The 72,089-nt window shown below is 38.4% G+C and overlaps 1 protein-coding gene across 1 annotated transcript; it reads left to right on the forward strand.

Annotated features, from left to right (window-relative positions):
* Positions 1–20,676: 20,676 nt before the first annotated feature.
* On the forward strand, positions 20,677–23,403 carry LOC140015897 (uncharacterized). The gene is made up of 3 exons (XM_072068730.1): positions 20,677–20,954; positions 21,516–22,493; positions 22,752–23,403. The coding sequence occupies exons 1-3, from the start codon at positions 20,677–20,679 to the stop codon at positions 23,401–23,403; spliced, it is 1,908 nt and encodes a 635-aa protein (XP_071924831.1).
* The last annotated feature ends 48,686 nt before the right edge of the window (positions 23,404–72,089 follow it).

The raw sequence follows: 72,089 nt of genomic DNA on the forward strand, positions 1-72,089 counted from the left end.
ACGTGAATAAGCACAACAAGTCCTGCCTTCGCCTTGAGCCCTGTGGAGGGGAATAAAATATTTTTGGGGTGAGCTAGAAGCTCAGCGAGTAACCAGAAAATCAGTAATCAAATCGGTTTAACAATATTTCTTTTCAATGATGTCATAAATCAATAATGTCATAAATCAAATGATAAGTCCAGAAACGATTACAGCATTTACAAAACATTAAATATGGAGTATCAATAATTCAAGAAACATGTACAATGGAAAGCGATAGTAACATTCATGAAAAGGATACGTTCATTTTTTTTGTAAATAATCCCTCGTTCATCTTTTTATTCGTTCATCTTTTTTTTTTCCGGACGTTGGCCGGTCTCCACCCATCCGGACGTAGCCGGACTCCACCCATCCGGACGTAGCCGGACTACAAGGTAATACTCGAGTATACCAAATTCACCCAGAGTCACCATATCGCCCGACCGAGTCCGCTTCTGGCTCGAGTCGATCGGTAACGAAGGGCAGTGGCCAGTTCAGCCAAAAGGCTTACATCATGCGCAACTAGCATTTAATCATTAATCATTGAAAATTTCATATTTATTTAGGTCGAGTGCGATAAAGTACACACTCGCCTAGAAAACTCGTTTTAACAATCATTGAAAGCACTTAACACATTATCAATCAATAATAACAAGCCAATAAGTCAAGAAATACAGTAAACAAGGAACACTCATATGCAAGCACGCATGATATGCAAGAAAACAGTTCAACAGCAACTTTGGAAACAGTTTAAAGGTAAATAATGCAAGAAAACGGTACAAAAGTAACTTTGGAAACAGTTCAAAAGTAAATAATGCAGGAAACGGTTCATAAATAACTTCAGAAATAGTTTGAGGTCACTCACCTCCATGGCTCAGAAATCATCCATCATGTATCATTGCCTTGCTCAAACCCAAGTCTTAGATCACAAACTCAATGCAAACAAATCCTTTAAAAGTTCGGACAGCACTTCCCCTAAATTTGCTTACTTTTCCAGCCGTCATGGCTTCATGATTTCCTCATTCCAACCCAAAGGTACACACACAACAACAAGTTCATCCAATAGCCATTCAGCAAACTCCAAGTAGTACTAGTACAAGTCAAACTAGGGAAAAGTTTGGAAATGAAAGTTAAGCTCAAAACCAGAAAAACAGTTTTGACGTCATTTTGCGGTAATGGTACCAAAGGCACTACAATTGTCGGATGAAGGTGCAAGACCCACCGTTTCGAAGATAAGAGATAGGGCTACAACAATGTAGAAGGCCACTCAGTCCAAATCCTAGTACAACTAGGTCAAAAATGCAGAATACCACAACCTGAACCGTAATTGCAGGTTCCCAAATCGCACTATGCTGTAATGAACACAACTCCGTCTATACAGGTCCAAATGCATTGATTCCAAAGGAATATGGTAGCTAAGACATTCAGCTACATTTCATCAGAAGACATCAACAACAAAATCCAAACCAATTCCAGTCAAAATAGCCAATTACTAGTGCAGTTTTCGCATTCTGATCAACCCAGAACAGCAACAGTAAAATCGACATATCTCACTCTACACTAATCCAAATGACCTGAAATTTTGCAGGCACTTCAAAATCATCAATACCTACAACTTTCATGTTTTAAGGAAAGGCCAATTCGGCCTCTAACATGGTGCAATAAATTCGGGCAGAATGAAGAACTACAAAACCTAATTTTCTGAAATTTCTTCCAAAACAGAAATTGATTGCACTTAATCACTTTTTCCACCTCCTAGAGTCATTAAACATCATTTCCAATCATCATACATGACCACCTAATCATATCCATATGAAAACAGAAAAATCCCCAAAAATAATAAAACTTCACCAATTCAACCAAACTCAAGAAATAATCCATGAAATTGCATCTCATACTATCACCAAGCATGAATTTAACATCATTAGAGGGAGGAGAGGTGTTCATCCACTACTCACCTTAGCCATACAAGAGATAGAGCAACAAATCACCTTAGCTTTCCAAACAACTTCACAACCAAGCTCAAGATCACTTAGCAAAGAGATTTTATGGAATGATTTGGAGTTTTGTTGGTTGCATTTGAAGATTGAGCAAGAAATAGAAGGAAGAAATTGAGAGCTTTTCTTTCTTTTGCTCTTCAAGAATTTCAGCCAAGAGAGGAGAAAATGAAGATAGTTTTAGTCAATTTTTGCTTAAATTGGTAAAGGCATGAATAGTAGTCAAAAGTAAGAATTAATCATATGGTGACACTTGTCACCTTTTGGTTTAAACCTTATCTTTTTGTCTCTCCAATACAAATATCTTAACACCTTGGAAAATAATATCACTTAATACAAAATTCTAACAAGTTGTCAAAAATTATAATGCATTTACCGCACTTGCGGGTCCCACGTCCAAAATACGCTTTTAATTTCTCAAAAACTAACCGATACTAGAAAAACCATTTTAAAACTATTTTTACTCATAAACTTTATCTGGGGAATTTTTCTAATCAAGAAAATATGGAAAAGGCGGGCGTTAAAAAAATAAACCCTAGAAAATTAGAAAATTTCCGGGTTCTCAAATTCATTTTTTTTTTCGGGGCGTCACAATCTCCCCTCCTTAAAAGAATGTCGTCCTCGACATTCCATCTTGTACTAATCAAGTCAAGACATCCCACACAAATCTCTCAAGAGTCAAATCAAACCCACAGTCCGGCATCCTAAACTTTAAGCCTAGGATACACTACAGAGATCTGAAGCCTAAGCTCTGATACCAACTGTGACGACCCCACCTTCCCCTAGGGCGAACCAGAGGGTTCGGCGGGCCGCCTGCCCGGCTCTCGCCGGGACTCAGTCGTTCACTACATTCCTCAAACAGATTACAATATAAATCTCAAAATTACATCACATGGTCCACAAATATACATCCAAGTCTCCAATAATTACATGTCACAAATGCAGCGGAAACTAATTCCCAACTATACATCAAATGATTTCCAAATCCAAAACTGTACAAGATATAGGCCATCCATTCACGTGAATAAGCACAACAAGTCCTGCCTTCGCCTTGAGCCCTGTGGAGGGGAATAAAATATTTTTGGGGTGAGCTAGAAGCTCAGCGAGTAACCAGAAAATCAGTAATCAAATCGGTTTAACAATATTTCTTTTCAATGATGTCATAAATCAATAATGTCATAAATCAAATGATAAGTCCAGAAACGATTACAGCATTTACAAAACATTAAATATGGAGTATCAATAATTCAAGAAACATGTACAATGGAAAGCGATAGTAACATTCATGAAAAGGATACGTTCATTTTTTTTGTAAATAATCCCTCGTTCATCTTTTTATTCGTTCATCTTTTTTTTTTCCGGACGTTGGCCGGTCTCCACCCATCCGGACGTAGCCGGACTCCACCCATCCGGACGTAGCCGGACTACAAGGTAATACTCGAGTATACCAAATTCACCCAGAGTCACCATATCGCCCGACCGAGTCCGCTTCTGGCTCGAGTCGATCGGTAACGAAGGGCAGTGGCCAGTTCAGCCAAAAGGCTTACATCATGCGCAACTAGCATTTAATCATTAATCATTGAAAATTTCATATTTATTTAGGTCGAGTGCGATAAAGTACACACTCGCCTAGAAAACTCGTTTTAACAATCATTGAAAGCACTTAACACATTATCAATCAATAATAACAAGCCAATAAGTCAAGAAATACAGTAAACAAGGAACACTCATATGCAAGCACGCATGATATGCAAGAAAACAGTTCAACAGCAACTTTGGAAACAGTTTAAAGGTAAATAATGCAAGAAAACGGTACAAAAGTAACTTTGGAAACAGTTCAAAAGTAAATAATGCAGGAAACGGTTCATAAATAACTTCAGAAATAGTTTGAGGTCACTCACCTCCATGGCTCAGAAATCATCCATCATGTATCATTGCCTTGCTCAAACCCAAGTCTTAGATCACAAACTCAATGCAAACAAATCCTTTAAAAGTTCGGACAGCACTTCCCCTAAATTTGCTTACTTTTCCAGCCGTCATGGCTTCATGATTTCCTCATTCCAACCCAAAGGTACACACACAACAACAAGTTCATCCAATAGCCATTCAGCAAACTCCAAGTAGTACTAGTACAAGTCAAACTAGGGAAAAGTTTGGAAATGAAAGTTAAGCTCAAAACCAGAAAAACAGTTTTGACGTCATTTTGCGGTAATGGTACCAAAGGCACTACAATTGTCGGATGAAGGTGCAAGACCCACCGTTTCGAAGATAAGAGATAGGGCTACAACAATGTAGAAGGCCACTCAGTCCAAATCCTAGTACAACTAGGTCAAAAATGCAGAATACCACAACCTGAACCGTAATTGCAGGTTCCCAAATCGCACTATGCTGTAATGAACACAACTCCGTCTATACAGGTCCAAATGCATTGATTCCAAAGGCATATGGTAGCTAAGACATTCAGCTACATTTCATCAGAAGACATCAACAACAAAATCCAAACCAATTCCAGTCAAAATAGCCAATTACTAGTGCAGTTTTCGCATTCTGATCAACCCAGAACAGCAACAGTAAAATCGACATATCTCACTCTACACTAATCCAAATGACCTGAAATTTTGCAGGCACTTCAAAATCATCAATACCTACAACTTTCATGTTTTAAGGAAAGGCCAATTCGGCCTCTAACATGGTGCAATAAATTCGGGCAGAATGAAGAACTACAAAACCTAATTTTCTGAAATTTCTTCCAAAACAGAAATTGATTGCACTTAATCACTTTTTCCACCTCCTAGAGTCATTAAACATCATTTCCAATCATCATACATGACCACCTAATCATATCCATATGAAAACAGAAAAATCCCCAAAAATAATAAAACTTCACCAATTCAACCAAACTCAAGAAATAATCCATGAAATTGCATCTCATACTATCACCAAGCATGAATTTAACATCATTAGAGGGAGGAGAGGTGTTCATCCACTACTCACCTTAGCCATACAAGAGATAGAGCAACAAATCACCTTAGCTTTCCAAACAACTTCACAACCAAGCTCAAGATCACTTAGCAAAGAGATTTTATGGAATGATTTGGAGTTTTGTTGGTTGCATTTGAAGATTGAGCAAGAAATAGAAGGAAGAAATTGAGAGCTTTTCTTTCTTTTGCTCTTCAAGAATTTCAGCCAAGAGAGGAGAAAATGAAGATAGTTTTAGTCAATTTTTGCTTAAATTGGTAAAGGCATGAATAGTAGTCAAAAGTAAGAATTAATCATATGGTGACACTTGTCACCTTTTGGTTTAAACCTTATCTTTTTGTCTCTCCAATACAAATATCTTAACACCTTGGAAAATAATATCACTTAATACAAAATTCTAACAAGTTGTCAAAAATTATAATGCATTTACCGCACTTGCGGGTCCCACGTCCAAAATACGCTTTTAATTTCTCAAAAACTAACCGATACTAGAAAAACCATTTTAAAACTATTTTTACTCATAAACTTTATCTGGGGAATTTTTCTAATCAAGAAAATATGGAAAAGGCGGGCGTTAAAAAAATAAACCCTAGAAAATTAGAAAATTTCCGGGTTCTCAAATTCATTTTTTTTTTCGGGGCGTCACAATCTCCCCTCCTTAAAAGAATGTCGTCCTCGACATTCCATCTTGTACTAATCAAGTCAAGACATCCCACACAAATCTCTCAAGAGTCAAATCAAACCCACAGTCCGGCATCCTAAACTTTAAGCCTAGGATACACTACAGAGATCTGAAGCCTAAGCTCTGATACCAACTGTGACGACCCCACCTTCCCCTAGGGCGAACCAGAGGGTTCGGCGGGCCGCCTGCCCGGCTCTCGCCGGGACTCAGTCGTTCACTACATTCCTCAAACAGATTACAATATAAATCTCAAAATTACATCACATGGTCCACAAATATACATCCAAGTCTCCAATAATTACATGTCACAAATGCAGCGGAAACTAATTCCCAACTATACATCAAATGATTTCCAAATCCAAAACTGTACAAGATATAGGCCATCCATTCACGTGAATAAGCACAACAAGTCCTGCCTTCGCCTTGAGCCCTGTGGAGGGGAATAAAATATTTTTGGGGTGAGCTAGAAGCTCAGCGAGTAACCAGAAAATCAGTAATCAAATCGGTTTAACAATATTTCTTTTCAATGATGTCATAAATCAATAATGTCATAAATCAAATGATAAGTCCAGAAACGATTACAGCATTTACAAAACATTAAATATGGAGTATCAATAATTCAAGAAACATGTACAATGGAAAGCGATAGTAACATTCATGAAAAGGATACGTTCATTTTTTTTGTAAATAATCCCTCGTTCATCTTTTTATTCGTTCATCTTTTTTTTTTCCGGACGTTGGCCGGTCTCCACCCATCCGGACGTAGCCGGACTCCACCCATCCGGACGTAGCCGGACTACAAGGTAATACTCGAGTATACCAAATTCACCCAGAGTCACCATATCGCCCGACCGAGTCCGCTTCTGGCTCGAGTCGATCGGTAACGAAGGGCCGTGGCCAGTTCAGCCAAAAGGCTTACATCATGCGCAACTAGCATTTAATCATTAATCATTGAAAATTTCATATTTATTTAGGTCGAGTGCGATAAAGTACACACTCGCCTAGAAAACTCGTTTTAACAATCATTGAAAGCACTTAACACATTATCAATCAATAATAACAAGCCAATAAGTCAAGAAATACAGTAAACAAGGAACACTCATATGCAAGCACGCATGATATGCAAGAAAACAGTTCAACAGCAACTTTGGAAACAGTTTAAAGGTAAATAATGCAAGAAAACGGTACAAAAGTAACTTTGGAAACAGTTCAAAAGTAAATAATGCAGGAAACGGTTCATAAATAACTTCAGAAATAGTTTGAGGTCACTCACCTCCATGGCTCAGAAATCATCCATCATGTATCATTGCCTTGCTCAAACCCAAGTCTTAGATCACAAACTCAATGCAAACAAATCCTTTAAAAGTTCGGACAGCACTTCCCCTAAATTTGCTTACTTTTCCAGCCGTCATGGCTTCATGATTTCCTCATTCCAACCCAAAGGTACACACACAACAACAAGTTCATCCAATAGCCATTCAGCAAACTCCAAGTAGTACTAGTACAAGTCAAACTAGGGAAAAGTTTGGAAATGAAAGTTAAGCTCAAAACCAGAAAAACAGTTTTGACGTCATTTTGCGGTAATGGTACCAAAGGCACTACAATTGTCGGATGAAGGTGCAAGACCCACCGTTTCGAAGATAAGAGATAGGGCTACAACAATGTAGAAGGCCACTCAGTCCAAATCCTAGTACAACTAGGTCAAAAATGCAGAATACCACAACCTGAACCGTAATTGCAGGTTCCCAAATCGCACTATGCTGTAATGAACACAACTCCGTCTATACAGGTCCAAATGCATTGATTCCAAAGGCATATGGTAGCTAAGACATTCAGCTACATTTCATCAGAAGACATCAACAACAAAATCCAAACCAATTCCAGTCAAAATAGCCAATTACTAGTGCAGTTTTCGCATTCTGATCAACCCAGAACAGCAACAGTAAAATCGACATATCTCACTCTACACTAATCCAAATGACCTGAAATTTTGCAGGCACTTCAAACTCATCAATACCTACAACTTTCATGTTTTAAGGAAAGGCCAATTCGGCCTCTAACATGGTGCAATAAATTCGGGCAGAATGAAGAACTACAAAACCTAATTTTCTGAAATTTCTTCCAAAACAGAAATTGATTGCACTTAATCACTTTTTCCACCTCCTAGAGTCATTAAACATCATTTCCAATCATCATACATGACCACCTAATCATATCCATATGAAAACAGAAAAATCCCCAAAAATAATAAAACTTCACCAATTCAACCAAACTCAAGAAATAATCCATGAAATTGCATCTCATACTATCACCAAGCATGAATTTAACATCATTAGAGGGAGGAGAGGTGTTCATCCACTACTCACCTTAGCCATACAAGAGATAGAGCAACAAATCACCTTAGCTTTCCAAACAACTTCACAACCAAGCTCAAGATCACTTAGCAAAGAGATTTTATGGAATGATTTGGAGTTTTGTTGGTTGCATTTGAAGATTGAGCAAGAAATAGAAGGAAGAAATTGAGAGCTTTTTTTTCTTTTGCTCTTCAAGAATTTCAGCCAAGAGAGGAGAAAATGAAGATAGTTTTAGTCAATTTTTGCTTAAATTGGTAAAGGCATGAATAGTAGTCAAAAGTAAGAATTAATCATATGGTGACACTTGTCACCTTTTGGTTTAAACCTTATCTTTTTGTCTCTCCAATACAAATATCTTAACACCTTGGAAAATAATATCACTTAATACAAAATTCTAACAAGTTGTCAAAAATTATAATGCATTTACCGCACTTGCGGGTCCCACGTCCAAAATACGCTTTTAATTTCTCAAAAACTAACCGATACTAGAAAAACCATTTTAAAACTATTTTTGCTCATAAACTTTATCTGGGGAATTTTTCTAATCAAGAAAATATGGAAAAGGCGGGCGTTAAAAAAATAAACCCTAGAAAATTAGAAAATTTCCGGGTTCTCAAATTCATTTTTTTTTTCGGGGCGTCACAGAAGAAAAAAAAGAAAAAAAAGAAAATGGAATGAAAAATGGAAGTTGTAATTTGCTGTTCAATATCAATTTCTGTTATTATAAAATTTTGTTATTATCATTTATTTCATTTTTATTGTTATTAATTTCTGTTTTAATTAGCAAAAAAAAAAAAAGGAAAAATTGTTGCCGCAGCATGAAAGCTGCGGACTTGCGCCGTTTGCAAAGAAACCTGGGGGCGGCTCCTGAAGCTGCAAATACAGAAGGATTGCTGGGGTTTTAGGGTTGATGGGCTCTCACATATAAAAAAAAAAGAAAGACAGCCGCAGAGAGGAGGACTACGAAAGGGAGACGGGAGAGAAAGGGAGTGAACGGCAAAAGAAAAAGACAAGAGAGAAAGGGGGGAGAGTGAACGGCTAAGGAAAACTGAGAAGGGAGAAAGAGAGAGCAAACGAGAGGGGCTGAGAAAAGGAAAGGGGATAGAGAGAAACACAGAAAAGAGGAAGTTTTGGAGAGGAGAGTAGCGGCGCACAAAAAATCAGACGGCTGAAACGAGAGAACAAGATAGAGAGAGCTAAGGAGTGACGGCTGAAAAGGGGAGAGGGCCGAGAGAGGAGGAAACAGAAAGCTACGTTCAGGGAAAAAGGAGCGGCTGAGAAACAAAGGGTCAGCCAAGGAGAGTTCTTACTTCATCTTCCAACAGTCTCAGACAACGTTTCACGCCTTCTCACGCTGGGTCAATCTTCCAGAGGTAATGACAACTCTCTGTCTTAGCCAGTTTGATATTCTCCATGAAATTGCTTTGGATTAATACATGATCTTCGGATGGAACTTTTATTTCTCTTTCTAGGCTTCCGAATAGTTTACAGAGGGTTGTTATGTCTGTTCTTTGTTGCTCATCAGCCGACTCCCTCTGTTGCATTCTCAGCAGTCAAAAAAAAAATATGTGATTTGTGAGGCCCCAGTTCGTTCTACGTTGATATATTCATTATTTGGGCGGTAACGTTTGGTTTTGGGAGTATTTAAAAAACCCTAAGTAGGGATTAAGATTTAAACCCTAAGTTCCGGTTAAGATTGAAAACCCGTTTTTCTACATTTTCTTTATTAGAAAATTCTCCAGGATAATTTTCATGAGTAAATATGGGTTTTAGATGATTTTTCTAGTATTGGTTAGATTTTGAGAAATTAAGAACGTATATCGGACGTGGGACCCACTAGTGCGAAAAGTTCGGAAAAATTCGGCCAATTAGGTTAAATTCCGGATACTGTGTAAAATTTATCGGGTGTTAAGAGATAAGTAGAGAGTGAGATATGATTGATGTGAGAGAGAAAAGAAAGGATAGGAATGCATTAATGGTGGTGACAAGTGTCACCATTTCATTGGAGAAGACTTAAGAATTACTATTCACTTTCTTGACTTTTTTGACCAAAAGATTAAATATCCAAAAATTGCTCAAAAATCACCATTTTTCTTGCACCTTGTGGCCGGCTCTCTCCTCTCTCTCTTTCTCTCTCTCTTGCTCCAAGTACAAAGAAGAAACACTTCAATCTTGTTCCAAATCATCAAACCAACCATCCAACCTTGATTTTGCTCCATAAAACATCTTCAAGTGGTGGTTGTGAGTTGTTTTGTGGATTTGTTTGGAAGAGCTAAGGTGGTCTACAACTCCTCTTCTCTTTTATACTAGGTAAGTGATGATTTAACATACTCTTGCACTTAATGAAGCTTAAGTTATGCTTATTAGTGATTAAAGTGCTGAAATTTCTGGTTTTTATCTTGGTTTGGAGTGATTTGGTGAAGTTTTCCATTTTATGATGAATTTTCTGGTTTAATATGAATGGGATGTTGTGGCCTTGTATGATGAATGGTAATGGACTATAATGACTCTAATAGGTGTGTTTGATAAGAATTTGCAATCAATTTTGGGTTTGGAATGAATTGAGAAAAGTTAGGGTTTGATAATCCCCAATTCTGTCCGGTTTTGGATCATAGGGTTAGAGGCCGAATTTGACTTTGCTCAAAACATGAAAGTTGTAGGTATTGATGTGTTTGAGGTGCCTGTAAAATTTCAGGTCATTTGGATTAGTGTAGAGTGAGATATGACGAAATTACTGTAGCTGTTCTGCTTTGATCAGAATGCGAAAACTGCGATAGTAATTGGCCATTTTGACTGGAATTGATTTGGATTTTGGAGTTGGTTTCTTCTGATAAAATGTAGCTGGATGTCTTAGGTAACTTATACCTTTGGAATTTCGGCATTTGGACTTGTATAGACTAAGTTATAGTCATTACAGTTTTATGTGATTTGCAAACCTGTTTTGGTAATTCTGGATTTGTATTTTGCATATTTGACCTAGTTGTGCTAGGATTTGGACTGACTGGTCTTCTACATTGTTGTAGCCCTGTTTCTTAGCTTCGAAATGGTGGGTCTTACACCCCCATCCGATAACCGTAGTGAATGTGGTGCCATTACCGCATATTGAGGTCAAATACGGTTTGTGATTCTAGTACGTTTTTGGAAAGTTTATGGCTGGAACTTTGGCTTCACATTTGACTGAGTTACAAGCTGTTTGGGCTTCCGACCAAAACATCAAACTTATAGCCCTATATCAGAGCTTTCTAACGCCCTTGAAATTTCATGAATCGGATTTATAAAACCTGAGATATAGCCGAGCAAACAAGGCCTGCCCGTGAAAATGACCAGAAATCTGTTTTGGTCCTGATGACCAATTTCCGTTCCGAATTTGGATTGCCGACCTTCATGAAAGTTGTTCCGTTTGGAATGAACTATCTAACTGCCAATTTTCAGCTCTTTTGACCATGTGTAGCATAGAAAACAGTTTGCACTCAAAACTGACCATTTGTGCATTGGCTAGATTTCGTAAGTGATTGTGTTTGGTTCATTTGGGACTAAAGCCTCCAGTTTCAGTTCTGGATGTCTTCATAACAGTTGTTGTTCATCCTTTAAGCTTCGATATGGCATCTCATACGCCTTAATCCGATATTCGTAGCTCAACTTATGAGTAAACTAGAAACGAGTGTCAAATCTGCCGTTTCCGCTAACGGCCGTCTCCGTTTCCGTTCGTCATATTTACGTGCGCGCGTGCCGTTTTTGCCGTTTTGCTTGTTTTAGGCACGATAGTAGTCGTTTACGATATTATGTGACACAATCCTCTATTTCAGACGGTGGTGAGCTGGGCGGAACTGGTGGGGCCCACTACTAGCTGTTCATTTCGATCCGACTTCGTACTTTTGCTATTTCAGTTTCTGGGTAAGTATTCAGGCCAGTTTGGTGTGTTTTCTTTGCTATGTGTTTGAGATATGTGAAAAGGGCACTTAGGCGAGGGTGTACTTTATCGCACTCGACCTAAACCCTAATTTGAATGTATAATTGTACTTGGCATATGTATATGAACCTTTTGGAACCAAAACCCTTGAGCTTGTGGCTCGGGGCGACTTTCGAATAAAGTTTGTGAAGTTTGCAAAGTTTGTGATTTTGAATAATTTTGTGAAGTTTGTGAGTTTGGGGCGAACTCTTGACCTGGTTGGACTATTCGAGCCGGTAAGGGCTTGGTCGAAGGCAGTCCAACTTAGTCTGAGGTCACCAAGTTTGTAGGTTCATGTTATGAACCAATTTTGTGAATCCGGTTCACCGAGAAGTGACCAAGTTTGTGACCCGAGCTTGTGACTCAAGCTCAAGTTTGTGATTTCGTTCGCCCGGGCAAGTTTGTGAGGTGACTGGCCAGTGAGGGTGATAAGGTGTCGGTGGGTGTACAAGTGAAGTTCTACGGACTATTATTTGCGGTCGACGGAGTGTCGGCAGGAGATCACGCATGGCACATGAGTTGGCTTTGGAGCCACCTGTATCCTTATTATGTGATGTTACTTTTCTGCTTTTGCTTTACTCTTATTGTGTAACTGTTACGTGAAATTTATGCTTTCGCCCCTGTTTACTTACTAAGCATATAGCTTACCCCATTCCTTTTGTTTTCCTTAGCAGGGGCCGACGCGGGGACTTTTGGCTCGTATACTAGTATAGTTGGTTTGGCTTGTAATAGTTGAACAGTTAGGACGTTTGTTTTGTTTTGTTGGTTTGACTCGATACTTTTGGAGAAGGTAATTATAACTCTTTTGGGGTTGTATATAGTACTCTTTTGAATTTTCTGGCTTTGATTGTTTTAAGTTTTGAGTCCTGGCGCGAGCTAGGCAGGCGGCCCGCCGATACCCTTGGGTTCGCCCTTGGGAGAAGTGGGGTCGTCACATGATTAAGTTTGGTTTTTCTAATGTTTCGTTGGTCGCTGCTATTCCTGCTTTTGTTGTTTGTTTGGATGTCCGGTTTTAGTGTTAAATGAAGCAAGTTACGAGTTTTGACTGGGATTTGGTTTGCACGGTTATACGTTTGACAAAGAACCCAGAAAATTTGTCGAAAGTTTTGGATGCTTAGGATGATTGGATTTCTGTGTTCCCTTGTTTGTCATTTTCTTGTGATGGCCTAGTCCTGTACCTCATGCTTTAAGGTCTTTTCTTGTTGCATAAAAATGGTCAAGTCCATATTTGCTGGAGCCATTTCTTGTCCAAATCATGTTCGGTTTGCAGTTCATGGGGTCTGCAGCCCTTATAATTGTTACACAGCAGCTCACAAGCTTCATTTTTTTTATGGTTGCATTGAAGTATATCATTTTGGGTTATGACTGTTTCATCATGTTGGCTTCCCGTTCTCTCAAATATATGAAGAAAATAGCTGTTTGTCTTTTCATTTTTGTTCACTTGTCATTTCATCCAGTAGTGCTGTGCATGCCCTTTAGTTAAAATTTTCCAGCTTTTTCCAGTTTCCCAGCCTTGCATTTACACCCCATTTGTAAATTTAGAACTGGGGTTATGTTCAAGCTTTGGTTTGTTTGATCTTCTATTTTGCCGGCTGTATAACCTGCGGCATATGTGATATGACAGCAGACAGCAACATAGCATTTGGTCAAAGTAAAAGGATTAGATGCTGCCGTTCACCACAAACTCTCATGCTCTAGTTCTAGCTCTCCCTTTTGAGTGTTTTGAACCTTTTTTATTGGGAATTCCTGAACATAAGCTTTTAGTTACCTTCATTTGTAAAGCCGAAAGGGGTTGAATGAAATTGTTGCAAATATTTTTGTTGTTTTGCTGCATTTCATGTTGCACTGGTGTCATTTTTTTTTCCCCTCTCCCCTGTGTTCCAAAGTCCAGCATACGGATAAGGTTCTGGTTTGGGGTCTTGGTATTTGTTGCATAAGTTTGCTAAAAGCTAGAGGCACCAGAAATTGCAGACGCTTCATCAGTTGCATGTCTACATTTCTGCCTAGCTCCTTTAGCTAATATTTGTTTGCATTAAACTTCAGCTTTTGATTGAAGTTTGATTAATCATGTCAATTTCCAGCTTTTGTCTTGTGCGAATTACATTCAGTTTGGGCTGTCAAATGTGTAGAGTTTGTTTGAGTTCTCACACACGAATATATCTATGCTGAATTTTTTTTTTAAAAAAAAAAAAGCTGCTGCACTTTGTTTTTCTAGCAGTCACCAAACTAGATTTTGCTTGTTTGAGCATGTTAAATGGTTTATGTCTTGGGGTATACTAGTGGATAACATGCGATATTTGCCTCATTATGTTTTGATTTGAGCTCATGGATGGTCTGTACAAAGAGTAAGCCACAAATTTGCAGCAGATTATAAGAAAGTCTTTTTTTCATTTTTCTTCGCATGAGAGGCTGCCAGAATTTGTATTTGGAGTTGTTGGCCTGTTGAGTTATGCTTGTCTTTGGTTTAATGTTGAAGCTTGGATCGATTGGCTGAATTTTTGATTGTGCTAGGAGTGCATTTGAGCAATTCGGTAATGCAGCAATTCACCAAAACTGGTTTAGTTGTCTACCTTGCTAGTTTTCGGTTTTTGCAGCATGAAATAGGAAGAACAAGCCAAAGTTGCTGGATTTTGTTTTAGCATTTGAATATTCTTGTTTTCTGGATTTTTGCGTTCCGAAGAGGGGGAAGAATGTTTGATCTCCTTACAAGTTTTTTTTGTTTGTTGGATTGTGTTTGCATGGTAGAATGGAAAGAAGCCACGGCTGGAAATGAAATTTGTTGCAGAGAAAGTTTCTTCTACGTGATTGCATGGCTTTTGCATGAAAATGACTTTCAAAAATCGCACTCCAACCCCTTGGCTTCCATCTAATGCTCCCATGGCCCAATTAATTGGAAAACTTAATTAATTTTGTCCTCCTAACATGCCATTTCCTCTTTAATACATCTTGATTTGTTTTGGGTAGATACTTAAGGGGTTGTAGAATGAATTTGAAGGGTCTAATAATTTCTTTGGCATTTGGTTGTTTAGCTACTAGTAAATTGCTCCTCGTTTACCATTTTGTGAATTTTCTAGTTTGATTTGGTAAGTTTCACCTTAGATTCTTAATTTTATTTTATGTTTTTTAGTCCTTTAGTGTTTATAATAGTAATAAATTGGCCCTTTAGACCTCTTTAATTTTTTCAATTGGGTCCTTGTTTGCCTTAATTGGTTAAGTACGAGTAGTTTACTTTCCTTGGAATGCTTAGAGTGATTCAATTTGACGTTTGTTTCCATTTTCTCTGATTTATTCAATAATTTAAGTGGTACCTTGACCTTTTTATTATTTTGGAGGGTAAATTAGTAACTTCACTACGTTAGGGCGTCGATTCAAGGGAGGTACATTCTACCCCTTATATTTGCACTTCATTTGACCCTACGTGCTCCTACGTGTTATGTGAATATGCCTGTCTACTTCGCTTTTCTTGCCTTCCCTTAATTCCTTGCATTTATTTCATCTACTTTTACTTTTATTTAAATTATTCATAATGGGGTATGTGTACACCTCTTGGCTTGTAATAGATAGGGCTGTGGCGAGCAATTTGGTCCATTTTTTCCCTTCCCCTTTTGTTTTATTTAGTGAATGTAATAGGTTCATTGGATTGGTTGCATGCCTACGTGTTAAATGTTTAACCGCTTTATTAGGGTCTTGCATCTAGTCGAGCATGCTAAATGTTACGTGCTACATGTTTATGAGTATTTGGTATGTCTACTTGCTTTCCATAGTGTCGATGAATGGAATGGATGAATGTACGTCACCACACTAGTCCAACGCTAGTTGTGGCTTCTTTTATCGTTTCCGCTAGTCCAACGCTAGTCGGAATTCATAGAATGGGCTAGTCCAACGCTAGACCCTTAGGGATTTTCCCTCGTTAGTACATCATTTGTTTGTTCACCACATATCACGCATTTTCCTAGTTTTATCATTTGGCATGATCCTCAAACCCCTTCCCCTTCACTTTAGGACTTGCATCTCATGCTAGTTAGGGTTCATTTGCGTGAAAATCCCCTTCCGATAAGGAAAACGAGCGAGTGTGGCTACTCGATAGCCTTAGCACGCTAGTTTTGCCTTCTAATCAAAGGGAAAATAGAAGTCGAAAAGTTAGGAGTCAACCCCCGTACCCGACTTGTTGCATTCCCCTAGGGTCATACTTTCATTTTTATCACATCCATACACTTTTAACCACAATTTTACACATTTCTCAAACCATACCTTTTTACTACATTTTACCTATCACTTGCTTATTTTCACTTCATAAATGAAATTTCACTTTACCTTATATATCTATTATTCTATTTTCACACACTTGCACACAAAAAACCCTTGAATTTTATACAATTACACACATGCACCTTTTTATACATTCGCACACTTGCACTTATATTTCTTGCATCTTTCATGCACTTTCACACTTGCACACTTGAATTTGAACTCTCATTTGCATTAATCGACCTCTATGAGGTTTTCCTTTATTGGCCGCCACAATTCATGTGGTTTGGGACCAAAAGCCTCACGAGAGACATCGTAGAATTTAGGATTGCATTTTCCTTTCCGTTTTGCATTCATATAGTCATATCCAACGTGCAATACATACATTGGGTAGAAAATTAGGAAAGGTAAGGTTAAGTAGCGCAACTAGCCTTGGCTAGGTCAAAGGGGTGCCTTGGATTCTATCCTTGCCTTCCCCTTTGTCAAACGTGACTCCCGAACCTTTTTCTTTGGCTTACGTGGACTAGGAGTCGTTTTTAAAAGGGTTTTACTACTTTGTCTTTAAAAAATTATTTTTTAGGTGACTTGGTACACCTTAATCATTACCAAGTGGCGACTCCAATTTCTCATTCAAAAACCCTTTTAAAAACTATTTTTTTTGGGTCAAATCGTCGCTTTTTCCCAAGTCCCATTGAGACCCATGTCTTTTCAACTCACAAAAATCATTCTCCAATCACAATTGAATCAAAAACATTTTTCTCAAGCCATTTATTTTTATTTATCAAAAAATGGGGGCGCGACAGTTGGCGACTCCACTGGGGACTTCCTAAGTGGGTCCAAGCATTTTGACTTAACCATTCGTTTCCTTTTTCTACCCTTTCTATGCATAGCATGTGGATATTAGGATTGCATTTTTCATTTTTAGGACCTTTTGTCTTATGTACGTAATCAAACCAATCCCTCGACTCATGAATGTATGTTTGAATGAATGTTTACTTGTTATCTCGCGCTTGCATTGCATTTTGGGAGGTATGGGTCACCCTAGAGCCTCGCGTTGGTTCTTGACCCGTCCCATCCAAACGAGCACTAGCATACGAGCATACGCTTTACTTCTTTTATCCCTTTTATTTTTCTTTAGTGGCTTGTCACGCCACTCCACCCTATTAGAATTAGGTGACTCACTTGGACATGTGATCACGACACGATGTGTGTGTAGCATGATCCAATGGGTCACTCAATCTTCCGCTTAAAGCTATTGGTTGATAGCCTTTAGCTTTTTGTCGAAGATTGAGGTTTTGATAGATTCACTCAAACACGTAGCCGTGACACGATGTGTGCGTAGCGGTGTTTGGCTCGGGGGCCTATGACCTATCGAGTCTAGATGCATTAGTAAGCCAAGCCTCATGCATCCATATTAGAATTGCCTAGGGAAGAGTCGACCTTACCCTAAATTAGGAAACACTGTTCACGAGGGGAGGGGTCCTACCCCTCTTTCATTATCTGTCTTTGTTGCTTTTTGTCCAAATGTGTTATGTGATTATGTGTTGAACTCACGTTTCCTTGTCTCTTGTCTTTTGTATTCACAAACATTAGGAAATAAGAGGTCTGGCATGACTTTCTTTTAGAACCTACCCTTGTAGATAGGTTATTGCACGTTTAAAGATTTTGGTATATTGCATTCGTAGATTAATGATTGCATATCATTCTAGGCCTACCCTGGCAAATAAAGGGTTCCTTAGGTCACGTTTCATTTCAAATTGCATATTTTATTGTTTTAATAAAATGGCATCATGCATAAACCCTAGAAAGGGAACGCCACGTAGGGAATCCCGTTTTAGGAATAAAACCAACCCTTTTGTGTCCCATGGGTATTTAACCCTTCAAGGGACTGCACGTTTAAATTATCGCATAACTGGAGGAATGAGACTCGTAGGTAAGGTAATTGACAAACTACCTTCTTCATTATCAGATGGCTTGCCCTCGCCGCATCTACCAGTTGTTAATACCATCAACTGAGGTTCAACAATGGCCCACCTTCATGTTATCTAGTGAACTGAATCAAGTAGCCCAATTTTTAGGACCAATTGGAGACTTTAAGCAGATCAAATCCAACAATTATTTGGTAGAGGCTTTAGTTCATCTTTGGGACCCCGAGTGTACTGCTTTTAGAATAGGCAATAGGCAAATGACTATAACACTCGAAGAAGTAGCTGGCCTCCTTGGTTTACCCACACGTGGAACTGCCTTGGTGTTTCCATTTGCTTCCGACAAGGCCGACTTTTGTCAGATTATAGGATTGAAAGAGTCCGTGCTACGAGGGTCAGATCAAGGCGTCGCCGTGAATATTCTGTTTGAACGATTTGTGCCACGTGATGGATTCGAGAGGCATGTGACGGATTTTGTGTTCACTTCCAAAGCCGTATGGGAGCGCAAAAGGCTACTAGTATATGGGGTAGTTATGGCTGGGACCTATCTCTTTCCGCGAAAAGATCAAAAGATAGCCTTCAAATCAGCAAAAATTGTGAATGACCTTTTCTTAGGAATTCAGGGTAAGCAATGTTCTATAGTCCCGACCATTCTCGCAGATATTTTCTTAGCTTGTACTGGTTGTCGAAAGGGAGAAAAGTTTTTCCATGGGGCGAACTTGGTTTTATACATATGGGCTACGGAACATTTTAAGAGACAAGCATCAGTTGCTGATAGTTTGCCGATGGTTGGATATAATTGGGTAATCACACATCCCAAAAGAGTCAACGAGGGAGATCTACCTAAGAACGCATCCGAATGCGTGGATTACTTGGAAACATTGCAAGATTTCAACATTAGGTGGGTATTAGATTGGACAGACTGCTTTGAGCCGATACTTCGCACTAAGGAATCTGAACGTGTTCTTTTGCTGGGTACTCAAGGAATCATCTCATATACCCCGAAAAGATTTCTCAGACAACTAGGTCGCATTCAGGGGCCGCCACCGATTTCCGAGTTTAGTGAAGTCACCATTTTCTTTGATCAGGGGGTATGCCCAAAAGAGATCCCTATGAAGAGCCAAATCACTGAATCTTGGAGAACAATATCCGACGATAGAAGCATTCGTTATCTTCCGGAGCTCAAACAGAAGGGGATAATGACCGCACCATACAAGGATTGGTTGAAAGATTCCACCACGCAAGGGTTGCAACATGAGCCGTATGAGGAAATTAAGAAGCTGAGAGCCATCATTAAAGCCAAGGACATGGAGGTGGTACAGTTAAAGAAATCCATCGAAGTGCACAAAGGAAAGGCAGAAGAAAACAAGAGGTTATATGAGAAGGAGCGAGAAAGGCGCCAAGAGATGAAGCGGAAATGTGGGGAATTATATGATCAAGCCGACCGTGTCCAGATGCCATATGCTAGAGAAAGTAAAGATTCTGTATTGGATAGACTTAGGAACTTTGGTGATCTTGTACGAAATCGCCTTCGCGATATGATGTAAACAGATGTATTTGGTTTCTGCAATGAAATGAATCTCTTTTCACAAAGTGTTTGTCAAATAACAGGTTTGATTAATGGGTCTCATTCCGAAAGTGTTGCATCATGCTAGGCCTACCCTTGGCACAAAAAGGGTTCCCCAACTAGGACATGCATCCGAATTGTTCGAATAGCTACTAACTCATGTCTTTTTCTTTTTCTTTTTCTCTTTTGAATAAATTGCAGAAATTCAGTAATCATTGGTTTATCTAAAGAAGTCTTTTGCATTCTCAGGTAAATTTCAAAATAGCTTTTCGGAAAAGCCCCATTATTACGCGATCCCGAAGTAAGGCCCAAAGGAATCGTGTAGACATGAGCACTCAGCCAGAATCGTCCGATAAGGCCGTTGCAACTACCCAGCCGGAGGCCGCAAGTCCTGCGGTTCAGTTGACTGAATTACTCGCAAAATTTGGGGAAATGGCATCCGAAATGGCCGCTCAAAAGAGGTTAATCGACGAACTCGTTAGTAGCGGAGTGCAACCTGAGCCTGTGCCCGCTACACAACCACAATCTGAACCATTTGTTATTCCTCCCAGCCAGACCACGTTACCATTTGTTATTCCTTCAATGCAAACCACGTTTGAGGGAATTGTCAACCCGCAATATGCTTATACTCAAAATCCTCCATTCTATCCTCCTTATGGGCAAGGGTTTCAGCCTCAAATCGACCCAAACATGCATCAGAACCCACCAGCTTTTTATCAAACCACCGCATAACCCGTGATACCGGAGCACACTTTCCAAAATAAGCCTGAAATGGGTGAATCTTCTGCTCCAATTGATATGAAGTTGCTCAAACGTCTAGATCGTTTCGATGAATTTATAAGGAAGAGCCAGGGGTTGCATAAGCAGGGAGTCCTGGATTATGATGAATTGTGCCTTTTTCCGAACGTGCAGTTGCCTGAGGGGTTCAAAACCCCTAAATTTAACAAATATGATGGGATGGGTAATCCCAAGACACATCTCCGACTATTTGCCAACAAATTGGGAAAGCCCGTGGACGATGAGAATTCGCCTTTAAGGTTGTTCCCCGAGAGTCTGGAAGGGGATGCGCTTGACTGGTATTCTAACCTGAAACTTGAAGACGTGAAAACCTGGATTGATTTGTCTAATGCATTTGTGAGACAGTACGAGTACAACTGCGAGTTGGCTCCGACCCGAACTACGTTAGAAGGAACGAAAAGGAAGCCTTCCGAGGACCACAAGACCTATGCCAAGAGGTGGAGAAAAATAGCTGCCAAGGTCGAGCCACCAATGACCGAGGATGAAATCATACGTACTTTCATAAAAGCCCATGATCCGCCGTACTTCGAAGAGATTTTCCGTATGACCGGATGTTCGTTTGCTGCAATTGTAAATAAACTTGAGGAGTTTGATGACTTTGTGAGAGCTGGAAAGATTGTCAATGTTTCCGCCCTTAAATCTCAGTTGGATGCTTTACAAGGTCAAGGAAGCAATGTGAAAAAGCCGCCGTTCAAAAAGAAAGAGGGGGATGCAACATTTATTTGGAACCACAACCCTTCACCCCGACCCCGATACCAACACAACCCAACCTACCAACAACCTTGCCCTTACTACTATTCAAGCCCAAACCATGTATATACTACCAATATCCACCACCCTCGACCTCGCCCAAACTATACTAACCCACCTTCCGCCCCTTTCCAAATTTCTCAACTAAATCCACCCCAAAACCGACCTCGACCTCCATTTAACCCAAGATTTCCTCCTCCAAATAGACCTGCTTACAACTATCCTCAACCCACTGAACCCTACAACAGGCCCCCTAGTCGTACTTTTACCAATTTAGGTAGGCCTTTAGACCAACTGTATGACCAGTTAAGGGCCTCTGGAAAAATTGGTACAGTACCACCTCCTACCTATCCGTATGGCATGCCCGCCTGGTATAACCCGCAAGCTGTTTGCGCCTATCATTCAGGGGCACCTGGGCATGCAACTTTGGATTGCAAGGCGCTTAAGCATAAAGTTCAGGATATGGTTGAGTCTGGAGAAATCGTGATCAGGAAAAGGGAGCCACAAGGGCCAAACGTAAATCAAAACCCCTTACCAGAGCATGTTGGGGTTATTATGGACGATGCGGAGTACGAGGAACAAATCAAGAAATTGGCAATAGAAGCTGAAGTGTTTGGAGTCACGGACCAACCGTTTGTCATAGAGTTGCCATTCGAAGAAGATAACAAGCCTTTTGTCTTAGATCTCACGCCAGCGGAGAATGAAGCTTTGAAACCAGTAGTCATCGAATTCCCGAAGCAGGAGCCCGTATTAAGTCTGCAACAAGTGCCGTGGAATTACGATGAGCCTAGCATACAGATTGGGGAAAATTCAACCGCAAAGAAGGAAGTGTCAGTAGTTACCAGATCGGGGAAGACTGTAAATCCATTTGAGACTACTACTCCAATTCAAGTCAATAGTTCTGAGCCACCCATCAAACCAACAATCACCGAGAAAGAAGCCGTGGATTTCCTTAAACGACTCCAGAGAAGTGAATACAACATAGTGGAAAAGCTAAGCAAATCACCTGCCCAGATAACCATGTTGGACCTACTTTTCTCTTCGGACGTGCATAGGGATGCATTGATCGATGTATTAACTAAGGCTCAAATTCCGAGGGACATTTCTGTTGATAATTTTTCAAACGTGGTTGGGAGCGTATTATTCAACAAGCAAATTACTTTTTCTGATGATGAATTGCCGACGGAGGGCATTGGACATAATAAGGCGTTGTACATAACAGTGAGGTGCAACGGGAAAATGCTGCCGAAGGTGCTAATTGACAATGCGTCCGCACTTAATATCTGTCCTTGGAGTACCTTGGAGAAGCTAGGATTGCAAGACATCAAGCTGAGGCCTTCAGGGACTATCGTTAGAGGGTTTGATGGAGCGCAGAGGGAGCCAATAGGAGAGGCAGATTTAGTAATCGAGATGGGGCCGGCCCAATTTCAAATAACTTGCCAAGTCATGAACTTCCCGAGCATTTACAATATCTTACTTGGAAGGCCATGGATTCACAAGTCGGGAGCTGTGCCGTCTTCGTTGCATCAATTGCTCAAGTTCGTGGTAAATGACAAACTAATCACTATCTTTGCTGAAGAGGACTGCCTGGTGATCACCGATTCTGGAGTTAAAGAGGAGGGTAGTCGAAGTGTTACTATGTCCCCTCACAGCACATCCGATATAGTCTCCGTAAGTTGGATAACCACGGAGGAACAAACTCTCTCAAAGGCCAGTGTAATGATGGCCAGAGAAATGATTCGTGGAGGATACAAATTCGACAAGGGGTTGGGGCGTGAACTGCAAGGGATCCTGAAGCCAGTGGAGATTATGGAAAAAAGGGATACGTTTGGTTTGGGTTTCCGGCCAACCACCAAGGACATCAAAGAGATGAAGGAGCGTAAAAGAGCAGAAAAAGAGGGCCGACAAAGGGTTTTTGACATTCCACCGTTGCGGTATACCTTTCCACGGCCAACTGAGATAATCACAGCAGAGGGTAATTCAACTGAAGAAATCGAGGATAGTTTGTCCCAATTGTTCATTGGGGCAACATTTGAAGACGATTTCCCAAACGAGGCTGAATTTCCTGACGTCCCTGAGGGATCCATTTCTAATTGGACAGCCGAGTTCCTGCCTGTTCAGAAGGAGTTTCGGTAAACCTAAAGGGGTTTGTCATGCATGCGAATTCATGGAAAAGTACTTTTGCCTCTGTAAATAGTTAATGAAAGCATCTTTACTTTTGGCTAAAATCTGCATATGTAAATATTGTTTCCGTTTGCTTTCTTTTGCTTTGCTTTCAATCAAAGGTTTTATGAAAATGCACAAGTTGTTCTTGTCATGTTGTTGTTTATTCGTTTGTTTATATTCATATTGCTTGTTTCATTTGTTTGTTGTATGTTTATTTGCTTATTGTCCCACATTCGTTAATTCTTTCAGATGGCCAAAAATAAAACTGTTTGACCCGTTGGATATTACTATTCTGGAATTTGATAATGGCAATCTCTATATCACTCACGACTTGGAGGTCTGTGAATCCGAACTCCAAAGCGAGAGTGATAATGAGGAGGTGTTCGATTCTTTTGCAAAGGACTTTGAACAATATGAGGAAAAACCGAAACCGAACCTGGAAGAGACAGAAACAGTAAACATTGGCACTAAGGATGAAGTTAAGGAAGTGCAGATTAGTATTCATTTGAATAAAAGGCAGAGAAAGGAGATGCTTGAATTCTTGACCATGTTCCAGGATGTATTTGCGTGGTCCTATGATGATATGACTGGCATTTCAACTGATGTGGTGGTGCATAGGTTACCCACAGACCCTTCTTTTCCACCCGTAAAACAAAAACCCCGAAAATTCAAACCAGATATAAGCCTCAAAATAAAAGAGCAAATTGAAAAACAACTCAAAACCAACATTATCATTGTTTCCCATTACCCAATTTGGCTTTCAAACCCAGTCCCTGTTCCAAAAAAGAGTGGAGAGGTGAGAGTTTGTGTTGACTATAGAGACCTTAATAAAGCCAGTCCTAAAGATGATTTCCCTCTACCAAATATTCACATTCTCTTAGACAATACTGCCGGACATGAGATTGAAACCTTTTGCGATTGTTTTGCTGGCTACCACCAAATTTTGATGGCAGAGGAGGATAGGGAGAAGACTGCTTTCATTACCCCTTGGGGTACCTTTTGCTACCGAGTCATGCCTTTCGGTTTAAAGAATGCTGGAGCAACATATCAGAGGACCATGACAACCCTATTTCATGATATGATCCACCGGGAGATGGAGGTCTACGTGGATGATATTATAATCAAGTCTAAAAGGGCAGAGGACCACTTGATTGATCTGAAGAAATTATTCGAGAGGTTGCGGAAGTACAATTTAAAGCTAAATCCTGCGAAATGCGCCTTCGGAGCACCTGCGGGTAAGCTGTTGGGATTCATTGTTAGCAAGAAAGGCATAGAGATAGATCCGGCGAAAATCAAAGCAATTCGAGACATGCCAGTGCCAAAAACTCAGAAGGACGTGAAAAGCTTTTTAGGGAAGATCAATTTTATCGGGAGGTTCATTGGCCAACTAACTGCCACATGCGAGCCGTTGTTCAAATTATTGAGGAAGAACGTGCCGTTGTATTGGAATGAGGAGTGCCAACAGGCTTTTGACAAGATTAAAGATTATTTGTTGCATCCACCAGTCTTAGTGCCGCCCAAACCGGGCCGACCTTTGATTATGTATTTATCCGTGCTTGAAGGAGCAGTAGGGTGTGTTCTAGGTCAGCACGATGACTCTGGAAGGAAAGAACAAGCCATTTACTATCTAAGCAAAAAGTTCACGCAGTACGAGGCTAATTATTCATTCATTGAGAAAAGCTGCTGTGCATTGGCCTGGGCAGCCCAGAAGTTGAGACACTATCTGTTGAGTCATACCACGTATCTTATTTCCCGGTCTGATCCTTTGAAGTATCTTTTGGAGAAGCCGATGCTGACTGGGCGTTTGGCGAAATGGCAGATAATTCTCTCAGAATTCGATATTGTTTTCACTTCACAAAAGGCGGTCAAGGGGCAAGCTATAGCTGATCATTTGGCGGAAAATCCAAGGGATGATGATTATCAACCACTCCGTACTTATTTCCCTGACGAGAGGGTCCTATTTGTAGGCGCTGCAGATGATATAAGTGAACAAAGTCCTGAATGGAGGCTTTTCTTCGATGGAGCTTCGAATTCTCTCGGAGCTGGAATTGGAGCTGTTTTGGTCTCACCCGAAGGGAAGCACTACCCTGCCGCTGCCAAATTGCAATTCGCTTGCACGAATAACGTGGCTGAATATGAAGCCTGCATTTTTGGTCTCAAAATGGCGTTAGAAATGGAAATCAAGGAGTTGATAGCTTTTAGTGATTCAGATTTGCTCGTGCACCAAACTTTGAAGCAATGGATAACCAAAGATTCGAAAATTCTACCCTACCATTGTAGTCTGCTCACTTTGGCCAAGCAGTTTCAAAATTTGGAGTTTAGACATCTCCCGAGAGCCCGAAATGCATTTGCTGATGCTTTGGCCACCTTGGCTTCCATGATCCAATATCCAGATGAATTGAAGATCGAACCAATCCAAATTCAACTTCAAAACAAGCCAGCCCACTGCTGGGTTGCAGACGAGTCCTCGGATACTATTCCTTGGTTTAATGATCTTAAAGAGTTTCTCAAAACTGGGTCCTACCCTCAGCATGCTGGTACAAAAGACAAGAGTTTTCTGCGTAGAATGGCTTCAAAATTTTTCTTAAATGGAGAAGTGTTGTACAAAAGAACCTCAGATTTGAACCTTCTAAGGTGCATTGATGAAGGCGAAGCTCAATATATGATGAAAGAAGTGCATAGTGGTGTTTGTGGACCTCACATGAATGGCCATTTGCTAGCGAAGAAAATCATGAGAACCGGATACTTCTGGCTTACTATGGAGCATGATTGTATAGACTTTGTCCGGAGATGTATAAAATGCCAAATGCACGGTGACATTATACGCGCTCCACCCACTGAGTTGCATAGCATGACCGCCCCGTGGCCCTGTTCAATGTAGGGTATGGACGTGATTGGTACAATCGATCCTCCTGCTTCAAATGGACATCGATTTATATTGGTGGCGATCGAGTACTTCACCAAGTGGGTTGAAGCGGAATCGTTTAAACATGTTACGAAGAAGGTAGTTACCAATTTCTTGAGAGATCACATCATCTGTCGATTTGGGGTGCCTGAAACGCTTATCACTGACAATGCCAAGAATCTGAACAATGACATGGTGGATGGACTATGCGAGCAATTCAAGATCAGACACCGCAATTCTGCTATTTATAGGCCTCAGATGAATGGAGCCGTAGAAGCTGCAAACAAAAATCTGAAGAAGATTATCCGCAAAATGACAGAAAGGCACCGCGATTGGCATGAAAAGTTGCCCTATGCATTAATTGCGTATCGGACTTCTATCCGAACATCAACTGGGGCAACGCCGTATTCACTCATGTATGGAATGGAAGCTGTATTACCAGCTGAGGTTGAAATTCCGTCGCTACGAATCCTTATGGAAGCTAAATTGGAGGAGGCCGATTGGATCAAGCAGCGTCATGAGCAATTGACTTTGATAGATGAGAAGCGATTCAATGCTATCTGTCATGGTCAGTGCTATCAGAAACGTGTGGCCCGGGCTTACAACAAAAAGGTCCATCAGCAGACATTTGAAGAAGGTGATAAGATACTGAAGCGGATTCTGTCAATGCAAGATGAAACTAAAGGCAAATTTGCTCCAAATTGGCAAGGGCCGTTCATTGTCCAAAAGGTATTACCTGGCGGAGCGCTTATCTTGGCGGAAATGGATGGACGGGCATTCCCTCAACCCATCAACTCAGATATGTGCAAAAAGTTTTTCATTTGATCATGCAAATTTTCTTTAGAAATTCGTGCAAATGGCGAAATGCAAGTCAGGCCATCTTCTTTTACACTAAAAAATATTTTATCTCTACTTGTCCCCTTTGAGCCATCAGAATTGACAAATTTTGTTTGATAACCCTTGAGAATGGCAAACCCCACACTGGGGCAAATTTATTTCGAAAAAAAAAAGAAGAAGAAAGAAGAGAAAAAACCTTTACACTGGGGCAAATTCAGTTTTTCAAAGAAAAATGTAAAAGTGAGGAAAATGCAATGAAAAATGCAAAGAGAGAAAAGCTGATCAAACTGGGGCAAATTTTCCTCAGTTTTGGAGTTGTTTTCAAAGAGTGCAATCTTAAGTTATTTCACCTCTTATATTAAAATTTGCTTTCAAGCCTTCAACCTTTTTCAAAGCACCCCACCGGACCTCATTACAAAGCCCAAAGTCCTGGCTTTCGTCACTTGCTGCATTTCTATTAGAAAATTTGTTAATCAACTGGCAGGTGATGTCTGTAATGTCTTCGCCTAATCTTATAAGGGAAGTACATTTTACTGATGCCAAAAATCTTTAACTCATGTTTCTGAGTCGATCATGGTCGAGATATTTCATGTTGCTTTAGGTGAAAACCCGAAAGGGCGCCTCGAAAAAGAAAAGAAAGAGAAAAAGAAAAGAAAGAAAAAAAAGAAAAGAAAGAAAGAAAAAAAAAAGAAAAAAGAAAAAACAACAAAAGCAAAAATAAAAGGGTGGGGGCAACCTTGGTGAAAACCCGAAAGGGCGCCAAGGTAGGTTTGCACAATAGTCAAGCTCGAGAAGGAACAGCTGGTGACCTGGTTCATTGAGGGTTTTCCTCATATTTGTGAAACTTCTGCCAGTATCGGATTTCGAAGCGAAAATATCCGAAGTCTTGAATATGATATTCATTGGCTAAACTTGTATTTTCTGTATAAACACCTTTTTTTTAAAAATGTAAATCTCCTGGTTTCTTTAATTCACTTGCATTCTACTATCTATGGTTGTCTGCATTCTTTTGCATATTCATCTTTGCCTGACATAGGAAATAATCTTGCATATACATTGATTGTTATGTGATAAATTTTCACGCATCATTCTTTCACCATTGAATTCAAATGAATGATAAACTCTAAGGTTTGGGCAAAGATAAGGGATTCAATCATCAGCTACAGAGAGTAACATGCAACAAAGCTACCACCTGGATTGGATGACGTGGTAAATCCGTATTTTATCAGTCTCAGAATCTGAAAGGTTTCAAGTTCGACTAAGGCAAACGTCGCAAAGCAGAAGTAAAAGCATCACAAGACTCATGTTTACACGATTCTCAAGGCAAACCGGATCAAATAATGGTGGCAAGTCCATTATTTCTTCTTTTCTTGCAGGAATGTTGCATTTACAAGCAAAAGCAGCCACTCTCTCTTTGGCGCCTAAATCAATGACAGACAAAGCTTCCCAGCAGGCAAAAATCGATGTTATTTGCAAAATTCGATCACAAGAAACAACATCAGCTCTCGCTTCAATCACAAAGATCCAAATTTCCTTCTTGGTGTAAAAGTTGAACTATTCTCAGAAAAAAAGAAGAAAAAAAAAAAACTCTCTCAATTCATTGTTTAAACTTTCCCAAGTGAAGTTTTTTTTTAAAATTCTGTTCGGGTCAGTCCCGTTTAAATTCTGTTCGGGTCAGTCCCGTTTAAATTCTTGTTCGGGTCAGTCCCGTTTAAATTCTGTTCGGGTCAGTCCCGTTTAAATTCTGCTCGGGTCAGTCCCGTTTAAATTCTGTTCGGGTCAGTCCCGTTTAAATTCCTGTTCGGGTCAGTCCCGTTTAATTTCTGTTCGGGTCAGTCCCGTTTAAATTCTGTTCGGGTCAGTCCCGTTTAAATTCTGTTCGGGTCAGTCCCGTTTAAATTCTTGTTCGGGTCAGTCCCGTTTAAATGCTGTTCGGGTCAGTCCCGTTTAATTTCTGTTCGGGTCAGTCCCGTTTAATTTCTGTTCGGGTCAGTCCCGTTTAAATTCTGTTCGGGTCAGTCCCGTTTTAATTTCTGTTCGGGTCAGTCCCGTTTAATTTCTGTTTGGGTCAGTCCCATTTTTTAGAATTCTAGTTCGTTGAGATCATTTTGCCGCCAAGTAACACAGGTAAGTTTTTGGTGTCTACTTCTTTGTCTCAAGTTTTTTCAAAACTCAGACAAAGAGGGGCAAACTGTAGACACCAAATTTTTGAATTAATTTTGTATGTTTGGTTTTAGTGATAATTGGTTGATTTTTGTTTAGACGGTTTTGCATTTTAGTTCATTTTCGTTTGTCTAGCTTTTTTAGGTTTTATTTTATTTTTATTCCCTTTTTAGTTTTTAGTTGTTTTTGTAGTTTTAATTTATAAGTTTTAGCGTAGATTTTTTTTAGAGAAAAAAAAAGAGAGAAAAGTGAAAATAGAAAAAAGAGGGGGAAAAAGAAAAGGGAAAAATGGTTTAATGCATACTGGCTTATTTTTTGGAAAAAAAAAGTGAAAAAAAGTGAAAATTATTCACTTTTTGATACATTTTAATTGTTTTTCAAAGAAAAGAGGAAAAATATATATTATTTCAGGTTACAAGCATTTGTGTTTTTGATTGCATTTTATTGTTATTTCTTTATTGTTATTTTTATTTAAGTAAAGAGAAGAAAAAAAAAGAAAAAAAAGAAAATGGAATGAAAAATGGAAGTTGTAATTTGCTATTCAATATCAATTTCTGTTATTATAAAATTTTGTTATTATCATTTATTTCATTTTTATTGTTATTAATTTCTGTTTTAATTCCGTTTGCAAAGAAACCTGGGGGCGGCTCCTGAAGCTGCAAATACAGAAGGATTGCTGGGGTTTTAGGGTTGATGGGCTCTCACATATAAAAAAAAAAGAAAGACAGCCGCAGAGAGGAGGACTACGAAAGGGAGACGGGAGAGAAAGGGAGTGAACGGCAAAAGAAAAAGACAAGAGAGAAAGGGGGGAGAGTGAACGGCTAAGGAAAATTGAGAAGGGAGAAAGAGAGAGCAAACGAGAGGGGCTGAGAAAAGGAAAGGGGATAGAGAGAAACACAGAAAAGAGGAAGTTTTGGAGAGGAGAGTAGCGGCGCACAAAAAATCAGACGGCTGAAACGAGAGAACAAGATAGAGAGAGCTAAGGAGTGACGGCTGAAAAGGGGAGAGGGCTGAGAGAGGAGGAAACGGAAAGCTACGTTCAGGGAAAAAGGAGCGGCTGAGAAACAAAGGGTCAGCCAAGGAGAGTTCTTACTTCATCTTCCAACAGTCTCAGACAACGTTTCACGCCTTCTCACGCTGGGTCAATCTTCCAGAGGTAATGACAACTCTCTGTCTTAGCCAGTTTGATATTCTCCATGAAATTGCTTTGGATTAATACATGATCTTCGGATGGAACTTTTATTTCTCTTTCTAGGCTTCCGAATAGTTTACAGAGGGTTGTTATGTCTGTTCTTTGTTGCTCATCAGCCGACTCCCTCTGTTGCATTCTCAGCAGTCAAAAAAAAAATATGTGATTAAGTTTGGTTTTTCTAATGTTTCGTTGGTCGCTGCTATTCCTGCTTTTGTTGTTTGTTTGGATGTCCGGTTTTAGTGTTAGATGAAGCAAGTTACGAGTTTTGACTGGGATTTGGTTTGCACGGTTATACGTTTGACAAAGAACCCAGAAAATTTGTCGAAAGTTTTGGATGCTTAGGATGATTGGATTTCTGTGTTCCCTTGTTTGTCATTTTCTTGTGATGGCCTAGTCCTGTACCTCATGCTTTAAGGTCTTTTCTTGTTGCATAAAAATGGTCAAGTCCATATTTGCTGGAGCCATTTCTTGTCCAAATCATGTTCGGTTTGCAGTTCATGGGGTCTGCAGCCCTTATAATTGTTACACAGCAGCTCACAAGCTTCATTTTTTTATGGTTGCATTGAAGTATATCATTTTGGGTTATGACTGTTTCATCATGTTGGCTTCCCGTTCTCTCAAATATATGAAGAAAATAGCTGTTTGTCTTTTCATTTTTGTTCACTTGTCATTTCATCCAGTAGTGCTGTGCATGCCCTTTAGTTAAAATTTTCCAGCTTTTTCCAGTTTCCCAGCCTTGCATTTACGCCCCATTTGTAAATTTAGAACTGGGGTTATGTTCAAGCTTTGGTTTGTTTGATCTTCTATTTTGCCGGCTGTATAACCTGCGGCATATGTGATATGACAGCAGACAGCAACATAGCATTTGGTCAAAGTTAAAGGATTAGATGCTGCCGTTCACCACAAACTCTCATGCTCTAGTTCTAGCTCTCCCTTTTGAGTGTTTTGAACCTTTTTTATTGGGAATTCCTGAACATAAGCTTTTAGTTACCTTCATTTGTAAAGCCGAAAGGGGTTGAATGAAATTGTTGCAAATATTTTTGTTGTTTTGCTGCATTTCATGTTGCACTGGTGTCATTTTTTTTTCCCCTCTCCCCTGTGTTCCAAAGTCCAGCATACGGATAAGGTTCTGGTTTGGGGTCTTGGTATTTGTTGCATAAGTTTGCTAAAAGCTAGAGGCACCAGAAATTGCAGACGCTTCATCAGTTGCATGTCTACATTTCTGCCTAGCTCCTTTAGCTAATATTTGTTTGCATTAAACTTCAGCTTTTGATTGAAGTTTGATTAATCATGTCAATTTCCAGCTTTTGTCTTGTGCGAATTACATTCAGTTTGGGCTGTCAAATGTGTAGAGTTTGTTTGAGTTCTCACACACGAATATATCTATGCTGAATTTTTTTTTAAAAAAAAAAAGCTGCTGCACTTTGTTTTTCTAGCAGTCACCAAACTAGATTTTGCTTGTTTGAGCAAGTTAAATGGTTTATGTCTTGGGGTATACTAGTGGATAACATGCGATATTTGCCTCATTATGTTTTGATTTGAGCTCATGGATGGTCTGTACAAAGAGTAAGCCACAAATTTGCAGCAGATTATAAGAAAGTCTTTTTTTCATTTTTCTTCGCATGAGAGGCTGCCAGAATTTGTATTTGGAGTTGTTGGCCTGTTGAGTTATGCTTGTCTTTGGTTTAATGTTGAAGCTTGGATCGATTGGCTGAATTTTTGATTGTGCTAGGAGTGCATTTGAGCAATTCGGTAATGCAGCAATTCACCAAAACTGGTTTAGTTGTCTACCTTGCTAGTTTTCGGTTTTTGCAGCATGAAATAGGAAGAACAAGCCAAAGTTGCTGGATTTTGTTTTAGCATTTGAATATTCTTGTTTTCTGGATTTTTGCGTTCCGAAGAGGGGGAAGAATGTTTGATCTCCTTACAAGTTTTTTTTGTTTGTTGGATTGTGTTTGCATGGTAGAATGGAAAGAAGCCACGGCTGGAAATGAAATTTGTTGCAGAGAAAGTTTCTTCTACGTGATTGCATGGCTTTTGCATGAAAATGACTTTCAAAAATCGCACTCCAACCCCTTGGCTTCCATCTAATGCTCCCATGGCCCAATTAATTGGAAAACTTAATTAATTTTGTCCTCCTAACATGCCATTTCCTCTTTAATACATCTTGATTTGTTTTGGGTAGATACTTAAGGGGTTGTAGAATGAATTTGAAGGGTCTAATAATTTCTTTGGCATTTGGTTGTTTAGCTACTAGTAAATTGCTCCTCGTTTACCATTTTGTGAATTTTCTAGTTTGATTTGGTAAGTTTCACCTTAGATTCTTAATTTTATTTTATGTTTTTTAGTCCTTTAGTGTTTATAATAGTAATAAATTGGCCCTTTAGACCTCTTTAATTTTTTCAATTGGGTCCTTGTTTGCCTTAATTGGTTAAGTACGAGTAGTTTACTTTCCTTGGAATGCTTAGAGTGATTCAATTTGACGTTTGTTTCCATTTTCTCTGATTTATTCAATAATTTAAGTGGTACCTTGACCTTTTTATTATTTTGGAGGGTAAATTAGTAACTTCACTACGTTAGGGCGTCGATTCAAGGGAGGTACATTCTACCCCTTATATTTGCACTTCATTTGACCCTACGTGCTCCTACGTGTTATGTGAATATGCCTGTCTACTTCGCTTTTCTTGCCTTCCCTTAATTCCTTGCATTTATTTCATCTACTTTTACTTTTATTTAAATTATTCATAATGGGGTATGTGTACACCTCTTGGCTTGTAATAGATAGGGCTGTGGCGAGCAATTTGGTCCATTTTTTCCCTTCCCCTTTTGTTTTATTTAGTGAATGTAATAGGTTCATTGGATTGGTTGCATGCCTACGTGTTAAATGTTTAACCGCTTTATTAGGGTCTTGCATCTAGTCGAGCATGCTAAATGTTACGTGCTACATGTTTATGAGTATTTGGTATGTCTACTTGCTTTCCATAGTGTCGATGAATGGAATGGATGAATGTACGTCACCACACTAGTCCAACGCTAGTTGTGGCTTCTTTTATCGTTTCCGCTAGTCCAACGCTAGTCGGAATTCATAGAATGGGCTAGTCCAACGCTAGACCCTTAGGGATTTTCCCTCGTTAGTACATCATTTGTTTGTTCACCACATATCACGCATTTTCCTAGTTTTATCATTTGGCATGATCCTCAAACCCCTTCCCCTTCACTTTAGGACTTGCATCTCATGCTAGTTAGGGTTCATTTGCGTGAAAATCCCCTTCCGATAAGGAAAACGAGCGAGTGTGGCTACTTGATAGCCTTAGCACGCTAGTTTTGCCTTCTAATCAAAGGGAAAATAGAAGTCGAAAAGTTAGGAGTCAACCCCCGTACCCGACTTGTTGCATTCCCCTAGGGTCATACTTTCATTTTTATCACATCCATACACTTTTAACCACAATTTTACACATTTCTCAAACCATACCTTTTTACTACATTTTACCTATCACTTGCTTATTTTCACTTCATAAATGAAATTTCACTTTACCTTATATATCTATTATTCTATTTTCACACACTTGCACACAAAAAACCCTTGAATTTTATACAATTACACACATGCACCTTTTTATACATTCGCACACTTGCACTTATATTTCTTGCATCTTTCATGCACTTTCACACTTGCACACTTGAATTTGAACTCTCATTTGCATTAATCGACCTCTATGAGGTTTTCCTTTATTGGCCGCCACAATTCATGTGGTTTGGGACCAAAAGTCTCACGAGAGACATCGTAGAATTTAGGATTGCATTTTCCTTTCCGTTTTGCATTCATATAGTCATATCCAACGTGCAATACATACATTGGGTAGAAAATTAGGAAAGGTAAGGTTAAGTCGCGCAACTAGCCTTGGCTAGGTCAAAGGGGTGCCTTGGATTCTATCATTGCCTTCCCCTTTGTCAAACGTGACTCCCGAACCTTTTTCTTTGGCTTACGTGGACTAGGAGTCGTTTTTAAAAGGGTTTTACTACTTTGTCTTTAAAAAATTATTTTTTAGGTGACTTGGTACACCTTAATCATTACCAAGTGGTGACTCCAATTTCTCATTCAAAAACCCTTTTAAAAACTATTTTTTTTGGGTCAAATCGTCGCTTTTTCCCAAGTCCCATTGAGACCCATGTCTTTTCAACTCACAAAAATCATTCTCCAATCACAATTGAATCAAAAACATTTTTCTCAAGCCATTTATTTTTATTTATCAAAAAATGGGGGCGCGACAACGGTTTGCCAAATCAAAAGAGAAAACGCCCCAAAAGTACACTTAGGGTTTTAATACATGAGCTATACAAAAGATATGTTCAACTAGCTCAATTTGGCAGCCATTTGTCAAATCCAGACCAAAAGGGCAAAATTTTCCTGTAAGGAAAACAAAAGGAACAGAAAGGGGTGAGCTTGCGCTCAATGAGGTACCAAACAGATAGCATTAAAATCATGGCATTTCACATTTAACAAATCAGACACACATGTCAGATGTAAAGCAAAGGAACCAATGATTCAAATCAGAAGGATACGGGTGGCTCTCAGGAGCCAAATTTCCAGCGCAGTACTTGATCCAAACCGGTTGACTCTCCGTCAACGTATATAGAACCAACGCGTCCGTAGACCCCTCTTATCACCGAATTCCGTCCACCAAACACCCCTTTACCGGGCCCGCTCACCTCAAACGAACAAAATGGTAATACTCGAGTATACCCGGAATCAAGGGTCTCAATACCCAAAATCCCCGAACAGACTACCGTGGTTCGTTATCTAATCGTCCAGGCCCTTGCTGGCCCGACTCGAATAACTTAGCCACAGGATTGAGCTCATAGGTCATAGAAATCCGAACAGATGCAGACACAGATAACAGATTCAAATTTTGCATAGTAAATTGGCATATGAACAGACTAGAGAACGAGTGTGATAAAGTACACCCCCGTCTCGAACAAATAAACAGATTGCAGAGCAGAAATCAAGTTAAACAGCAATGGAGGGGAGTGGTACACTCACCGGCTCAACTTCAAAAGTTTTTACTTCAGATTGGCCTTAATCGCCAAGAAACCCTAAAATAGCCAAAATAAACCAATTGAAGGTTTCACATCCATAATCGAGTAAACAAAATGCACATGAGGCTCGACTACCAGTCGTATGCCTCGCCAAATAATTACTAATGCAAGGGTGGAAAACATGATTTTCTTGAAAACGAAAAGGTAACATGAAGACCTAGGCACAAACAACCCAAAAGTCCTTTGCTCAAATCACAAGTAAATCCAATAAAATTTCGGCAGCATAACCCTTGTGTTTACCTAGTTTCCAGCCATCATGGCTTCATTATTTCCTCAATTCAGTCCCAACATCTCACACAAAATTCATCTCATTTCCCAAAAGCCGTTCACTAGTCTCAAAGTAGTACAAGTACAAAAGTTAGCTAGGAAATGATCGGAATAAAAACAAGCCCTAAAACTATTCAAATAAACACAATAAAATTTGTTTACAAGTCATAAACCAAGGCCAAGTATTACCAAAATATGGTTCCATAAGAATATATAAGCATTAAAGGAAATCAGAAAAATCCGGAAATGGAAATAAGCTTTAACCCAAGAAAACAGTTTTTGACGTCATTTTACGGTTTTGGCACCAAAGGCACTACGATTGTCGGATGAGGGTACAAGACCCACCATTTCGAAGCTAAAAGACAGGGTTACAACATCACAAAAGGTCACTCAGCCCAGTTTTGAGTGGAAACAGGTCAAAAATACAAAATACTACATCAAAACCGTAAAACAGATTCACCAAAACGCATTCTAGCGGAAATATCATAACTCAGGCCCTACAAGTCTAAATCCAGAAATTCCAAAACCATATGAAAGCTAATAAACAGGGCTAAATTTCTTCAGAAGGCCTCAACAACTAATTCGGAAGCAAGACAGACCAAAACAACCAATTACAGAAGCAAATCCCAATTTCGGGTAAAACCAGAACAGCAATAGTAATTTCGACTTTTCTCATTCTACACTACTCCGATTGACCTGAAATTTTGTAGGCACCTCTAAAATGTCATTCCCTACAACTTTCATGTTTTGAGCTAAGGCCAATTCGGCCCCTATCTAGGACCTAAAATTTCGGACAGAATGCTCCACTTAAGAACCCTAGGTTTTCAATTTTCTTCCAAAACAGAAATTGGTTGCAATTAATCACTTTTCCCACCTCCTTGAGTCATTAGAGACCATTTCTAATCATCCTAGATAGCCACACAATCATGCTTATATTAAAACAGAAAAATCGCCAAAAATAATAAAATTTCATCATTTCCACCACAAATCAAGAAATAATCCATAAACTTGCATCTTCTACTTTCACTAAGCATGATTTAAGCATCAATTAAAGGGGGGGGGGTGGTTCTTCACAACTTACCTTTAAAACAAGAGAGAGAGAGCTATGGGTCACCTTAACCTTCCAAATAACTTCACACAACAACTCACCAACACTACTTGAAGGTGTTTTATGAAGAAAAATCAAGGTTGGATGGTTGGTTTTGGTGATTGAAGCAAGATTGAAGCCAAAACTTGAAGAGGTTTTCTTTCTTCCTTTGAGAGAGAGGGCCGGCACTTGAGAGGAGAAAATAGTGCAATTTTTGGTTAATTTTGTGATTTATTTGGTCAATGGTAAGACATGGAATAGTAGTCTTAAAGGTAACCCAATCAAATGGTGACACTTGTCACCTAATTTAATGCAAGTCTATCACTTTGTTTCCTCTCACATCAATCCAAATTTGCAACCTCAAAATATCTCATAACACCCGATAAAATAATTCCAGTATCCAAAACGTAATTCAGTTGGCCGAATTTTTCCGAACTTTTCACACTTGTGGGTCCCACGTCCGATATACGCTCTTAATTTCTAAAAATCTATTTGATACTAGAAAAATCATCTGAAAATTATATTTACTCATAAAATTTATCTAGAAAATTTTTCGGATACAGAAAGTGCAGAAAACAAATCATTGAAAATAAGAAAACCTAGAAATATAATAAAACCTAGAAATTGGAAAAATTACGAGTTCTCACATAAAACAAAAAAATCATGAATAAATAGGAAAATTCACCAATTTCAACCAAAAGTCACAAAATAACACCTAAAATTATCTCTTTAACTCACATAAGGTACCAATTGAACATTATTAGGATCAAAGGGAAGGTTCCTTGGTCACATACCTTGCAAACCCAAGAAAAGACCCAATTTAGCATATTGGTCCCCCAAACCACTTCACAAGCAATCTTAATACCACTAAACTAAGAGGTTTTATGGAGTAATTTGAAAATTAAACGGTTGAATTGAAAGATTGGGCAAGATTAGAGGTAAGAAAGTGGAGAGGTTTTTCTTCCTTTTTGCTTGAAGATGGCCGGCCAAGAAGATAAAGAAAATGAGAAATTTATGGTCAATTTTTATATTAATTGGTAAAGTAATGAATAGTGGTCAAAATTCAAGAATAAATCACAAGGTGACACTTGTCACCCTCATAAATGCTAAGCTATCCTTTTGTTTCCTCAACACTCATCCAAATGATATCCTCTAATTATCTCTTAGTACCTAGTAAACCTAGTAAATTAAACCCTGTATACAAAACTTAACCTAATTGGCTGAATATTACCGAACTTTCCGCACTAGCGGGTCCCACGCCCGGTATTCGCTCTTAATTTCTCAAAAACTAACCGATACTAGAAAAATCATTTAAATACTATATTTACCCATAAAAATTATCTAGAAAATTTTTCTACTAAAGAAAATGCGAAAAAGGCGTGCAAATAAATAAAATAAGGCCTAAAAATTGAGAAATTTTCGGGTTCTCACACTAAATCCACTGCAAATCAGTCGAGTGCCAGAAGGAGTGATTAATGCTGATGATTGAAAGAGGAATCCAAGTAATGGAAACTCTACGAGTAGGGGTGAATCTGACTCCATTCGACAAATAGGGATCATAGTTTTATCCTAGCATAAACTGTCACTTTTAGAGGTTGTAATATTTCGTGTAGGGGATGACATCCTTTTGTTGTATATTACGACTTAGCATGTTTTGATCTTGTTGAGTTCCTTTTTCTTTTGAAACGATTTGATGAACTTATTATAATTTAGTGTAACTATTATGATCTTTTATGGCGTATGAAAATTTACCTTGCTTTTAATCGATTTTATGGTTTATATGTATATGTAATCTATTGCTCCATGTCTCTAGACCTGTAATAAGATCATGAATGACATTTGAGAATAGTTAAGTTCAATAAGTGTGAGTTTTGAATGGAAGAAGTAAAAGTGATGAAAATTGGTCATGTGAGGAAAGGATCGGTAAAAATTTGATCAAAAAATGAAGAAGTTAAAAAAAAATGCAAGCGAATCCCTCTAGTGAAGGTTCATAGAGAGATTATGGAATTGAGGAAGCAATTTGAGAAATTAAAGAGGAGACCGAAAGAAATATCTGGGGTTATCCATAAATCAAAGTATGAATTTCGAGGACGAAATTCTTTTTAACTAAGGGAAGATGTGAGAACCCAAAAATTTACCTATTTCAAACTCTTATTACTGGCTTATTTAAATATTTAATTACCCATTTTCTCTGAATAATTTATTTCAACTCTTTTGAAGCATTTACATGGAACTATGACTTGCATATATTTTTAAAAATGTCCCGTTAATAAATTTAATTTTTGAAAGTTCGTTTAGTAAGATTTAGTGAATACGTGTTTGGAGGCAATAATCGATTTGAGAGTACAGTGACCTTGGAGATTTGAGAACTCATGTGTTAATATTAAAATAATTATTTTTATGACTAATTACCTTAGTAGTAGTTAGTTATACTATTGTTACGAGAATTTCTTAGAAATTTTACTCTATCGCGCACAAATCGGAAGTTCTCATTTTCACGCGCGCGATTAATTGAGGGACTTTAGACCTTTATTTTTAGACTATTAAGAGTGAATAATAATAATATGGATGGAAGTGCATTAGAGGTTTAATGCACAAGTGAAACAAACCTGAGAGGAATCAAGTACAAAACGCGCGTGAACTATTCCTAGTTGACATTTGAAGCACTTTTGGCGACACACTTTTAAGCTTCCTCAAGAAGCTTCATTATCAGCAAAACACTCTCTCTCTGTCTCTCCTCAAAGCAGCCGTGCAATACTAGAATGAAGAAGAACCAAAAGCTTTTCATTACTTGACCAAATCTTCTCAAAATCACACTACACCTTGCAAATAATTTGGAGATCAACTTAAGCTAGAAAAGGAGCTGCACTCTCATGGTTTTCTTGAGGTTCAAGGGGCAAAAAATTTCTGGTTTAATCATCTAAGGAGGTGTCTAACGATCAAACCCTTGAATCTTAGCTTTTGTAGGTTAGATTGCACTTAGAAGCTTGTAGTTTCATGTGGGTACCTCTATATTGTTGAAAATCATGTGAGTGGGCTCTATGAAATCCCACAATGGACTTGATGAACTGATGTGATGATATTGGGTGTTGTTTATGTTGATTTAGTGATTAAACTAGTGATTATAAGTTGAAGGTGGAAAGAAAACTCAAAGGAAACAAAAGAAAAGAAGGGGCCGGTTCAAATGGTTATAACTCTTTGCCATTTGCCATTATTATAACTCATAATGGGATGTTTCAAATGGCTCACTCATTTCAAAGCGAATTATGAGTGTTGTTTGTGGCATTAGAAACTAGACACTTCTAGTTTTCTAACGGTATAAAATGCATCCCTTGAGTGAACCGTACTAGCCTTTCAAAGTTACCTGCCCTGTTTCTCGGCTATGTTAGAAAACCTGTTATGAGCTGCAAATTTTTGCCTGAAAATGAGCTAGTTATGGATAGAATTTCAGAATGATTTCTTTTGAGCAATTGTAGCCTTATGAATGTAGTTTCCAACGCCACCAACCACGCTCAATTTCAAGTTGAATTGAGTGAGTTGTGGCCGAATTACGAAACTATCTCAGTAATCCTTAATTTGAATTGGGACTTGTTATTTCGAAATTATTGGTGGTGAGCACCTACCAAAAGTATTTTGGATGTTTCTTAGACCTTGTTTCCATAAATGAACCATGTTTGAGATGATTTCATTGACCCAAAAGTTAGAAAAGGGAAAACGGAAGTATAAGGTAGATTTGCCTTGGAAATTCTTGGAACTTTAGTGGCTTTGTTAACTGACTTTCGGTACGAATTTTTATATGAAATTTGACAGACGAATAGCTCTTATATGATAGGGTAATACTCCCAAATATGGTGCCATTCCATGTCCATTTCGATGCTCAACCAAAGTCTTAAAGTTCATGTTTTAAATCTGAAAAACCCTTGTTTAGTGTGGAATTTCAGCAACTTTAAACTGCTATATCATGGCGCTCAAAACTCCAATTCTTGTTCCATTTGTTGTGTTTTAAACTTTGATTGCAACTCTAATTGAGTTCCAAATTTCAGAGGCTAGTTCGCATTTTGTGAATTTTGCCGAATTTCCAAAATTTGCCAAAACCAACCCCAAATCTGTCCAGGGAGTCTAAATCAGCAACTTTGAGCTGAATTTTGAGTGTCTTCCATTTTGAATCATGGAAAAGTGTCTTCTAGGAACTTTCAGTACTTTGGAATTACTTTTCCACGGTACCATGTTTTCCAATTTTGAACCTATAGAGAGTGAGATACGATTTTTCAAAAATTGCTTGTCAAATCTGAAATTTACAAACTTAAAGGAAATTGAGTTCCTAAAACTCTCCATTTTTCTTCGATATCGCTTGACTGTTTTACACTTGATTTCAAAGATGAAAGTCAGGTTTCTCTTGTGTTACTAAACCCCACTTTTGATCTCGATTTACGAGTAATTAAGGCTCATTTTCATGATATCTTCTTAGAATGTACATGAGTGCAATCTTTTTTGATAATTAGGGGTTTTGAGCAATAGTATGTAATAGTTAATTATTAATTGTTCAGACACTCAAGAGGACCTTCAAAAGGATCTCACGGGAGACGCCTAAACAACCGCTTGTGCTTTACTTCTTGAATTATGTGGTGAGTGTCAAGTGTATGTGTAGACACCAAATTTTTGATTTTTAACTTTATTTGTTTAATTAATTTAATTTTTGCTTTATTGGTTTCAATTCTAGAGTTTTTATTTTTATTTTATTTTATTTTTGTTCTAGTTCATTTTATTTTATTATCTATTTATTTTTGCCTTCATACTAATTTTCAAAACAAAAAAAAAGAGGAAAATGAAAAATACAAAACAATGTGGAATAGGTGGAAGTGTGCATGTTGAACAAGTGTACAAAATGATCATTAGACAAGTGTCTAAGGAATTATAGGACAAGTGTTCCTTTTATATTTTAACAACACATCAGACACTTGGGAGGTTTTAGAGAATTTTGGAAAGAAAAAAAAAGGGGAAAAGGGGAGGCCGCGGATGAGAGAGGGCTCTCGGCTAAGGGAAAAGAAAAAAAACGGAGAGAGCTTTGAGGTTTCAGGGGGATAGGATCGGAAAGAAAGAAAAACAGGAGGGTTAAGCAGAGGACGGCTGAGAGTTTGGAAGGAAAGCAACAAGAGGGGGAGTCTGTGGGCCAAGAAAAACAGTAAAAGGGGACGAATGAAAATGAAAAGAGAGGCGGCGAACGGCAAGAAAAACAGAGGAGGCTTCGTCAAGGCCGAAGGAAAAACAGAGGAAAGAAGGGCAACGGGCAAATCTGGCATTTGGAGGGGGTGAACTTCGGGGTCAGACGAGAGAGAGCAAGAGTAGGGAAGATCTGGAAAAATAGAAAAAAAAAATAGAAAAGAGAGCGGATGGAAAACAGGGGGTTTGGTCGAAGCCAAGAAAAAGGAAAGAAAAAGAAACAGAGGAAAATTCAGGACGGCGGCGTACGGAGGTTTGGAAGATCGACGGCAAGGGAAATCTGGAATTTGGGGAAGGTGAAATTTGGGAGCAAAACGAGAGAGACTGAGAGAGATAGAACAGAACAGAGGCCAAAATCTGAAAATTGGGGGAAAAAAGATTTCGACTAAAAACAGGGGAGGTTTACGGCTGAGTTTGGGAAGGACCGAGAGAAAGAAACTAAGAGGAGAGTTGGCGGCTGGGTAGAAAAAGTGAGGGAAACCCGGAATGTTGAAGGAGTCATTGGAAAATCTGCTGAGAGTTTTGAGGGAGCCACGATGCAAGGCTGCAAAGAAAACAACGCAAAGAAAGTCTGTCCAAGCCATCGCTAGCCTGCGACCATCGTTGCTGCTGTCTGCCATCGGCACCATCGCGCGCCAACTACTGTCGTGTGCCTCCAAGCTCCATCACAACACGACCACCAAGCGCAGGGGCATTCGACACCGAAGAAAGCGAGGCCGATCTCCTCTGGCAGCACAATCAAGACTCCCTCACCGGCGTCCATCTCTCCAATGGTGTCGCTCCCAATTCTGCTCCCACTGCCGACTTCCCATCCTTTGTCACCATAGCCGCCACCTCCTCACTGGACTCCGCCACTACCACCAGAATCCACCGTCACTGCCGTTTGAGCTAGAGCACTGTAAGTTAACCTTTTCCCCTTCTTTGAATTTTAGTTCATCACCAAGCTTTGAGCATGTCTGCCGTGGCTGTGTTCTTGCAATTGTCCCACTGATTGTTCAAGATTTTTAGCATACGTTTTATGTATTGATTGGATTGTAATTTCTTCTTGTTCTGATAATTTTGGGGCCAATCGAGACTTCATTTGAGTAGAGAATTGCTGAAGTTTCTCATGCTTATTTGTTGTTTGCTAAAATGCCTAAACCAAAGTCTTGAACCAAAGTGAAGAGATTTTCTGCGTTTTTATGTATACATACGGAGAAGATAGCCAGCGAGTTTGCTGGTGAAGAACCGAGGGCCAAGAGAGTGTTTGACAGAGATTTCTGGTTTAATTTTTGTTTCATTTTCCCTTTGGTTTTTGTTTTTCTGTTTTGCTTATGGATTTTGTTGCGAAAGGAGATGAAATTCTGGTGAAATTCGTTGAAGAAGAAAGATTCAGAGAACCATTTGTTTGTACAAATCTAGAAATTTGCCAATTGACCCCTACCCTTTGGTGAAATCACATTAAAGCTTGTGTAGCTTCCAGATTTCATTCAATTAAGTCATGATTTGAAACATAAATTGACCACCCCTGGGCTTTACTTTTCTTTAATTTCGACCCCAAAACCTTCATGATCCCTCCAATTAGGTCCTTATTTTCGTCATGATTGAACCTCCCAAGTCTCCTTATTTTGATATGACCCGAAAAATTGGAAAAGTGAGCTTGTTTCTCCCTTTTAGATTTTAATCAAACTCTTAATATGCATAAGTAGTCTTTTAGCTAGGTTAATTCTTGTTTTTAGATCATAATGGTGACTTGCTAATCTTGTTGGGTTTAGTATAGTTTGGGTTTTTGGGTAATAATATTTGTTGGGTTTCTTGTTGGGCTTAGGAAGGTTACAATTCAAAGGTTTTGGTTTGAATTTGTTGTTTGGGGTTGACAAAGGAATCAATGATTTGTTTTTCTGGGTTGTTGACATGGGCTGAGGGATAAAGCCCATATGTTTTAGTTGGATTTTGCTTGGACCTAAAATAGACTAGCCCATCTGTTTTGCTTGGGTCACGGTTGGGTTAAGATGGTTTCTGGCCCAAACAAACAAATAAAATAGCCCAGTGGCTTGATCCATTAAGAAACCAGAGAACGAATTTGCAGATCAGCCCCTGTACTTTTCTTTAATTTCATTAGGGCCCTACAACTTTCAATGCTGTCAATTGGGTCCCTAAATTAATTGCAATTAGGTCCCTGAACTTTATTTTTCTTTAATTTTGACCTCCAAACTTTGTTAATTTGTGTAATCAAGTCCTTTCTTCTTTTGATTTCTTGAATGTGGGTTGCTTACATGATTTAATTGATTCAATTTCAAGTTTACCATTTTATTTTTTATGATTATTTGTTAAATAAATTGGTATCTTGACCATTTCTTTTATTTTGGAGGATGAATAAGTGATTTCACTCCATTTAAGGCATCAACTCAAGGGAGGTATAACTTCTTTTATCTTTTTTGTCTCTCCTATGTGAACCAACGTGCTACGTGAGAAATACATGTCTACTTTGCTTTCCTAGCCTTTTTTTTTTAATTTCTTTTATTTATGTTATTTACTTTTGCTTTTTATTTAAGTTATTTCTTTATGGGGTATGTGCACACCTCTTGGCTTGTAATAGTTAGGGATTTAATTATTTTATTCCTTTTTCCCCTTTTAGATTGTAGTAGGGTCTCCCTAATGTAATAGATAGGGTTTGGAGGAGCATTCAATGAAGACCTATCGAAGTCATGTGCATAGCTAGCAAATGTAATAGTTAGGGCTTTAATTGTCTTATGTGTCTTGCATGCTTAGTTGCTACGTGTTAATTTGTTTTGTTAGGGCCTTGCATCTAGTCGAGCATGCTAAATGTTATGTGCTATGTGTGTATGAGTGTTTGGCATGTCTACTCGCTTTCCATAACCATGAATGAATGTGATGGATGAATGTACGTTTCCACTAGTCCAACGCTAGTCGGAATTCATAGAATGGACTAGTCCAACGCTAGACCCTTAGGGATTTCCCCTCGTTAGTACATGTTTGCATGTTCATTACATGTCATGCATTCTTTTTAGTTTTATCATTTTGCATGCCCCTTGAACCCCTTTTCCCTCCATTTTAGGATTTTTGCATTTCATGCTAGTTATAGGGTTCATTTGCTTGAGAGTCCCCTTAAATATGGGATATAGACGAGTGTGGCTTTTTCTAAGCCTTAGCACACTTGTATTCCCTCTATAAAAGGGCAAATTGAGTCACGATTTAGGTCTCCCCGTACCCAATATGCATGAATTCCTTAGGCTCATGCATTTTTAAATCCACTCTACCATTTTAAACCCTCATCACACTTTCATTTTTCCTCCCATTTCGCACACGTGCACCTTTATGTTTCTTCACTTGCACACGAACACTTTTATCATCACTTGCACACATGCACTTCATATTATCATTTCACATACCGTACCTTGCCCACTCACGTGCACATTTTCATTTACATATTTATTATTTTTATTACTTTTTCAAACTCATGTCCTCACATTGCATACATGCATTCCATTCATTTGCATCCCACTCGCTTTATTCGTGACTTCTTCAAAGGATCGTTATTGGGCTTCACAATTAATGTGATTGGTACCACTCAACCTTTGAAGAGAAATTTCCCCCAATACCCCTAGGTCTAGGGTTTGCATTCATGTAGTGCATCCAAATGTAATAAATTCTTTGGTTAAAACAAGAAAATCTTTGATTAAATCATGCAACTAGCCTTGGCTAGGTCAAAGGGGTGCCTTGGATTTTATCCTTGCCTTCCCCTTTGTCAAATGTGACTCCCGAACCTTTTTCTTTGGTTTACGTGGACTAGGAGTCGTTTAAAAGGGGTTTCTTACTACTTTTTCCTATTTTTTTCTTTAAAAATTCATTTTTAGGTGACTTGGTACACCTTAACTCATTACCAAGTGGCGACTCCAATTTTTATTTCAAAACCCTTTTTAAACTATAAATTTGGGTCAAATCGTCGCATTCTCAACCCCCCATTCAGACCCATTTTTCTTTTAAATCACAATTCATTTTCCAATCACAAATTGAATCAAAAAAAATACATTTTTAAACCATTTATTTATTTATCAAAAAAATGGGGCGCGACAGTTGGCGACTCCACTGGGGATATTCGAGAGTCCGAGCAAATTTGATTTAATCAATCTTTTTCTTCTTTTAATCTTTTCATATATCACATTTGGGTGTTTAGGATTGCATTTTTCCTTTTATTAGGATTTTTGCATTTCACGCGTATCCAACTACTCCCTCGCTCATGAATGTATGATTGGTTGATTGGATGTATGTTTACTTGCTTACCTCGCGCTCGCATTGTATTTGGGGGGGTATGTCACCTTAGAGCCTCGCGTTGGTTCTTGATCCCTCCCCTCCAAACGAGCACTAGCATACGCGCATACGCTTTAATTATTTTTACCCCTCATTTATTTTTCTTTTAGTGGCTTGTCACGCCACTCCACCCTATTAGGATTTTAGGCGACCCACTTGGACATGTGATCGTATCACGACGTGTGCGTAGCATGATCCGAGGGGTCACTCGATCTTCCGCTTTAAACTTTAGGTTGATGACCTATTAGTTTTTAGTCGAAAGTTGAGGATTTTTTTTAGATTCGCCCAGACGGGTAGCCGTAACACGACGTGTGCGTAGCAACGTCTGGGGAATCGCTCGAGCCACCGACAAGGAACCTTGGGAGTGATGACCCTTGGTTTCCAAGTCTGAAGCCTTGGGGACCTGAGCTTGTCGAGTCTAGATGCATTAGTGAACCCCAACCTCATGCATCCATTTTAGAATTGCCTAGGGTAGAGTCGACCTTACCCTATTAGGGACACCATGCACGAGGGGAGGGATCCCACCCTCTTTCCTTATTTCTTTGTTGCTTTTGTATCATCTAATTGTCCAACGTGTTATGTGATTATGTGTTGAACTAACGTTTCCTTGTTTCTTATCTTTTACATTCACAAATGTTAGGAAATAAGAGGTCTAGCATGATCTTCTTTTAGGACCTACCCTTGTAGATAGGTTATTGCACGTTTGAAAATTATGGTATATTTTGTTCATAAATTAATAATGGCATACCATTTAAAGCTTACCCTGGCAGATAAAGGGTTCCTTAGGTCACGTTTCATTTCGAATTGCATATTTTCCTGCTTTAATAACTGGCATCATGCATTAAACCCTAGAAAGGGAATGCCATTTAGGGGATCCCGTGTTAGGGATAAGCCACCTTGTGTCTCGGATACTTAATCCAACGAGACTTGCACGTTTACATTTTGTACCATCCAAAGGGATAGTGCACAAGGTAAGGTAGGATACGATCATTTTCATAGAGCGGTCTTTGGAATATGAGCGTCTAATAATCACTTTTTGACCATTTTATCAAAGTTGGTAAAAATCCCTTGCGCAAAGGACATTAATTTGAAGAAATTCACAAATGATTCCTCTTGTTGAGACGATGCATAAATTGAGGCCAAATTGTGATTTTAGAAGGCTCATAGACTAATTTTTTGAAACCACCAATGCCCGGCCGATTCAATCGATCCATTTTGTCAATTCATAATCAATTTTGAATAAATCATCTTTTGACCATACCCTTTTTAGGGTCATTTGACCAATTTACCCTTTTTAGGGTCATTCGGTCGATTTTGAATAAATTGTCAATTCATTTGACCAATTTACCCTTTTTAGAGTCATTTGATCAATTTACCCTTTTTAGGGTCATCCGGTCAATTTTGAATAAATCGTCAATTCATTTGACCAATTTACCCTTTTTAGGGTCATTTGACCAATTTACCCTTTTTAGGGTCATTCGGCCGATTTTTGAATAAATCACTAATTCAATTTCATTCATTTGACCAATTTACCCTTTTAGGGCGATCTGGTCAATTTTGAATAAATTCTCAATTTCATTCAATTCATTTGACCAAGTTCCTTTTTTAGGATGATCCGGTCAATTTTGAGTAAGTTATCAAATGTCACTCAATTCATTTGACCCGTTTCCCTTTTTAGGGTAATCCGGTCGATTTTAAATAAATTGTCAATTTCATTCAACCCATTTGACCAATTAGGATTTCAATGTCGAATTTCAAAATGGAAAACCTAGTCGATTTTGAGAAAAACATCCATGGCATCCAGCCATTTGATCAGTTGGAGTTTTGACCCGTGCTCCACTGAGAAAATTTGTCAACGAATTCCAATCTCTTCGATAGGAAGTTCGTCAAGGTCAAAACCCGTACGGTTTTTGCAAATTCTTGTATCGATCAAAAGTGATCAATCCCTTCGGACGAGGTCCTCATTTTGACCAACGTCTCTTCTCATTCCAATGGGCCAAATTTTTCAAATTATTTTTCACTCCATGAGTTGATCGGATCCATCAGGTATCGTATAGTGCCTATTCTAGCGGATTACATTTTCATGCTAGGCCTACCTTTGGCATAAAAAGGGTCCCCCCATAGGACATGCATACCGATTTTATATTCTTTTTTACTAACTCAGGGTATTTTTCTTTTGTTTTCCCCCTCCCCTGTATTCATAAAAATGTTTCAATAAAGCAAAAATATTCTTCTATATCTGATGATAATTTTAATCCAATAAAGTGTCAAGATTACAAGTATTATTTGATTCTTGGGCAGATCCTACAATGAAAACATAAATGATCTATCTGGAAGCTCTACGCTAAAGCCTCTGAGAGATTTTGTATTTATTTTCCAAAGGAAAATTCTGTTTATTTGATTTGTAAATACATTTTGTTCCAAAAGAAAAGGAGACAAAAGTGTATATTTTGAGCTCTTTATAAGTTTCTCTTTTCTCATTTGTATCATAATTGAATGAGAATTTGTGTTTCAAACTTTTTCAGCAATAAAATTTTTGGACAATTATTGTGTATATTTATGTACATTTCATTCTTTATTCTGACTAATTGGAGATTTCATGATGAATTTTGAGAAATAAGACCATATTGAGATCTTTTCAACCTATAGTCTGAATTTCACAAGTGTATACTCTCTAAAATTCTCATGTACACTAGGTTGGAGATCCGAGCTATACAATAAGAGTGCTCAAAAAAAAAAAGTAGGTGAATGGTCACTACAAAGGCCTCATGGATACATTTTCTCCTTCACTGTACAATTCACTGTACAATTCATATTTTGCCCATTTCATTCAACTCCAAAATAAAATCAATCACATTGATTGATAATTCGCAAATTGGGGCAATCTCTGCTTGAAAATGTTCACTGTGTCTAATTATATTCAATTCACATCTAAATGAAAGCAAAAGGTGCATTATCCTTATTTGTTTTGAAAATTTGGAATGATATTTTGAGCATTCGTTTCTCTACCTATACTCATTTTATCATTTGCTCTCCCATTTGAGCCTTTGAAAGAATAATTTCGTTTCAAATAAGAGCCCTAATGATCACTACCCCTCATTGGAAAATTTTCAAATATCAAAAAGGGGAATGGATTTTCAATAACCATTTCGTTACTTTGGTTGTCATGAGGTGTAAGAATGATGCTTTGGCCGTCATTTCTACAACCTAAACACTGATCATCCCTTGCATCCTCATTTGAGCTAAAAATTGGTGGTTCTTTTCGAGTGCACATATGATCGCACCCCACATTGGAGAAGGAGATTGGAAATTTCTGAAAAAGAAAAAGAGAGAAGGGGAAAAGCAAAAATGCTAGAATAAGGAGGGAACCACAAAATTGGGGAAATTTGATTCCACTTGGGTTTCAATTTTCGAAAAGGAAGATAATTTGTCCGCACGGACCGCCTATGTTTCACAAATATGGATGAACAATGGTCTTCCTCAAACAGTTAATTCAGATACATGCAAAAAATTTTTTCCCATTAACGAAAGTTTCCTTTCAGAGTTATTATAAGGGACGGAATAAAGGTCAGGCCCTCTTCTTTTCCAATCAAACATTCTATCCCTAGTTATCCCGTTTGAGCCATCAGAATAAAATATTTTGTTTGGGCAACCCCTGAGAATCGCAAACCCCACACTGGGGCAAGTTGGAGTTGAAAAGGAAAACTTCAAGAAGTGAAAAAGTGAAAAGCCACAAAATCAAAAGCAAGAGGAAAAAGAGAACCTCAGTTCAAAAATAAATTGGGGCAAATTTTGTGAAAATTTCAAAAAAAAAAGGAAAAAAAAATGGCAGAAAGCCGAAAAATCGAAAGAAGAAAGAAAATGAAAGAGAAAAAGCCTCAATTGAGCATAAACTAGGGCAAATTCTGATTTAACCCTAAAATAGGGTTGGCGCAACAATGCGATCTCAGATTCTTCAAACCACTTTTGAAATCCGCTTTCAAGCCTTAACTTTTCTAAACACCCCACCAGACCCCATTACAAAAGCCGAAAGTCCTGACTTCTGTTCTTTGCAATGGCCTTGTCAAGAAAATTTCTGATGCCTGAAAATTTTAGCTGTATTTCTGAATTGCCTGGGTATGGGGTTGACGCTGCTCACCATGTGAAAACCCACTAGGTCGAAGAAAAAGAGGAAAAAGAGGCAAAAAGCAAAGCAAGAAAAGTAAATGCAAGAAGATGCAGAAAAATTCGACGCTGAAGTCCCTGGGGAATGATGAGAAAATCCAAACAAAGTCTGAAATCTTTTTGAGTTCAAAATAGGGGCAATTTTGGAAAAATGCGATTTTTGGTGCGATATCCCTGAAAGTCTTATTCTTTAACTATCGTTTTCAAGCCACGTTACAAGCTTATAAAGTCCATCGTTGACTTATTCCTTCATGACAATCCAAAGTGAGGATCATGCTCATAAGAAATTCATCAAATCATTTCCACATGTTTAGCTATCACTTCTGTCCATACGTTGCATGCCTAGAAAGCTTGTATGTTGACTAAGTTTTCTTGAAAAATAAGGGTGACAAACTCTTTGCTTTCACTAAGATGTGGTATTGAAGGGATTACATATAATTTGAGCACAAAAATAAGACAAATCTTGACCTCCCATTGCCAAATCAGACATAAAATCACTTGATTGGTCCTGAAGATGAGCCAACTGGAAATGGTGAACCCATTACCCAAAACACCAATGCCAAGGTAGGGAAGAAATCTTCTGTAATTTGATATTATTTCAAGAAATTCATCATGAAATTTTCTTTTAGGAAACACGGTTTCTTATCTTGTTCAAATAAATGAAGGGTCAGCCAAACAAATTTTTGCAACCAAATAGCCCACACTGGGGCAAAATTTTTGTAATACATTTGAGGATGTCAAACCAATCACGCTGTTCTTTCCAAATAAAAAATTTGAATGCATGTCATACTTTGATGAACCCCTTGTACAGGTATTCATGGTTCAAAATGACGAAAAGCATCCAATGAGGCGGAAGGCGATACTGCAAAGAGAAGCAAGAAGAAGGAAGGAAAAATGGACTCGACACTGGGGCAAATTATTTTGAAAAAGATTATCTCGAAAAATCAGAAAAATTCAAAAAAATTCAAAAGTCAAAAATCAAGTTCAAATTCTTGTTTCTTGAAAAATCAAATTTAATTGCTTGTTTCTTGACAAATCAAATTCAATTTCTTGTTCACAATATCCCGTTGGGCCTGGATTTCATGCCGCCAACTTCACAAGATCCCGTTGGGCCTGGATTTCGTGCCGCCAACTTCACAAGATCACATTGGGCCTGGACTTCGTGCCGCCAACTTCCCATTGGGCAGGCTTGGGTTTAATCCCACTGACCAATTCATCACACTGAGGCAAATTATTTCGACAAGTCGCTCTCAGTCAGGAAAAATCAAAAATCAAAAAATAAAAAAAAAGTCAAAAAATCAAAAAATCAAAAAAATAAAAAAATCAAAAAAATCAAAAAATCAAAGTCAAAAATCAAATCAAGTTCATCACGGCAGGCTCGGGTTTGATTCCACTGTCCGATTGTCAAGCATTTTATTTTCATTGCTACTGGAGCTGGGTTTGTCCCGCCAGTAAGCATTTTATTTTCATTGCTATTGGAGTTGGGTTTGTCCCGCCAGTAAGCATTTTATTTTCATTGCCACTGGAGCGTGAGGTTAGTCCCGTCAGTGTGCATTTCATTTTCATCGCCGCTAGCCGTTGGGTTTGTCCCACTAGTGTGCCTTTTAATTGCATTTGCCACCAGCCGTTGGGTTTGTCCCACTGGTGAGCCTTTCATTTTCATCGCCGCTAGCCGTTGGGTTTGTCCCACTAGTGTGCCTTTTAATTGCATTTGCCACCAGCCGTTGGGTTTGTCCCACTGGTGAGCCTTTCATTTTCATCGCCGCTAGCCGTTGGGTTTGTCCCACTAGTGTGCCTTTTAATTGCATTTGCCACCAGCCGTTGGGTTTGTCCCACTGGTGAGTCTTTCATTTTCATCGCCGCTAGCCGTTGGGTTTGTCCCACTAGTGTGCCTTTTAATTGCATTTGCCACCAGCCGTTGGGTTTGTCCCACTGGTGAGCCTTTCATTTTCATCGCCGCTAGCCGTTGGGTTTGTCCCACTAGTGTGCCTTTTAATTGTATTTGCCACCAGCCGTTGGGTTTGTCCCACTGGTGAGCCTTTCATTTTCATCGCCGCTAGTCGTTGGGTTTGTCCCACTAGTGTGACTTTTAATTGCATTTGCCACCAGCCGTTGGGTTTGTCCCACTGGTGAGCCTTTCATTTTCATCGCCGCTAGCCGTTGGGTTTGTCCTACTAGTGTGCCTTTTAATTGCATTTGCCACCAGCCGTTGGGTTTGTCCTACTGGTGAGCCTTTCATTTTCATCTCCGCTAGCCGTTGGGTTTGTCCCACTAGTGTGCCTTTTAATTGCATTTGCCACCAGCCGTTGGGTCAGTCCCGCCAGTGAGCGTTTCATTTTCATTGCCGCTGGAGCGTGAGGTTAGTCCCGCCAGTGTGCGTTTCATGTTCTGCCGCTAGCCGTGGGTCAGTCCCACTAGTGAGCACTTCCTTTGGTATCGTCACTAGCCGTGGGTCAGTCCCACTAGTGAGCATTTCATTTGCATCACTAACAAACATGGGTCAGTCCCATTAACACTTCATTTCACTTCTTTCATTTGCATCACCAATAAACATGGGTCAATCCCACCAACACTCCATCTCACTTCAATTCATCTGATTTTAATTTTGTTCGGGTCAGTTCCGTTTAAATTTCTGTTCGGGTCAGTCCCGTTTAAATTCTGTTCGGGTCAGTCCCGTTTACATTTCTGTTCGGATCAGTCCCGTTTAAATTCTGTTCGGGTCAGTCCCGTTTAAATTCCTGTTCGGGTCAGTCCCGTTTAAATTCTGTTCGGGTCAGTCCCGTTTAAATTTCTGTTCGGGTCAGTCCCGTTTAAATTTCTGTTCGGGTCAGTCCCGTTTAAATTTCTGTCTCGGGTCAGTCCCGTTTAAATTCCTGTTCGGGTCAGTCCCGATTTTAAAATTTCCTGTTAGGGGTCAGTCCCCATCGTTTGAGTAATTCGCAGCCAAATAACACAGGTAAGTATTTGGTGTCTACTTCTTTGTCTCAAGTTTTTTCAAAACTCAGACAAAGAGGGGCAAACTGTAGACACCAAATTTTTGATTTTTAACTTTATTTGTTTAATTAATTTAATTTTTGCTTTATTGGTTTCAATTCTAGAGTTTTTATTTTTATTTTATTTTATTTTTGTTCTAGTTCATTTTATTTTATTATCTATTTATTTTTGCCTTCATACTAATTTTCAAAACAAAAAAAAAAGAGGAAAATGAAAAATACAAAACAATGTGGAATAGGTGGAAGTGTGCATGTTGAACAAGTGTACAAAATGATCATTAGACAAGTGTCTAAGGAATTATAGGACAAGTGTTCCTTTTATATTTTAACAACACATCAGACACTTGGGAGGTTTTAGGGAATTTTGGAAAGAAAAAAAAAGGGGAAAAGGGGAGGCCGCGGATGAGAGAGGGCTCTCGGCTAAGGGAAAAGAAAAAAAACGGAGAGAGCTTTGAGGTTTCAGGGGGATAGGATCGGAAAGAAAGAAAAACAGGAGGGTTAAGCAGAGGACGGCTGAGAGTTTGGAAGGAAAGCAACAAGAGGGGGAGTCTGTGGGCCAAGAAAAACAGCAAAAGGGGACGAATGAAAATGAAAAGAGAGGCGGCGAACGGCAAGAAAAACAGAGGAGGCTTCGTCAAGGCCGAAGGAAAAACAGAGGAAAGAAGGGCAACGGGCAAATCTGGCATTTGGAGGGGGTGAACTTCGGGGTCAGACGAGAGAGAGCAAGAGTAGGGAAGATCTGGAAAAATAGAAAAAAAAAATAGAAAAGAGAGCGGATGGAAAACAGGGGGTTTGGTCGAAGCCAAGAAAAAGGAAAGAAAAAGAAACAGAGGAAAATTCAGGACGGCGGCGTACGGAGGTTTGGAAGATCGACGGCAAGGGAAATCTGGAATTTGGGGAAGGTGAAATTTGGGAGCAAAACGAGAGAGACTGAGAGAGATAGAACAGAACAGAGGCCAAAATCTGAAAATTGGGGGAAAAAAGGTTTCGACTAAAAACAGGGGAGGTTTACGGCTGAGTTTGGGAAGGACCGAGAGAAAGAAACTAAGAGGAGAGTTGGCGGCTGGGTAGAAAAAGTGAGGGAAACTCGGAATGTTGAAGGAGTCATTGGAAAATCTGCTGAGAGTTTTGAGGGAGCCACGATGCAAGGCTGCAAAGAAAACAACGCAAAGAAAGTCTGTCAAAGCCACCGCTAGCCTGCGACCATCGTTGCTGCTGTCTGCCATCGGCACCATCGCGCGCCAACTACTGTCGTGTGCCTCCAAGCTCCATCACAACACGACCACCAAGCGCAGGGGCATTCGACACCGAAGAAAGCGAGGCCGATCTCCTCTGGCAGCACAATCAAGACTCCCTCACCGGCGTCCATCTCTCCAATGGTGTCGCTCCCAATTCTGCTCCCACTGCCGACTTCCCATCCTTTGTCACCATAGCCGCCACCTCCTCGCTGGACTCCGCCACTACCACCAGAATCCGCCGTCACTGCCGTTTGAGCCAGAGCACTGTAAGTTAACCTTTTCCCCTTCTTTGAATTTCAGTTCATCCCCAAGCTTTGAGCATGTCTGCCGTGGCTGTGTTCTTGCAATTGTCCCACTGATTGTTCAAGATTTTTAGCATACGTTTTATGTATTGATTGGATTGTAATTTCTTCTTGTTCTGATAATTTTGGGGCCAATCGAGACTTCATTTGAGTAGAGAATTGCTGAAGTTTCTCATGCTTATTTGTTGTTTGCTAAAATGCCTAAACCAAAGTCTTGAACCAAAGTGAAGAGATTTTCTGCGTTTTTATGTATACATACGGAGAATATAGCCAGCGAGTTCGCTGGTGAAGAACCGAGGGCCAAGAGAGTGTTTGACAGAGATTTCTGGTTTAATTTTTGTTTCATTTTCCCTTTGGTTTTTGATTTTCTGTTTTGCTTATGGATTTTGTTGCGAAAGGAGATGAAATTCTGGTGAAATTCGTTGAAGAAGAAAGATTCAGAGAACCATTTGTTTGTACAAATCTGGAAATTTGCCAATTGACCCCTACCCTTTGGTGAAATCACATTAAAGCTTGTGTAGCTTCCAGATTTCATTCAATTAAGTCATGATTTGAAACATAAATTGACCACCCCTGGACTTTACTTTTCTTTAATTTCGACCCCAAAACCTTCATGATCCCTCCAATTAGGTCCTTATTTTCGTCATGATTGAACCTCCCAAGTCTCCTTATTTTGATATGACCCGAAAAATTGGAAAAGTGAGCTTGTTTCTCCCTTTTAGATTTTAATCAAACTCTTAATATGCATAAGTAGTCTTTTAGCTAGGTTAATTCTTGTTTTTAGATCATAATGGTGACTTGCTAATCTTGTTGGGTTTAGTATAGTTTGGGTTTTTGGGTAATAATATTTGTTGGGTTTCTTGTTGGGCTTAGGAAGGTTACAATTCAAAGGTTTTGGTTTGAATTTGTTGTTTGGGTTTGACAAAGGAATCAATGATTTGTTTTTCTGGGTTGTTGACATGGGCTGAGGGATAAAGCCCATATGTTTTAGTTGGATTTTGCTTGGACCTAAAATAGACTAGCCCATCTGTTTTGCTTGGGTCACGGTTGGGTTAAGATGGTTTCTGGCCCAAACAAACAAATAAAATAGCCCAGTGGCTTGATCCATTAAGAAACCAGAGAACGAATTTGCAGATCAGCCCCTGTACTTTTCTTTAATTTCATTAGGGTCCTACAACTTTCAATGCTGTCAATTGGGTCCCTAAATTAATTGCAAATAGGTCCCTGAACTTTATTTTTCTTTAATTTTGACCTCCAAACTTTGTTAATTTGTGCAATCAAGTCCTTTCTTCTTTTGACTTCTTGAATGTGGGTTGCTTACATGATTTAATTGATTCAATTTCAAGTTTACCATTTTATTTTTTATGATTATTTGTTAAATAAATTGGTACCTTGACCATTTCTTTTATTTTGGAGGATGAATAAGTGATTTCACTCCATTTAAGGCATCAACTCAAGGGAGGTATAACTTCTTTTATCTTTTTTGTCTCTCCTATGTGAACCAACGTGCTACGTGAGAAATACATGTCTACTTTGCTTTCCTAGCCTTTTTTTTTAATTTCTTTTATTTATGTCATTTACTTTTGCTTTTTATTTAAGTTATTTCTTTATGGGGTATGTGTACACCTCTTGGCTTGTAATAGTTAGGGATTTAATTATTTTATTCCTTTTCCCCCTTTTAGATTGTAGTAGGGTCTCCCTAATGTAATAGATAGGGCTTGGAGGAGCATTCAATGAAGACCTATCGAAGTCATGTGCCTAGCTAGCAAATGTAATAGTTAGGGCTTTAATTCTCTTATGTGTCTTGCATGCTTAGTTGCTACGTGTTAATTTGCTTTGTTAGGGCCTTGCATCTAGTCGAGCATGCTAAATGTTATGTGCTATGTGTGTATGAGTGTTTGGCATGTCTACTCGCTTTCCATAACCATGAATGAATGTGATGGATGAATGTACGTTTTCACTAGTCCAACGCTAGTCGGAATTCATAGAATGGACTAGTCCAACGCTAGACCCTTAGGGATTTCCCCTCGTTAGTACATGTTTGCATGTTCATTACATGTCATGCATTCTTTTTAGTTTTATCATTTTGCATGCCCCTTGAACCCCTTTTCCCTCCATTTTAGGATTTTTGCATTTCATACTAGTTATAGGGTTCATTTGCTTGAGAGTCCCCTTAAATATGGGATATAGACGAGTGTGGCTTTTTCTAAGCCTTAGCACGCTTGTATTCCCTCTATAAAAGGGCAAATTGAGTCACGATTTAGGTCTCCCCGTACCCAATATGCATGAATTCCTTAGGCTCATGCATTTTTAAATCCACTCTACCATTTTAAACCCTCATCACACTTTCATTTTTCCTCCCATTTCGCACACGTGCACCTTTATGTTTCTTCACTTGCACACGAACACTTTTATCATCACTTGCACACATGCACTTCATATTATCATTTCACATACCGTATCTTGCCCACTCACGTGCACATTTTCATTTACATATTTATTGTTTTTTATTACTTTTTCAAACTCATGTCCTCACATTGCATACATGCATTCCATTCATTTGCATCCCACTCACATTATTCGTGACTTCTTCAAAGGATCGTTATTGGGCTTCACAATTAATGTGATTGGTACCACTCAACCTTTGAAGAGAAATTTCCCCCAATACCCCTAGGTCTAGGGTTTGCATTCATGTAGTGCATCCAAATGTAATAAATTCTTTGGTTAAAACAAGAAAATCTTTGATTAAATCATGCAACTAGCCTTGGCTAGGTCAAAGGGGTGCCTTGGATTTTATCCTTGCCTTCCCCTTTGTCAAATGTGACTCCCGAACCTTTTTCTTTGGTTTACGTGGACTAGGAGTCGTTTAAAAGGGGTTTCTTACTACTTTTTCCTATTTTTTTCTTTAAAAATTCATTTTTAGGTGACTTGGTACACCTTAACTCATTACCAAGTGGCGACTCCAATTTTTATTTCAAAAACCCTTTTTAAACTATAAATTTGGGTCAAATCGTCGCATTCTCAACCCCCCATTCAGACCCATTTTTCTTTTAAATCACAATTCGTTTTCCAATCACAAATTGAATAAAAAAATATATTTTTAAACCATTTATTTATTTATCAAAAAAATGGGGCGCGACAGTATGTGAACGTGTTACGTGCTTAATCGTTATTAGTGATTGAATATTTTGAAAATGCTGAGTCGAGTGTGTACTTTACCGTGCTCGTTCTCATTTAAGTGAAGTGTACTTGAATTACTTGACATGAAATACTTGAAGTGAATATTTTACGTGAAATGTACTTGAATTACTTGAAGGGAATTGCTTGAAGTGACTTGTTAAGTGAATTAAGTGAAGTGTTTCAATAATTAATTATGCTATGGCTGCATAAGTCGATTGGAGGGATGTCTCATCGATCACTGAGCGATAGTAAGTACCACATCGATTCGGGTGAGGTACCTCTCGGAACCCTAAACTATTTTAAGTCGATTGGAGTGATGTCTCATCAGCCACTGAGCAATAGTAAGTACCACACCGATTCCGGTGGAAGGTACCTCTCGTGTCGTCTCGGAACCATAAACCATTCTAAGTCGATTGGAGCGGTGTCTCATCGACCACTGAGCGATAGTAAGTACCACACCAATTCAGGTGGGAGGTACCTCTCATGTCGTCTCAAAAACATAAATGGAATAAGTGAAGTGCTACAAATTTAATTACCTACCCGGGTGATGAAGTGTCGTCACAAGGAGGTATTGGATTAAACTTTGGCAAAGCAAGTGGAAATGAGCTCCTAAGAGCTCTTGTATCCTACTCAAGTGTGTTTTATTATAAATTATGAATTACTTGAATGTTATAGTTTTCATTATTGTGGAAGTGCTATTGTTATTGAACTACGTGTTTTGCATGTTTTCTTGGTCTCACGAGCATTCGCTCACCCCCGTTGATTTGTTTTCCTTAACAGGAGTTGGAATGGAAAGAAATGTGAAGAAGCCGACTCGATGGACTTTTGATTGGGGTGTTTGAATGTAATTGTTAGACAACTTTTTAGAGGTTCTATTTTGGGAAAATGATGTACTTTTGAGAACTATGTTGTGAAACTTGAAAGTTTATTTAAGGAAGTGACTTTGCTTACTTCGACTGTTATTTCTTGGCTGTTTATCTTAAGTTTAAATTGAAATTGTATCGAGTCCTGGCGAGAGTTGGGCAAGCGTTTTGCGGATACCCTTGAATTTGCCCTTGGGAGAAGTGAGGCGTCACAAAATAGACATATTTGGGCAACCGCTATCCTTAGCAATACTATAAGAATTTGACAATATCTCATGGGACATAAGCAATGATGACTTAGAAGATCTTATGGGGGCTCGAAGGTATGGAAAATCTTGACAATATGATGGAGGCAAGATGGGACCTAGAAAATAGGTTTTCAAAATCCAATAATTTGAAGTCCAAAAAAGTTATTTTTGTAGCATAAGTCAGCATATAAATTTTGATTAAATATGGCTATAAAACCATGAGACTCTAAAAGATTGTAGAGATCCATGGTTCATTAGAATACTTTCCTTTTGTAAAAAATCTTTCATAAATAAAATACTATTTCTTTCTATATCATTGCCTTACTATCTTTATGGGATTTTCGAAAGGAAAAAGCATGAAACTAATCCTGAGAGCAAGGTTGATAAGAGACTCTTAAAGTCACTCTTCAAAATCCTTGGTAAAAGGCTTTGCGGAAGAAGCCTTTGGTAGCGAGGTTCGCACTGAGGTGAACTAAGGTAATATTGTTTGAGGCTTTAATCCTTGATGTATACTGCCCTAGGAAGGATTATGTTGAAAAAAGAATACTAAGTAGGGTTGCAAAGGAAGCTGGATGAGTTGCTTATGTTTAAACAATATTTTCACATGATTTCACATTGTTACAGGGAAGCAAATGCACCGGCTGATCGTCTTGCAAATTTTGGGGCCAACTCTAATGTGGGACAGGTGTTTAACAGGTTTTCGGATCTACCATAGTTGGTTAGGGGGGATATTAGAATGGATAAGATGGGGTTTCCATCTTTTCGTAGATGGGTAATAGGTTTTCGGTGATTGTATTTTAAAAAAAAAGTAAATAGGAAAGGTCCGCATTGTTTTCTTCCAAAAGAAAAAGTAGGGTTGTTTATGAATTACAGCATGTCAAGTGATATCTATTCATAATTACTATTTGCTAAGGTATACCTAAATGTTAACGATTTTCTTTCACTAATTCTCTTACTATTCTTATTATGGTAAAATTTTACTATTGTCTCATAGGCAGTTCTTACTAAAATTTCTAGTTTATTTATCAAAAGAAGCCTAAATATTTTAGCCATATACTATTGCTAATATTTCTTATTCTGTGCTACTTGTTAATCCTTTTTCTTTGAACGCTCCACTATTATATCTACATATTTCTTCTTCTATTTTACTACTGTATTCATGAGGTCTATTTTGGAATACTGCTTCCGATGCTTTTTCACAACCATCTATTTCTACAATTAGGTAGCCATTTTTTAATGGGAGTTTTAATGGTGGTAAATCTTTTGCTAATAATTTTAATTCTTTAATTTTTTTCATCTTTTATATTAAAATTCTTTTGTCCCATTAAAGCTAATTTACTATACAAAAGTCCTACCTATTGGCTAAGATTCTTTATAAAGGGCCTAGCATATTTAATAATGCTAAAAATTTTTGTAATTGTTTAGCATCCATTCTATGAAGAAACACCTTAATTTTAGTTGCTATATGTGGTTGTAAATTTTAGTTGCTATATGTGGTTGTTATTTAATGTTTTCTTTTTTTTTTCTGGCTAACTTCGTGCATGAGTGGGGCGCCACTCCAAATTTTATTCAAGAGAGCATCCACGTACATCAGATGAGGCTGACAGTCTGCCAGTAAGGCTAAGCCAAACGTACATAAGGCACCCTTATCCTATTTAGGCAGGCTAACCCCTGTATGTGGTCCGGAAAAGTGAAAGGAGAAAAACTTTGACAGACATGAGTGAAGCTTGCTAGTTTTGCTAGGGCATCTGCGACTGCATTCGCTTCTCAATAGACATGAGTGAAGGTGACCTGGTGGCCCATCGCTAAGGATTGAATGTGTGAGATAGTCCTCCATAATGTCCAAGGCACTCTTCCGATGCCATTCACCATAGCTAGCAGTACCTGAGAATCCATTTGAACCTGTAGAAACTAGGAGTCAGCGGAGAGTAGCATACCCTCCATAACGCCATGGCCTCCGCTTCCATATTTGTCCTTGATCCCAAAAATGATGAGAATCCACATAGGACATTACCCCCTGAGTCACGAAGCACCCCTCCAACTCCAGAAAGCCCTGGATTCCCTAAAGAGGAGCCGTCAACATTCAGCTTGACATACCCGATCGGTGGCCTTTCCCAAACGACCCAGCGTGGGAGTATCCGCTCTTGCCGTGTCAAACGAAGTAACAAGCTAGTGTGGACCAGCTCCCCGTCATCCCGCGTCACTTGGGTAAAAGGCCAGACCTGGGATATGTTGTTCATCAAAGTTTGGACGCTCCAGCAAACCTGTGATGGCGTCATAGTAACCCCCTCGTACACTGCCATGTTCCTAGCTGTAGGCACCAAAATTTTAACTTATGTATTTTATTTTTGCTTTTAGTAATAACTATTATCTATTTTTTGTTTTAAGGCACCTTTTAGCATTATTTTTATTTTTATATTCATAGGTTTTTTTAGTGTTAAAGAGTTGCCGGAAAATGGTCTCGAAAATGGGCATTATCTCTGTTAGATTTTATTTTATGCAAGTTTATTATTAAAAGAAAAAAAAAGAGGAAAAGAGAGGAAAAATCATTAATCCAACACAGGAAAAATCTTAGCTTTTTGTTTTATTTTTTGTTACTAGTTTTGTACATTTTATTTAAGTTTTATTTTGTATTATTGTTGTTTAATTAAGTGAAAAAAAAGAAGAAGCCGCGCATGCAACAGCGTGGGAAATGATATCATTTTCATGGGTGATTTTTCTGATGAATCGGATGGCTGATGAATCGGATGGCTGAGGAACCAACCCTTCATCCTCACCTTTGAGGTGAGGGTTTAGGGGGTCATGGTTCCCCTATAAAAGGAAAGAAAAATGGCAAGAAACAGGAGAGGATAGTTGGCGGCTGGGTAGGAAAAGCTAGGGAAATCGGATAACAGTCAGCGGGGGGGAGTGAGGTTTACGAAAAAGCAGAGGAAGAGAAGGACGGAGGGAGTAACAGGCGAAAGAAAAGAGAAGGAAATCTGGAAGGGGAGAGGGCGTGAGAAAGGGCAGAAAAAAAGCAGAAAGAAACAGGAAAAACCAGAAAAAGGAGGAGCTTGAGAGGAGAGTGACGAAGGAAAGTAAAAACCGTCGATGACTGGGGAAGAAGCGGGCAACTCATCAGAAAGGGGAGTGGAGAGAATCTGGAGGGCAATCACAGCAACAAGGGGAAACTTTTCCCAATTTTATTTGGCCTGCGCTGAAGCTCGTCAATCTTCCATCCAAGCGCTGTTTTGTTTTTCCGCTATTCAAGGGAGCGAAGGTAACCTTCTGTTCCCCTTTCCCTCATTCATCAGGCCTTCATCTAGATGTGAAATAGATTTGTTGCCAACTTGCTGTGAGTTTTTCTTCCTTCCTTGTTTGTGCATCTTGGGAGACGGCAGATCCTTGTCACAACTGTCGTCTTGAATGTTTGATGATGATACTTCCATAGATTTCATCGGAACTGCTCTTCCCAACGCGTCCTTAATGTTTTACTTTTGTTTCGGTCAACAATAGTCTGCATATCCTTTATTCGGCTGTTAGAACCCTTAGGAATTAGTTTTAGAGTCTGCTGCAACAAGTATGAAGTTTTCGGCTTGTGGCAACAGCACACTTGGGTAGCCTTTCTTTTCCTTTACTCGCTGATATTTTGTTCAATCGAGGTTTGATTTGCTAATCATTTTCAGAATACCATGTTATAGTTTCCTTTTCCTGTGTTATGCTGAAGTTTCTTGACTTGTTCGAAATGTTCATTTTTGCTTGATCTTTGACTGCAATGAGCTATCCAGGTTTATCGCAAGCTTCATTTTTGCTTTGCTGCATTTCCTTGTGTTTTCTTGTTTCTTGGCTTGGTTCCTACTGGTTGGGATGGTTAGGGGATAGGCAGTCATACTTAAGCTATGTTAAGATTTATGTTTAAAGATGTGTGTGAGTTTGATTCATGAATGATGAATGTTGTGCAGTGTTCTCGGCAATCCATCCATGTGAATATCAAGCTGTAAAACAAATTGCAGCAAGGCAAAGGTTACCGCACCTACTTGCTGTTTTCCTTGGCCGTAATTATGCACTAGGCTTTAGCCTTTTCTAATCTGTGAGCTAGTCTTGTGTAGAAAGGGGGGAGTGGAAGTTCGGTGCTGAGTTTGTATGTTTGGAGTCCAAACCACTTGAATCAGGATCACAAACCACTTGAATCAGGATCACATACCTGTTGGAAAATAAATTTCAGGTTGCCAAACCCTTTTTACATGAATGTTTTTCCAGAATTTTGCATCAGTTCTTTCTATGTTTGAGTTCTTTCTATGTTCTTACTTGCTTGGATGTTGGAGTTATGTGTCTTGTTGCTTAGTTTCAAATTATGATTTTGGTTGAAAAATTTTCGAGCAAAGATGTGTGTTTGGGTGCGAAATCTGAGTTTGAAATAAATCTACAACAGGCTTCACTCTCGGTTGCAGAAGTAGGTTTTGTAGTTGTTACTTGCATGAAATGCTTCCATGAATTGCATTTGTAAGAAGTGTTAGCCATGTTTGGTCGGGATTAGTCCAAAACAGTTGTGCGAAATTTCTTGCTGAAAGTTTGTTTGATTGCAGAAAGCTTTCATTAGTAATGGCTTCTTTGTTGCAGAGAGTGTTTTCGGTGGTTGCATGAAGTTTGCATGGAAAGATGTCTCGAAAATTGCACTTTGAGCCCTTGATTTGTGTTTAATGCTTCTATGGCCCATAAGATTGAAAAGATCAATCAATTGGATCCCTTTTACATGATAGTTTGCCTTGATATGTTTTCATGTGAATTGTGGACAGATTTCAATGGAATTTTAGGATAAAATAATGAAAGCTTAATAATTTGGAAGAATTTATAGTCTTGGTTTCATTTGATTTAAATTTTCTTAGCTAATTTTGTCATTTAATCCTAATAAATAATTTTCCATTCTTCTTTTGTCATTTCAGCATTTGATTGTGATGGATTCCACCTTAAACCATTCAATTTAGTATTCCATTTTAGACTCTTGAAACTTTTTATTTGGGACCGAGTTTGCTTACACATGAATGGTTTATTCCGTGCTTAATTTTCATTTCGTGTTCAATTTTCACTTTTGTGTTTAATTTTTGTTTTCATGTAATTAATTGTTAATTAAAGTGATGCCTTGACCCTTTTTCTTTATTTTGGAGGGTAAATAAGTAAATTCATTTCATTAGCACACCAACTCAAGGGAGGTACACTCTATCCCTTATTTTTACTTTATTTGACTCTATGTGTACTTATGTGATTTATGTGTTAATTGCATGTCCTTTGTGAATGTTTTCATTTTATTTATTTATTTATTCGCTTTACTTGTCTTAATTTCGTATATTTATTTTAGTTCATTTTGATCATTTGAAAGGCACTTGAATGCCGAAGTTGTAATAGTTAGGTTATTATTTTATTTTATTCCATTTCCCCTCTTAGATTATAGTAGGCTTCCCCGAATGTAATAGTTAGGGCTTTATTTGCTTTATTTGCCTTATGTGTGTTGTGCATGTCTATGTGCTACGTGTTACTGCTTTCTTAGGGTCTTGCATCTAGATATCATGCTTATGTGTTATGTGCTATATGTGATTTATGTGTTTACATGCTTTTATTAGCTCTTACATGATTTAGTTGATTGTAACCGATGCGTGACGTCACCACACTAGTCCAATGCTAGTTGTGGTCATTTTCTCGAAATCCACGCTAGTCCAACGCTAGTTGTGGCACATTGTTCCGATTTTCCACTAGTCTAATGCTAGTAGGAATTCATAGATATGGGCTAGTTCAACTCTAGACCCTTAGGGACCTCCTACGCTAGATCATGTTTGTATGACTACATTACATTCTCATGCATATTTTTCACCTTTTAGGGTCTTTTATCATGACATCCCTCCTTATACGTATATCCCTTCCCCCATATTTTCCCTTATATGTATATTCCTTACCCTTTTTGTATGAAAACATAACATTAGACTTGCATTTCATTTAAGAAATAGAATTAGGGTAGTGCATTTGCTTGATTAGATAGGGAAATACCCCTTGGATATGGGATATGGACGAGTTTGGCTTTTCTAGCCTTAGCACGCTCGTATTCCCTCTATTGAAGGGAACATTAAAAGTCACGAGTATAAGTCCCCTGCACCCATTATGATGCCTTCCTTTAGATCATACACATTGGTGTATTATTTTTTTCTTTACTTTTTCTTTCTTTCGAGTCTCATGACTTGCATTATTTGTAACTTCTTCGAAGAGTCTTTATTGGGCGTCACAATTAATGTGATTGGTACCAAGTAAGGTTTGAAGATACATTTCGACCCTCCGATACCCTCCTAGGTCTAGGGTATGCATTCATATAGTACATCCAAATGTGATAAATTTTTAGATTAAAATAAGAAAATTTTTGACTAGATCGCGCAACTATCTTTGGCTAGGTTGAAAGGGTGCCTTGGATTCTTATCCTTGCCTTCCCTTTCTTCAAATGTGACTTCCGAATCTTTTTCTCTGATTTTTGTAGACTTGGAATCGTTTAAAAAGGGTTTTTCTACTTTTTCTTTAAAAATTCATTTTTTGGTGACTTGGTACACCTTAACTCTATACCAAGTGGCGACTCCATTTTTCATTTAAAAAATCCTTTTTAAACTATATTTTGGGTCAAATCGTCGCATTTTCAAGTCCCATTTAGACCCATGTTTTTCATTCTCTTCTTAAATAAAAAAATTCGTTTTCCAATCAAAAATTGAATCAAAAGCCATTTTTCCAAAACCGTCTTTTAATTTCTTATTTAAAAAATGGGACGCGACAGCTGGCGACTCCACTGGGGACTTAGAGAGTCCAAACAAATTTGATTTAGTCAATCTTTTTCTTCTTTTAACCTTTTCATATATCACGTTTGGGTGTTTAGGGTTGCATTTTTCCTTTTTTAGGATTTTTCCATTTCACGCATATCAACTCACTCCCTCACTTTTGCGTATGATTGATGTGATGGATGGATGGTTTATTTACGTGATCCTGCGCTTTGCATTGCATTTTGGGGGGGGGGAATATTACCCTAGAGCCTCGCGTTAGTTCTCGATCCCTCCCCTCCAAACAAAGCACTTCATACGTGCATACATAGTTTTAGTCACCCTATTTTTTCTCTTTATCGTGGGCGCTATCCCACATCTCCCTATAGGATTAGGATCGATTGCCTTGGGTAGGCGGATGGTGTGCTCTGCGCCCATAGCGCTACCTAAGGGATCACTCGAGCCACCGATCGAAGGCCCTGGGAGTGATGACCCACTACAAGAAAATTGGTCATCAGTGACAACTTTTCTCTGTGACGAAAAAAAGTTGTCACAAAAGTGGATCCTTTATTGACGACTTTCTAACTCGTCACAAACCTCTAATGGGAGCCAATTCATTTGTGACGACTAGTAAATTCCCGCCAAGATTTAGCAAGAGCGCGGGAGTGTTTAGAACACACAATAGTGACGACATTAAGAACATCATCACTATTGCTTGGCCTATTTACGGACGAGTTTTTGTTGTCGTCACTGATCACTAAAAAAAAAGTTATTAGTGACAACATTTTGTAGTGATGACAATAAGTTGTCACAAAAGGAGCTTCTTTAGTCGCGACACCTAAAGTTGTCACAATTGCATCAAAGCAACTAAATGTTTAGTGACGACCCGTTATTTTCGTCACAAACTACACTACAAGAAATATGGTCATTAGTGACAACATTTTTTAATGACGACAAAAGTCGTCACAAAACGTGGTTGTTTAGTGACGACAAGGAGAGTTGTCATAATTGCTCAAAGCAACTAAGTCTTCAGTGACGACCTTGAAAAAGTTGTCACTAAAATGATCTATATAGTGACAACTTCTAATATCGTCACTGTCACTCTACCGATTCGGATTTAGTGATAAGAATTAATCGTCACTGTTTAAAGTACTCATTTCTAAGTCACTTTCATTAATTCTACTGTGCGACCCTAACTTTTGTAATTTAGCCCCAAATGTTGTAAAAAATTCCATTGATTCCATTATGATACCTTAACTTTTACAATTTAGCCCCATATGTAGTACACCGATTTCTTTAATTCTATTATTACTCCCTAACTTTTGTAATTTAGCCCCATATGTAATTCACCAATTTCATTAGTTCTACTATGGCACTCTAACTTTTGCAATTTAACCACCATATATAAAACACCAATTTTATTATTTCTATTATGGCACCCTAGCTCTTACAATTTAGCCCTTATTTTTTTATTAGGAAATTGCGAATGGTATCTTGATAAACTATGCATAAATATTTTATAATTTTCTCAAACTTAAGTAATAATTTGTTATAAACTCTAAAGATATATCTTTCATTACAATAGTTATAAGGCAGACAAGTCTTTTTATCAATGGAATAAGAAATTTATGCCAGATTTATCCTTTATACTACATGCCAAGTAGTATTAGCAAAGGAATAACAAAGTACTACAAAGTAATTAACAAAATAGCCTTCAGGGAGTGTAGTTTATGGGCAAATAAGTATTATCTATTCAAAGTACCAACTTTTTATGGGCATTTTACTCTCAAACATATAATTTAAGATAAATTTATAAATGTTTGTAAGTAAAATTCAAAAAGTGTTACACTGATTTCTTACAAAACGAAAACTGGCAGGTTATCTTTTCAACATAAATTAAATTTTTTTAAAAAAAGAAATGGCCCATAAAGTACCAACTCTTTATGGGTTTCCTCCATTACATGAACAAATATTCTGCTCTTTATAGGCATTTCACTCTGAATCATTTAATTTATGTTAAATACATAAATGTTTGTAAATAAAATTCAAAAAGTGTTGCACTAATATTTTTATGAAAGGGAAACTGGTAGGCTTTGTATTTAACATAAATTAAATATGTGAAAGCAAAAAAAAAAAAAAGAAATTACCCATAAATCTATGTCTTGCAAATCTATACTAGTAAAATAGTTTCAAACAAAATTAAACATTAAAATAAACTGTAATTTATACACATTAAAATATCTGTAATTTATACACATTTTGCAACTACTACTTTGTGTTTTCTCTGTAATGAATTTTTTAACTATTGAGAACTTAAGTTTTGTCTTGCAAATCTATACTAGTACAATAGTTTTAAACAAAATTAAACATTAAAATAAATGTTTGAAAAAGAACAAAAGTACATTTATCACTTGCAGTAATGTAACAAAATTTTCTCAACCATTATCAATATTTTCACAAAAGTATTAAAAACTAGCAATTGACAATATTAAAAACTAGCAATTTAATTAGTGACGACTTTTCTTGTCATTATAATCTTGAATAAATTAGTGATAACATTATGTCATCACTAAATTTTTTTTGATTTTGACTTAACAATAATGTCTTATTAACAGCATTTGATTATTTTTAATGAAAGTCTGTTATAACCATAGAATTTGACTTTCGTTATTTTCAATTAATGATGTACTTTAGTGCTGCAATTATAAAAAATTGCAGGGCTAAAATATTTGCAAATTATAAAAGTATATTTTCACTTATATGCAATTAACAAATTTTGCCACCTATATTGATGAAAATTTGTGTTTTTGTACTAAAAAATAAAGAATAATACTATAGCAATAAAATCTATGCTTCAAACCAAATTAAAAATAAAAAAAGCATGATGATTGGTCTCAAATGTTGGGAAAATGATTATTTTTATTGAAACTATGTTATAACCATATAATTTGAGTTTAATTATTTTCAATTACATGATGTTCTTTAGTGCTGCAATTGTAAGAAATTAGTATAAAATATTAGCAAATTATAAAAGTACATTTTCAATTATATGAAATTAACAAATTTTGCCACCTATGTTGATAAAAATTTTTATTTTTTCCTAAAAGATAAAGAATAATACTATGGCATTAAAATCTATGGTTCAAACCATATTACAAATCCAGAAAAAAACATGATTTTTGGTATCAAATGGAGGGAAAATGAGTGAAGTCAAAATTTTGATCAAATCATAGTGAAAGTACCGCGCAACAAAAACAATATCCAAAGCAAAGCAAAGACCAAAGCAGCGGAACACATTCTGAAAACAAAAGCAACGAACACTTGGTCTGAGTTAAAGCAACGGAACACTTGAGCAACACAAACTTTTATCGAGCTGAAACAAACAAGCTTCTGCACTGAGCACAAAACAGAGCTTCCGCACGGCACCTGATACTTTCACCCACACAAGAAAAATGGGGGGGGGGGTCTGATGACAGAGAGAGCAAGAAAAATGGGGGAAAAAGGCTTCGGCTGAGAAGAGGAAAAAGAAAGACAGGAGGAAATAGAGGGAGCTGAAGGGAACAACGGGCGAGAGGAAAAAGAACAATTAGAGAGGGGAGCTTGGTCTGAGGCTAGAGGAAAAACAAAGGGAAAGAAAGAAACAGAAAAGAAAAAGGGGGAAGAAAGCTTCGGGAGGTTGAGGAAAACAGAGAGAGTGGCGGCGGACGGCTGCTAAGGGTAGGAAACAAAAAGGAGGAAAAAGGAAAGCTACGGCGAGCTGAAAAGAAAGAAAAACAAAAAATCAGAGAGGGAAGGTTTCAGAGGAGAGAGGAGTAAGCTAAGAGGAGGGGGCGGCGGATAGAGCTAAGAAAAAATGGACAAAAGAGAGAAAGGGCTAGAAGAGAGAACAGGAAAGCACAAAAATGAAACATAGGAAAAGAAACCAAAAGAAAGCAAGGGAGAGCTAGGGGCTGAAAGGAAGAAACAGAGATAGAGGGAGCTTCGGCTGAGGTTTGGGGAAGCAGAAAAACAGAGGAAAAAGCCAAAAAACAGAGGATAAGGAAAGGGAGGCGGCGGTAAGGAGTGAGAGAGGGAGGAAGTTGTCGGTTGGAGTAGAAACGAAAGCGAAGGAAAAACTTGAGGGAGAAAGACCAGGCGGAGCCGCCACATTCTGTCGGAAACCGCCACTGTCATCCACGAACCTCCACCGTGAGAGATCACTGTAAGTTAATCTTCTCCTTTACATTTCAGTTTTTTCATTCGAATACAAACTCTGAAAGTTTTCGGAGCATGTCTGCCGATGAACATGCCATGTTTGCTGTTAGTTTTTTGTTTCAAATTTCATGTCAATTGTTCATGGCTTTTTCTGGATGTTGATTGGACTGAAATTTTGGGTTTGCTGAAAATTTTGGGGCCAATTATAGCTTCAATTGAGTAAGGAAGTAGTGAAGTTTCCAATGCCCCTAACCTGTTCGATGAAATGCCCAACTGAGTTTTCTAATTGAAAGATAACTGGTCTGCATTTTTACGTGTGAAAAAATAAATGATGAACATTCGGTTGGTTTTTTGTTTGTCCGAATAACCAAATTTTGGATTGAATGCCTGTGTAAGAGAAAGAGGCTGTGTGCATGTATGATAGTGTGCTAGTATGTGAAATAATATTTTGGGTAAATTACAAGGAACCTCCTTGTGGTTTCGCGAAAAGACACCTCACCCCCTTATCGTTTAGAAACCTGCACATAAACACCATAAACTTCATAACTAAAGTGGAAATTACCTATTCAACCGGCTTAGTTACCGGCAGAAGGTCAAATACCCTGGCAGGATGTCCAATTCCTTCACAAAAAAGAAAAAAGTTACTGTCCAGGGAAACTAATTTGTACAACGTCGACCAAAGAGATATCTGTGATTCGACTTCACTCTCCCACCCGATATAAGCATACATAAGAGAGAGAAGGCAAAAGCGAAGAGATCCGCAACACTCCTCCTTTCTCCAGTCTTGCAATGGTATCAGCAGCATGCGACACCACCAAAGCAAATTTGCTATGAATCAGATTCTGCCATACAGATTGACAAGAAACGAGCTTTGTCAGGAAAATTGGTGCTGATAATCACGTGAATGCAGATGTCAAAAAGAAATGTTTGCCAAGCTTGAGAAGATTGAAAATAAGAGATTGCAGCTGTTACGGACTTCGAATCTGAGGAGAAGAAAGTGCAGTGAGGCTTGAGAAAGTGTAGTGAGGCTTGTTAAAACAGAGACCCAATGCTTCAGGTCTGTAGGAACAACATTGATGAAAGAGGGAATATGGTATCGCAAGATTTTCCATTCAAATTTTTTATTCTGAGTTTGAATATCCTTCAGAACACTCTGCAACATGAGACGACCTTTAGTAGTGAAGACATACCTTTCATTGTTCAGAAATGGGAGAGTTGAGTTCTAGCTTTACCATGTCTGTCATTGACTGGATCCTCTGGTGAAAAATTGCTAAAATACATAACCAGTTCATTTTCCATATATGGCAAGCAAATTTAGTCAATGAAATTCCATCTGGAAGTTGTAAATTTTTAAAAACCAGAAGACACACGGATCAAACACTTTATCCAAAACCTGTGCCCACTTAAAAAGCAAAAAGACAAAAAAAAAAGGAATTAGCAGAAGTTGAAATACTGGTCCTGCAGATTTATTAACTATTTGTATTTGTAGCCCTGGGTTAGTTCTTCACTACATTAATTTCGAAGAGATCGGTTAATTTTGGCTCAGATCTGCTTTAGCCTTTGGAATTTGTTTGAACCTTGCCTGAGTGTAGCAGTCAATGAAATCCGATGTTGTAATTTCGATTCTTTAA

Source organism: Coffea arabica, chromosome 10c, assembly GCF_036785885.1.
Source record: "Coffea arabica cultivar ET-39 chromosome 10c, Coffea Arabica ET-39 HiFi, whole genome shotgun sequence".
Classification (NCBI taxonomy): domain Eukaryota; kingdom Viridiplantae; phylum Streptophyta; class Magnoliopsida; order Gentianales; family Rubiaceae; genus Coffea; species Coffea arabica.

Coding starts and splice junctions, on each gene's coding strand:
- LOC140015897 (XM_072068730.1), top strand. CDS start 20,677: ATGGGTAATCCCAAGACACATCTCCGACTATTTGCCAACAAATTGGGA. Junction 20,955..21,515: donor CACAAGACCTATGCCAAGAG/GTGGAGAAAAAT, acceptor ACCCTACAACAG/GCCCCCTAGTCGTACTTTTA. Junction 22,494..22,751: donor GCGTTGTACATAACAGTGAG/GTGCAACGGGAA, acceptor CTTACTTGGAAG/GCCATGGATTCACAAGTCGG.